General features: G+C 46.4%; 1 long non-coding RNA gene across 1 annotated transcript; it reads left to right on the forward strand.

Annotated features, from left to right (window-relative positions):
* The first annotated feature begins 11,040 nt into the window (after window positions 1–11,040).
* On the forward strand, window positions 11,041–35,463 carry LOC144167243 (uncharacterized). Its single transcript, XR_013321898.1, has 3 exons — window positions 11,041–11,126; window positions 30,669–30,770; window positions 35,128–35,463. It is a non-coding gene; the product is annotated as an uncharacterized LOC144167243 (long non-coding RNA).
* Window positions 35,464–72,089: the final 36,626 nt, after the last annotated feature.

A 72,089-nucleotide genomic window follows, 5' to 3' on the forward strand; every position in this document is an offset into this window, starting at 1 on the left:
TTCTTTCGAATAGGGTATTTCGGGGATTCAGTTTTAACGTCCAGTCAGCCCCCCGACCAATCGTGTAGGGGGACGCCACATTGCAATTGTGCCACTCACAGGCTTCGGTGGCTTCCGTAATGGTCTTGCTAACACGTCAACCAAGACGAGATGCTCCCGGCATACATATAGCAAAAAAATCTATAGAACGTTCCATGTAATGACCTCACGCACAGCCGAGCGTTCCGTTCACCTCTGAAGAGCAGCGTTTCTTGTTCAAGAGACTATAATACGAACGGCTGGCTGTAACGGTAGTGAATGAATCTGAACATCTGTGTCATGCCCCAAGCTGGACACACCACTTAAAAAATACAATCTCTCGAATTTTTAATTGACTCAGCATTTTGTATTTGCAGGTTTCTTCTGTTATCCTCCTCTGGTGGGTTAATTGAGACCTGTTTCTGCAGCCTCCCATGCCCTTATTTCCTACTTTTTTGCATGGGGTCCGCCTCACGTTTATACCAACGTCCATAACTACCCCCCTCCCCTCAAAAAAGCATCATTTTTTAGGCAATGCAAGTATCGTCTCTTTCGGCTGTCTTCTCTCGCCGTTGTTTTCATTCTTCCGGTTAGATACAAAGAGGCCAAAATTTCGACACCTTGAGTAGGCGGAGGGAGGCCCATTTAGGGTCGCAACCTTGGCCGGTGCGTCGTGCAGCAATCTTGCGGCTGATTGCCTGTTAACAGTTCCAGCGATGGAAGGGAAAAGGCACTGCTGCAAATATAAGGCAGGCTACCGACACTGACGAAATTTTAAACCACGCGTCTAAGTACGACGACGGTTGAATGCGAAGCTTTCTTGCGATGATTCTTCTTTGGGCCAATCCCACAGCAACGCATCACTTTTCGATACTTCCCACAACAACTATGCCATGTGCTTCCCGCTGGGCGAACGTTTTCGTTTGGGGTGTATGGCATGAATTAGTACGTACTGCTAGGAGGTCTCATCGACCATTTCCAAGTAGACGCCGACTTCGTAAAGCGAGGGTCCCAGGTTTCATTCTGGCCACGGAAAGCGTTACCTTCTTTCACTTAACCCAACAGTAATCATGGTCATCGTGAGAGCAAGTTGGCTTTCCTGCCGGACGTATTGGCGTACAACACCCTCAGTGAGGACACTAAAGCTTCGCTGTAATAAGGTAGCGAATTGGGAGAGTTGGAAAATGCTCGGAACCGACAGTGCAGGAAAGCCACCAGCGGTTGTGTCGTTCCCACTATTGTTGTCTCGTGTTTTCGTTTCCGCTGATAAAACTTCAAAATTTCATGCAAAATAAAACATAAGAAGTAATACCTTGGTGTTTCAACATAATAAAGAGCATGGGCGCACTGCCTGATACCAAAGCCCGCTACTGACACACACGCACCAAAAACGCAGGAACAGACCAGGCGATGCGCAGCACCTTAACTCGCACCACGTCACTTCTTGCGTTTATCAATAACTTTTTCGAGTATGTTTTTTGGGGTTTTCATATATACACCCTTCTCATAATAAAGTTGTGAGTTTGCACCTAGCAAATATTGGGCTTTATTATTCCTGTTCATTTGTTGTTTTTATCTGTTCGCCGCACGTTTTCGCGTTAGTCAGGCACACGTCTGCACTTGAAGATGTGGAAAAACTACCAAGTAGCCCACATCCATGGTTTCCTCATATTTAACTGCCCCATAGTATGCTAAATGCCGTTCTTATTGCCTTTTTCTCCTTTTTTTACAATTTAGTCGCTGTCATTGTCTTAAAACATTTAAAAGAAACCGTTAAAGTTTCAAATAGCCAAGACAAGGTTGTCTTTCGGCGAGTTGCATAGACATAACTTCAGTGTTCGGTGCACGTTTTGGCTTGCTATCTAAACCTCGTTGAGCAGTGTGAGATTTTGCGCACTAGGTACCGGTTTGGCGGTGTCGTCGGCCATGGTTCAGCAGCAGAAACAAAGTTCGCTGTAGCGCACTCGCCTCGCTTGGGCAGACATTGTAAAATTCCGCGCGTCCACTCAGTAGCGCTGGTGACCGGAGCGGGGCCTCGCACCTGTAACACCGCTTTGCCGGAGCACACCACGCATGCGGAATGAGGCTAGCGCATGCTATCGAGCGTAACAGGCCATAAAAATGTGCTTAATCCTTCTTCCACAGGAATCGGTAAAACACGAAAGCGAAATGTACGTTCACAGGAGCATTCAAATGTTTATTGTGCATCGATATGAACAGGCACATCGCTATTTTTATTTCGTTGGTATGGCACCCTTAGACGCATCAGCATTAAACACTGGATTACACGCGCCGGAGCACTGCGCAAATCCGACTGAAACCCCAAGTGCTCGCAGATCATGCGAACAAAACCGAATGGGTTGTCAGCGAATCGTTTGGTTAAGTCACGGTCCGCTACAGCGAAAGGAGCATGATTTGCGGCCAGGCAGCAGTCTTGTAGGTGTGCTTGGCGAGTGACGTACTGCTGGAAAGTAGCTTCGGAAAAGGTGCGACAACAAGAGTCCTGCTCCGTGGTGTGTACGTCAGACGCTTGCAATGCGACAAGCTCAGCTTGTGGAACGCAGCGGCGGCGTTCCACAAGCTGAGTGGCCTTCCGCATAGGTGGCAGACGGATAAACACAGCAGCTTCCGCTGCTATACGCTGCCCTATCTAGATGTTAACTATCGGTGCTCATTAACGTCTTGACGCACTACTGCGCGTCTTATCTCCTAGAGGGCAGCACCATTTAAATTGTGAAGTTAGGAATAATGACATAAGGCGGGTTCGTTCAGCTATTCCCATGTGACTTCATGGCTCAGTTGGCTAAGCGCTTCACACCTAACCTTGCGGCAGAATTGATCGCGGGCTCGAATACTATCGCTGCCTTCTGGTGGTGTCATTTCAGTGACGAATATGACGTCGGTGAGGTATGTGTTCCGGCAAAAAAGACTTTCTTGTTACAATGTTCAGCTAAAACTCTCTGTTTTCTTGGCGATGTTCGGCGCTTTGTGCTTTCGTTTCCCGGATGTCCTCATTGCGTCCTTCTGTGAGTGCTCAGTGGCGTACGCAAGACATGTGGATTATGCGGAAATACTCTCTAAATTTGAAGTGTGAATAAATGTAATATGAATATTAACATATATTATTATTATTATTATTTTTTTTTTTTTCGCCGCGTGATGGCGCCCAGTAAGGACAAGTGCCTCCTCTGCTGCCTCGCTTTCTTCGGCAGGCAGGAGTTTTTTCGATGTTCTGCGTGTAAACGCCGTGCGCACGGAAAGTGCATTGTTCTTCCGGACGAGGAACTGCAGCGTTTGACCTCCGGTGAGCAGCCGTTCGTCTGGAATCTGTGTGTGGCCGCGGCGTCACCCGCTAGGCCTAGCGACCCCGGTGACCAAACCAGCGAAGACGGTGAGCCAGCGAACATCCCGGCCAAACGAGTGGCGTCCCCTGTCGGAGCATGCTTCAACCCTTCGGCGGACCTACGCGCAGAGGTAGCTGCTTTGAAGAATCTCCTGTCCGAAGCCTGCGACAGCCTCTCTTTTCTTGGGGATGTTGTCACAGAGCTGCGGGAGGAGAACCGGCTTCTGCCTCGGGATAATGTGGCTGGGCTTGCCCATTAGGCTGCAATCGTCGCGTCCCTGCGTGAGGAGGTTCGCTGCCTGCGAGGGGAGCTCGCCCGTCCGCCGCCTTCCCCGAAGCCTGCTAGCCGTTCCAGGCTACCGGTGACATCACCCCACTCCGGTCTCCCCATGAGGTCGTCGTTCGCCGCAGCTGCCGCCGGTGCAGCGGGCGAAGGCGGCCCCCTCCTGTCCTCGACGAAAGCTTCGGCATTCTTAGAACGCTCCAGCGGTCAACCAGGTGCGGTGTTGAGTGATTTGAGTTCCCCATCGGACTACCCCTTGCCTCCGCCTCTACAGTCCGACACTGCGAGTAATGACCCGCCGGTGAACTTAGTGAAGAAAAGAAGCCCTCCTCGCGTTGGTGCATCGGAAGCTTCTGATTTGGTTGTGGTGCGCCGACCGCCGAGCTCCAGGGCCATCTTTGTTTCGAAGTTGTCGGCTAACACGACATCTGGGCAACTGTTGGCCCACTTGTCGAATGTGCAAGTCACGCCATTGTCGTGCAAACGCCTTAAAACCAAGCTTGACTCCTATTCTTCTTTTTGTGTAACTGTTGACGCAGAGTGTTTCAGGCGCCTGTGCGACCCGTCTATGTGGCCAAAGGGCTGCCTCTTCAAGCCGTTTCAAGGCAAGCTCCACCCTGGCATGGTGCACAGCTGTGAAACTTCTGAGAATGACCAGTAAGAACGACACTCTCGACATCTATTATCAAAATGCTCGGGGTCTAAGTACTAAGTCCTCCGAATTTCTTAGAAATGTTGTGTGCTCCAAATTTTCTACTATTGTTATTACTGAAACTTGGCTTTGCGACGATATCTCATCTTCCGACTATTTTCCTCCGACCTATGAAATTTTTAGAAGTGACAGAAAGTTAACTGGGCCTAAGCAAAAGGGTGGCGGTGTTCTCATTGCCATCGATCGCTCAGTGCAATGCGTGCGGCGTGCAGACCTCGAGACTGAGGAATCAGTCTGGCTTGAGGTAGGCCTCAAGAGGGGCGAGAAGCTGCTCATCGGTGCATTCTATATAACCCCGGATATCTTACCTGCTGAATATAATCTCAAGCTCACATCTATTGAAAATGTTTCCAATTCACACTCCAACCATAAGCTAATTATACTTGGGGACTTCAACACCCCAGGTATTCACTGGAACAGTCTTTCATTTCAGCATAAAAACCATTATGCAGCGCAGAAATGCACCATGTTATTGGATTTTCAATCATTCACCTCCTTGCAGCAGTTCTGCCACATAGAAAACTTCTGTGGTAATGTCCTAGATGTGTGCTTCTCGAACTTGAAAAACGTACAAGTGTGTGCCTCCGAAATATCTCTTGTACGCACCGACAAGTTTCACCCCCCTCTTATTGTCTCTATCTCTGTCGCTGCCCAGCATTGCTATGGTGGTGTTGACGATTGTGCACTCCCGCGATATGCTTTCAAGCGTGGAGATTATGTTGGGCTCTATCACTTTTATTCATCTGCTGAATGGTCTAGTGTTTTTGATGTCAATGATGTTGACGAACAGGTTCGACGTTTTACCGAAATTGTCAGGAGTGGCATGGAAAAGTACATCCCTTTTTATAAGCCTGTTCATTCCAAATTTCCCCACTGGTTCTCTAAAGAACTTCGAAGTTCGCTTAAACTTAAGGACAGTGCCCACAAAAAGGCCAAGCGGTCTGGGCTTGACAAGTGGAAAGCGGATTTTAGTCGGTATCGCTCACTTTGTAAAAGCCTCTACCGGCGTGACCACCAGCTCTATATAGAGTCGTTAGAGGCTTCTGCGTCTCAGAAACCGGCTGACTTCTGGAGGTATGTACGGGGCCGTTCTAAGGCGTCTAAAGAACACATTAGTCTGATTAATTCCGATGGGGAACAGGTTGAGGATGTCGCCACGAGCTTTGCTCAGTACTTTCATTCTGTCTTTCAACTTTCAGATGGTCCCGACGAACGCCTATCGTTTAATAATATGTCTAACTTTAGTACACTTATGTTCGATGAAAAACTTGTCAATGATAGCCTTAAACGGATGAAACCGTCATTTTCCTGTGGTGCAGACGGAATTCCAGCAGCCCTCATGAAGGCTTATGGCAACATTTTTGTGCCTGTCTTAACTTCCATTTATAATAACTGTTTGCTTTTCGGCAAATTTCCTCGTGCATGGAAGATTGCTCGAATTTTTCCAATATTTAAGTCTGGTGATAAGTCAGCCGTTACCAACTATCGCCCAATCTCACTCCTTTGTGTCGCCTCAAAACTCTTTGAGTCAGCTCTGCACAACGTTCTTGCTGCCTGCGTCAAGAACGTTCTGATACCAAATCAGCACGGCTTTTTCTCGGGTCGATCGACGGTTACAAATCTTGCAAGCTTCATGACTCAGGCTTCGGCTGCAGTTTGTGAAAACGGCCAGTTGGATGTAATTTATTTTGACCTCAGTAAGGCGTTTGATGTAGTGAACCATAAATTATTAATTAACAAGCTTACTATGTCCGGTGTTGATGCAAGTCTTGTTGCCTTGTTGTCCAACTATCTCCTTGACCGGTCCTTTTACGTAGATGTAAACTTCAAAAGGTCTAGTGTTTACACTGCAACGAGTGGTGTACCTCAGGGTTCTGTGCTGGGTCCACTATTGTTTTCTATCTTTATCAATGATGTGTCAACAGTGTTAACAAAATCTTCATTTCTTCTCTATGCTGATGATGTCAAACTATTTAGGCACATTAGCAGTTTTCAGGACTGCTGTGCCTTGCAGAGGGATGTGTCGGAATTATCGGTCTGGTGCAGCAAAAACTGTCTAATTTTAAATCCAGCTAAAACAAAGGTTGTCACGTACAGCCGGAAAACCCATCGTCTACTGTTTTCCTACAGTATAGCGGGAGCTCCGTTGCAAAGGGTTGAGGAGATTAGGGACCTCGGGGTTCTTTTCGACAGTACCCTCTCTTTTTCTTCTCATATTAGGCTCATCACCCGGCGAGCGCTCCGAAGTCTTGGAAATGTGTGTCGGATTACAAAGGAATTCTCTTCTCCAGATCCATTTCTAATGCTATACAATGCATTATGTATCCCCCAGTTAGAATATGCTTCTGTTGCCTGGAACGGCATCTCCAAATCTAGTAGTGAATTAATAGAACGTGTGCAGAAGAAGTTTTTATCCATATTTAAGCACCGTCATCACAATCACAGTTCGGGTCCTGATTCTGACTTACCCATAGTTCCTTCCATTCCTTCGTTGACCTGCAGACGTATGCGTGCAGACCTTACAGTTCTTCACAAAATTGTTCATGGTGACCTTTGTTGCGCAGACCTGCTAAACTGTTTAGAGTTTAGTGTTTCACAGAGGCCCACCAGGTCGCATCGCCCTTTCTTGACCGCTGCGCGCAACTCCAATCATTCTCCTGTGCGCAGAATACAGAATTGCTACAACCGCTTCTCTGAACGCCTTGACATCTTTCAAAGCTCCTTTACAATTTACCGTTCTGCTTTGTTGAACACAGTATGTTAAACATCTATGATATCTCTGTCGTTCGTTTTTCTTTTTTTTATTGCTGAAATTTGGTTTCTCTGTGGTTCTGTTTAACCAATATAGTTGCCTGTTTTTGAAACTGTTTACTTATCATGGTTGTCTTATCATTTGTCTCTATACTTTGTCATTGTTCTTGTCGTCTTACTGTTAAACTTTGTTCTCTGCTTGTTGTGTATTCATTACAATAAGCTGAGCCACAAAGGCAACTTCTTTTTCTTTTTTACCTGTACCCAGGCTCCGCCTGTGCTTTATTTCTGTAATTTTCGCTACTTCAATTTGTGTGTGTGTGTTGTCGCTTGTTTGTTTCTTTCAATATGTTTCTTGTATTTTGTTTTCATGTAACTACCCGTGCGCCAGCACTCAGGCCTCTGGCTGTTCCTGGGCACGTAAATAAACATGATTGATTGATTGATTATTATTATTATTTTTTTTTATTGTTATATATTATTATTATATTATTGTATTGTTATATTTGATCTTGCTATAATTGCTATTAAATTAATATATTATTACTCTTGCCCGCAAGATGGCGCAAAGTCAGGACTTCTGAATTCTATGTGCTCGTGTTTCTTCCAGGAAACAAAAGTTTTTTCCTGGAAGTAAGGTCGAACAGTAATAACCTTGACAAAGTGCAAAATAAGTTCATATCTATCCATAAACATCGTTTCTCCGCCACAGTTGCAATATTTCAGATTTTTTTATTATTTCTCCTCCTCTCTGATGTTTAAAGTCAAGGCGAACCAAGCTGAACTAATTTTTTTATTTAGACTTGTTCACGGGTTATTTCTTGATCGCAGTTGCTTGAAATTGTAAACCTTAGAGTACAGTCGATACTTACCCGTAAGCCTCCTATACTTCTTACCCGTAATACATGCCATCGACACTGCCCATTGTACCGCCTTCAAGAAACCGACAATCTCTACTCCCATAATATTGTCTGTTTCATACACCCCTTCGGTCTTAAATGCGCGACCTTCTGACTTCTGTCTCTTCCTGACTTGCTTCCGCCCAGTTCTAATTCTATTGTCATTGTCCTATTTCTGTTTTTCTTGCTCGCGTTTGTTACTGCGCCTACTCATATATCTGCCCACTTGTATTGTAAAATTTTTATTACACTGTGTTTTATTGTTTCCTGAAGGTTCTAAGTTTATTGTTCCAAAATCGTGAATTTTGTTAAATGACTTTTAGTTCTTCCTTCTAGTCTTTTCTTCGCGTGTAGTTTGTTCTTCTCACGCGTGGATGTACATGTGTCGTAGGCTGTCTGTTTCTTAAGTGCGCCAGAACAAAGGCTACGGCTGTACCTGGGCACTATAATAAAGAGATTGATTGATTGGTTATGTATACGCCCTTTATGCCTTTCTCAGAGCGAGAAAATGTGTTGTTTCAAGGGTATTTTACATTTATTGTGTTAAGCACACAATTGGGCTTTATATTTTGTCACGTACGCCTCCCTTTGCGTAATTCCTTCAATGGGAATTGCCATTACAAAACTGTAGTCACACCAAGGCACAGAAACAAATTGGTGATTGCGGCTGTGTGTGCAAGCCCGTAGTGACCCTGTAGGTTTTATTATAACAGTGAAAGTTCACAAAGAGCTCGCTGATTTCCTTTAGCTGTTCACTGTCCCTGAAGCTGCGCGACTTACCACTCAATCGAAATATACACACCAACACGACGTCTAAGCAGTGCCGACGGGGTTGAGCCTGTATAAAAGAAAAGGTTGTCTTGCACCTGCATCATGCAGCTTGAAGAAATTAACCAGAAAGAAGGGATTACCTCTCTGAATTCAATAAACAGTTCAGCTACGTGGGCAATAAGTGGTCTTTCATCCCTCACCATTATCCAAATTCCCTAAGAGGAAGCCCAGATGAATACGTTTGATGAGCTAGTACATGAGTGTCCACAAGTCGCCTCTAAAAACAAGCCCTCGACCCAGATGCCACTGCCCTAGCAGCGTCGATGACAGTTTGACCGGGCCCACAACTATCGCACATTAAGGTTAGGTTAGCTTGGGTTGCAGCATAAAAGTTGCACCAATGGCCCGACCTTTTGCCCACATTCATAGCAGAACGGTGGATGCACGGATTCCGCATTTACAGGCATTGCTAGCCTTTCCGCAACGATGATATGTGTCGACTTTAGTGCTTCAGATACTCTTCTTCATATTGCTCTAGTTTGTCCGACTATCGCTTCCGATCCAGTGACGTGCACTTACATTTCGACGGATAAGTGGCCCTGTACGCAGTCAGAACGTCCACAGTGCCAGGTGCTCTGCTACACACATCTCTGCTACTCAACCCAACCTTACCACCCTAAGCAATCTGCACTGATCGATCCGCAGCTGCTCGAGGGCTTTATAAAAATCTTACGTCGAACGAACTTCTGCTAGGAATTCTGAACATAGTGGACACTTACCCATGCCGTGTTCGCGGGTCTGGGCTCCAACGCAAAGCCACCACGCAATGCCGGCTGTAGACGCAGTTACACACACCGTGCATGTGCAATATCCCGCTCCCCTTGCAGTTTCCTCAGCAGCTATTCGCCTAGCCAGTGCAAAAGAACGTCGTCTATAGCGCACCGCGTGCGCTCTTATAACCCCGCGCAGCACGGATATCTCTTGCGGGTTCTCTCACCAAGGTGAGGTCCTGCTGCGACATTTTAGCCTGAGCCGGGTGTGACGAGAAGCTGGCCAACTCAGAACCATGCCCAGTTTGAGTGGACGTGCCCATTCTGCCCTCACTTGTTGGACAGGGTAATGCGAAGCACTTGGTGTGAGGCTGCCCGGCCCTGCAAAGCCTATGTCTTCTGGGAACCTCTTCCTGGAGACTGTTAACCAAACGTCTGCCTGATTTAATGACGTGGATACCACGTCCGCATAATGGCCCCCTAACTCCAATTACTTAGGTAATCCGGACTGTATCTATAGCTTTATTGTTTCCTTATGCTAAATAGCAAACGTTCTCTCTAAAAAGTGTACAATATCAAGAGTTGCGACTGAAATTATGTCACACTGTCCAGAAATATGAGAACCACTGCTCTGTAAAGAGAAAGCAAGTGATCTGTAAGGCATTTATAATGTGTGACCCCGTTTTTAGCGGCAACAATTCTGGAAAATTCTTCCCTGCGTTTCGTGAAATAAAATAATAGCCTTTCGTGTGGCTAGCCCAAGGTATTTTCTAGAATTCAAGTGGATAACACATATTTGTGTGTGTCATTTCTTGCGCAGTTTGTAATGCGAAATTTATCCTGTTTTCGAAAGAATCGGGAAAACGTCCTTTCTTCAAAGGATAAACATAAACGTCTCCTCAAAGGGATATATTAAAAATTTACCGTGCCCATTCGTTAGGTAAATAGTAACTACAAGGATGAATCATAAACAACTGGATTCCAAACAAGATGTGGGGTACAAAAAATTAAATTTAATGGCACTGCACAGAGACCACTATTGGTAGCCAATTGGGTGAACGTCGCTACTTCACAAATTACAACCACGTTATGTTTTTCTAGTGAACAATAACATACTTGTCACTTGTCTACTTTCGACTACTTTCGTCTACTTTGTCTACTTTCGTCTAATATTTCGTCTACTTTGCGCTGGGCATATAAAAGGCAGCTATCATTTGAGAAACACACTGCTTGCATTGAAAGGAATTGTTGATTTCTTGGCGTAAGAATTGACGGTTTTCCTTGTACCATTAGTGTTCTTTCAGCTGCTGATGCCACAACAATTCACAACTCCTTCGTACAAGAAATCCCATGCTACTGGAAAAGCATATTTTGTTCTATATTTCCACCTTATTTGATGTAGCTGGTAGTAGTGACATAGATAGTTAAAGGGGTTGTCTTTTTATTTCTGTTAGTTTATAAAAAGAGTTTATGACAGAAAATTTGTGTTCTAACAGTGCTAAGGCGACCGTCAACATGACATTTTCCCCGACTAATGGCACAACAAGATACAACGCGATGAATTCCACGATCAAGCAAGGTAAGCCCCAAATTAACATGCTATACTCTAGAGTTCGAACGTGTGTTGAGAATGATGACCAGGAAATCTGGGGGAAATAGAAGGGGTGTAAAAACAGAAAACACGTTTTTTCGTAATTGACGACAGGGCATACTTTCTAGCTAGCAGAAACACTGTTGGAAAGATTGGAATTCTACTTTTGGTAATAAGCATTGGGTGGTCTGTTCCCCTGCCGCGTGGTAAGAGCCTTCGTGTGTATTTTGTGTACTTACTACTTACTACACATGACACTAAGACATTTTTCTATGGCTAAAATAAGGCTTGAAAATATATATATATATATATATATATATATATATATATATATATATATATGTATGTATATTGTGCTGCGAACCATGCATTGGGTTTGTTTATTTGTGTTTTGCTTTTACCGCCAGTCTGCGCCGGTCTGTGTTATCTCAGTGCCAAGGAAAGCGCATGTTCCATTCTTTCTTTCTGTGCCGCATGTGCTATCTGTTCTGATAGGGAGAGCATTCCGATCTAACGTGAACAGCCCGGAATAATCTTCTTGGATCTACAATGTTATCGATGCGAATCGACGGTTCGAGAACAACGCGCGCCGAAAGATAAAAAGCCGGCAGAGCAGACGCCGGGGTACTCGATTCTGCTACGCTCGCCGACGCACGTCACTTTGTTGACCGCTGCCTCGCATTCTCTGTATTCTTTTGAGTTGTTAGGGGAGCACAAGTTCGCTCCAATAAACACTTGTTTCTTTTCTAAAACAACTGCGTCGTCCTTGGCTTCGTCACAATATATATATATATATATATATATATTGGTAGATAGATAGAGAGATAGATAGATAGATAGATCGCGAGTCAGAAAAGGAAATGAGGGACTCGTTGCAAATACGACAGAAATAAGGGTTGGTACTCACGAAAACCTCGGAAAGCAAAGGGGATAAGGTGGGAGGTAATTGAAACAGATAAAGAATCTGGAAAGACCGAAAGAAACTGGAGGAAAATTGGCCGCAGGGTGGGGTCTGTACCCACTACCTCCCGAATACCCGTCTGGTGCGATGACCACTGCGCTAAAGGCGGGGCTATGCTCCTCTTCACTTTCTGGGGTATTTATGTTTATGTACACCGCCATTACTGGCATAATGGGTGTCACATAAACGCTGTTGAATTGCTTGCTTTCGTGAAGTGCGGAAAAAAGCCTGTTATTGTGAACATGCTACTTTAGAACTCGCATCACACATATTGATCATGAAATTTTTATGCGAGTGGTAAGGTTTAATATACCACGAGTAATCACATCATAGGTATAAAATGAATGCAGTTGAATTGCTGCTTACGTGATGTCAATTTTTTTTCTTGTGATGCATGTGATATCGGATTATATGGCATGAGTCCTAATTATCATAAATATGTAATCTGACAGAAAATGCCATTGAATCGTTTCTTCGCGTGATGTGTGAATACACGCTTTTTTTGCTATAGTGCGTGATTGCAGGCACATCACTTTGAAAGCACAAAGAGGGGCCTGGTTTCGCAAATGCCGAAAGCACATCGGTGTAATACACTTCATGACAAACTGTCATGAAGAGTACTACACCGATGTATTTATATATATATATATATATATATATATATATATATATATATATATATATATATATATATATATATATATATATATATATATATATATATATATATATGTATGTATGTATATATATATATATATATATATATATATATATATATATATATATATATATATATATATATAATTATATATATATATGTATGTATGTATATATTGCCTAGCCATGACGGAATTGTCATGAAGAGTACTACAACGATGTGTTTTCAGTATTCGCGAAACCAGGCCCTTCTTTGTGCTTTCAAATTGATGTGCCTGCAATCACGCACTATAGCAAAAAAGCGTGTATTCACAAATAACGCGAAGAAACGATTCAATGTGGTTTTCTTGGATATATACGGTGACAGTACGCGTCAAGTCATAAAGCTCATGGTATTTCACATTAGATATTTATGATAATTAGGAACCATGGCATATCATCTGTAATCACGTGCACACCGAGAAAAGAAATTTTGAGATCACGTAAGCAGCAATTCAACAGTATTTATTTTTTACCTATCATGTGATTGCTCGTGGTATAATAAACCTTAATACTCGCATAAATATTTCATAATCAATGGGTGCGATGCGAATTCTAAAGTAACATGTCCACAATAACAGGCTTTTTTCCGCACATCACGAAAGCAAGTAATTCAACAGCGTTTATGTGACACCCATTATACGAGTATACTGAGGATGTAATACACCTCATACTAGGTCACATGACTAATTCATGATATATTTGAGTCATGTGTAATCATTAGGAATCATATTCACTATGTCAAGATTCTCGTACACATCTCGAATACAAGGAAATAAAGAGCGTTTATTTGACACCCATGATGCCAATACTCGTCGTGTAATAAACCTCATAGTAAGTCACGTGACCAATTCATCATTTATAGGAGTCATGCGTTATCAAAAGGAGACGAGTTCACTATGACAAGCCGTTTTTGCGCAGCACGTAATCAAGCAATTGAACAGGGTTTTTTATGCCCTTGATGCCAATACTCGTGATGTAATTACCCTCACGGTGAGTCACGTGACTAAATCATGACGCATGGAAATCATGTGACATCTTTGGAAATAATGTTTGCAAAGACAAACTTTTTGCACAAACAGCAAACAAGCAAATGAATGGCGATCATTTGATACCTATGATGCTTTTACGTGTGAAAAATAAACGTCATGGTAAGTCACGGAGTGATTAATCATCCGTAGGAGTCACGCGAAGTTATTAGAAATCCATTTAACTACTTTTCAACACACCATCAGCCTCTTTCTCGCATATGTAACTTTCTTTTTACAATCGGGCAGGCGATAACAAGCTCTAAGGCATCACTTAGACTTTTAACCCAATCTTTAACTCACGGGACTATCTGATGCCTATAAACAGAAAGCAATATTTAGTTTGTCCTACGTAATTCACTCATCGAGACATTTAATTTTATACCTCATAAGCCCTAGCGACATCATTTTACATTTAACACAATTTATGACTCGCGTAACTATCTCACGACCTAACCAGGAAGCAATTCCTAATGTGTTCTTTCCCCTCATTGCGACCTTGAGTTTGATACCTAAAAAGACCTAATGGCATAACTTTCGCTTTTACCCCAATTTGTGACTCACGCGACCACCTCAATAATATCCCCAGGAAGCAATTTTTAAATTGTCCCACGTGATTACCCTCATGCAGACCTTTAATTTCATACGTCACAAGCCCTCGTGGCATGAGATTGACTTCATTATCTATGACTCACGTGACTACCTCATAGCTACAACGAGGAAGGAATTTTAATTTGTCTCTCGCGATTCCCCTCATCGAGACCATTATTTTGATACCTCCCAAGGCATACTGGCATCATATTGACTTGTAACCTAATCTACGACTCACGCGACTATCTCACGACTATAACCAGGAAGCAATTCTTACATTGTCCCAAGTGATTCCCCTTATCGACACCTTTAATTTGATATCTCACAAGCCCCAGCGGCGTCACATTGACATTTAAACAAATATATGACTAACGTTACTATATCATTACTACAAGCAGGAAGCAATTTCCAATGTGTGCCACGTGATTCCCCTCATCAGGATTATTTATTTTAATACCCCACAAGCCCTAGCGCCCTCAAATTGACTTTTACGTAATCTATTATTCACATGACTATATCGGGAACATAACCAGGAAGCAATTTTTAATTTGTCCCACGTGACTCCCCTTATCGAGACATTTAATTTGATACCACACAAGTCCTAGTGGCTTCACAATGACTTTTAATGTCATCTATAACTCACGGACTATCTCATGACTATAACCAGGACACGATTTTCAATTTTTAATGCGTGATTCCCCTCATATAGACCTTTAATTTGATTCCCCACAAGCCCTAGTGGCGTCACTTTGACTTTTAACCCATTTTGTGAATCACCGGACTATTATCATGACTATAACAAGGAAGAAATTTTGAAATTGTCCCACGTGATCCCCTCACCGAGACCTTTAATTTGGTACCTCACAAGCCCTAGTGATGTCACATTGACTTTTAACCCAATGGGTAAACACATGACTATCTCATGACTTTAACCAGGAAGCAATTTTTAATTTGTACTACGTGACTCTGCTCATCGAGCCCTTTGATTTGATACCTTATAAGCCATTGTGACATATCTTACTTTTAACCCAATCTATGACTCAGGTGACTATTGCATGACTTTAACCATGAAGGAATTTTTAATTTTCTCACGGGATTCCTCTCATCGGGACCTTTGATTTGATATCTCACAAGCCCTAGTGCCATCACTTTGACTTTTAACCCAATCTAGGGCTCATGTGACTCTCTCATGACTACAACCAGGAAGCTATTTTTTTTCTCCCACGTGATTCCCCTTATCGAGACCATTAATTTGGTACCTCGCAAGCCCTTACATCAATTTGACTTTTATCCAAATCAATGACTAACAAATATTCAATTAAGTACCTATATTAGGTAATAATTTAAACTGAACGCGTGCCGCCCGGTCTTAATTTCTGACAAAAAAAGTGAGTTTCGTATTACTAACATCATCACGGTGACGAGGGGTTGCCCCTTTAAAACACGGAAACACGTGTTCTCCACACCTACACTCCAGGGCATGCCCCGACCATTTTTGCGATTTTCTTCCGCGGGTGGCTCTGTTGTTGATGAATATTAGTGGCTTTTCCTTTGAATCGGGCCGTCGGTGTTCAGCAACTCACTTGCCTGTTTTATTACGTTTACTTGCCCTACTCCCAGCTAACCTATAGATTTTCTTCCTCCCTCCCATCTCTCCCTCTTTTCTGTTTTAAACTCATCGCCCCCACCCCCTTTTTTCTCCGCTCGCTGTTTTAAATTCTCATCCGTATGATTACTCCGCCTGAGTACCCATCCCTTCCCTACTTTTCCTCCACCACCACTCCAGTCGCCTCTTCGTCACATCTATGGCCTTGAAGTTGAAGTTCCCCCTCGCCCCAAATCCCAAAGCCTCCGGCCGTGTCGTTCCCCCTCACCCCGCGGTAGTCGTATCTCTGTGCAGCTCCTAACAATATGGTCTGTAGTTTCCCGATCACTGCCGCAGCATGCACACGTTTCATCATACTGCCTGTAGCTACCCGTGTAAGCCCGTTTTCTCAGGCACCCTGCCCGTGCCTCGAAGAGCAACGCACTGCCTCTTGTATTGCCATAGAATTCCTCCTCCTTAATTTCCCGTTTCTCTGCCCTATAAGTCTCCAGGGTTTTTTTCGCTTCCATTCTCACTGCCCACTTCGTCGTCTTTGCAACCTTTACCTGCTTTTTAACTGTTGTGTAAACCGCGCTTTCCCCTACCAACTTTCCGTACAGCTTGTTCAGCTGTCTGGTCCTCCGTCTCGACCGCGTGTCCACGCTTCTCATTTACAGGTGCTTAAACACCCTCGCGGCCCATTTTTCGTCCTCCATGTCACGGAGTCGCTCCTCAAACTTTATCTTGCTCCGCGCCTCCCTCGCCTCGAAAGACGACCAGCCCGTATCCCCTTGTACCGCTTCATTTGTAAATTTGCTGTGGGCCCCTATGGCCAATCTGCCTACCACCCTCTGATTTACTTCCAGGCCCTCTTGGGTCTCTGGTTTCATGCACAGAACCGAATTAGCGAAACTTAATCCTGGTACCATGACCCCTTTCTAGACTCCCCTTACCACCTCTTATTTGCTGTATCCCCAGAGGGCTCTATGCTTCATTATAGCCGCGTTCCGTCTTCCTTTCGTCTTAAGGTGAGCTTCATGCGCCTGCGTGTAATCTTCGCTGTTGTTCAGCCATACTCCTAAATATTTATGCTCTTTCACCAATGGTATTTCTACTTGCTGCACTGATACTGTTTTGTGCTCCTCGCCGTCATTAATGACCATGATTCCCGATTTTTCTCTGGTAAAGGATAGGCCTAGGTGCGTCGCTTCTTCGCGCATATATCCATCAAGCCCTGCATACTTATCCGGTTGTCCGCCATCAACAATATGTTGTCTGCATACATTTGTCCTGGAACCCGCTGTTCCACCTCCTGCCCGTTTTTCATGTAGGATAAGTCGAACCCCATCGTGCTGACTTCTAGCATTCTTTCTAACGCCGCCATGTAGATCATGAACAGCAGTGCAGAGAGAGGACATCCTTGTTTCAAACCCTTGTAGGTGTATACGGGCCTATTGTATGTTACCCCCTCCCACACTATTTGCACTTGGTTCTCCCGGTATAGCTCCTTGAGTAAGCCAACAAATTCTGCCCCAAGTCCCTCGTCCTCCAGGATACTCCAAAGCCACTCCATGTCTACATTATCATACGCCGCTTTAATGTCCAGAAAGGCTAACCACAAAGGTCGGTTTTGCATCTTCGCCACCTCTATGCACTGGCTTACAACGAATAAGTAGTCGTCTAGTCTTCCGTCCTTTCGAAACGCATTTGCAAGCTCCCATAATATCCTATTTTCTTCCACCCACTGCTCTAGTTCAAACTTCACTGCCTGCATTGCTAACCTGTACAGCACTGACGTGACGGTTACTGGCCCATACGAGCTCGGGTTTGTCCTGACTCCTTTGCCCCTGTACACTAAGTTCATCCTGCTCATTTTCCAGCGGCCGGTATTGCCTTTTCTTCTATCCTTGTTGTGATGGCTTGCAGTAGCTTTGCCTTGATCTTTGGCCCTAACTGGTTATTCGTCTCCATCGGTATCCCATCTGTGCCTGCCGCGGTATTCTTGGGGACCTTTTCCTCTGCTCTTTTTCATTTCAGCTTGTCCCCATCTATCTCCAGACATTCCGGCCTACCTGCCGCAAAATCTGTGTGTCTCTACGGGGCCCTTCATCCACCTTACCGAACTTCTCCGTGATGATTTGGTGTAGGTATGCCACTGCTTCCTCTCCCTTGAGCATCTGCCCCTGCTCATTTTCTGTAGTACCGCCTTCTGTGGGACTCGTACGTTTCCCTAATGCCTTCACATCGTTCCAAAACCTTTTAGGCGCGTCTCTACCCCTTCCCCTTATTTGGGCTACCGATCGCTCGCTGTCCCTCTTTGATTTCGCCTGCAATAAGTGCTGTACTTTCTGTTTAATTCGCATATACTGCTCCCATTTTAGGTCCCCCTCCTCCTGATTTCTCCCCATCCTCTTGTCCTGCCTGTGATCTCTAGACGCCTGTTTACGCCTCTCTATCGCCGCCTTAATTTCTTTGTTACACCAGCTTTTGGGTGTTTTCTTTTCCTCTCCATCTATTGGCCCCCTCTGCCTTGACTATTTTTTGCTGCATAGTCTTGATGAGCCTGTCATATTCCCACTCTTCTCGAGGATTCCTTTCTATGTCAGCATCTATGCTTTTGGCTATATAATCGCAATTTGTTTGCTGTTTAGCTGTGTGCGCTGCCACGGTAGACCCGTTTTTTCGCCCTCCAGTTTCCCAAAACTAAGGTTTATGCGCTTGTGGTCACTGCCCATACTGTGGCCCCCTTCCTCATCTATGGTAATTCCTTCCAACTATTCATAAAGTCCCTCTGAAATAAGGCAGTAGTCAATACTCGACTCTCTCCTACCACACTCCCACGGTATTAGACCCTCGCATTTTTGTTCCCTATTTACTATGATCAGCTTCTAGTGCTCACACATATCTAGCATTATATTTCCCTTAAAATCTGTCTACCCGTGTAGATCTTCAAAGTGGGCGTTCATGTTCCCTACCAATAGTACCTCCCCGGAACATTTCAAATCTTCGATGTTCTTTTTTAGACACGCCACCAGTTTTTCCTTTTGTTCCTTGCTATCCTTACCCGTCCACAGGTAAGACACCCCTGAAGCCATCTCCCTACCCTCCACTATCTCTTTCATCCACCCATGTTCTTTAGAGTCCTCTTTCACTCTCTTCCAATTAGCTCCCGCCCTACAAGCCTACCTACTCCTCCGCCTTTTCTCAATCCAGCCGTCCTTTTACAAATTTCCCATACATAGTCTTCGATTACCGGAGGCTTCTCCAATTCCCGTAGGTGCATCTTGGTCACAGCGTATACCTGGATATCTTCCTCTTCTAGCTTCTTAGTAATCTCCATCCACTTCTCTCTTTTCCTGCCACCCTGCATGTTTATGTACGCGATCTTCAGTTTCCCCCTCTCTTCTTTAGACGCCGTTATCGTCCCTTTCGTTTGCCTGCACCGATTTGCACCGACCCGCTATCTCGAGCAGCGCACCGACCCACGGCTCCAGCAGCGCCACCTGTCTGTCCCACGTTCGTGCCCGTATTGGGTTCCGAGAGTTAGGCATTGTGGCAGTTTCCCCTAACATTTCGAGTAAGCGAGCAATTTAAATGTAATATAATTCATACCCATGACACCATCCTCGAATTCACTATAGTAATTAGGGGAGAGTGCTGGATAGTCACGTGACTGTTTTATTGCGCAGTTCTTAGGTCGTCCGGTTAAACTGGTCACGTAACCTAGTTCATCTAACTTAGATGAAAATACACTGCGCCCGGATGGTATTGGTTGCCAACTAAATTACAAAGCCCTGTCATGTGTTGTGCATTGCGTGGGTCCTGGATTATATTAGTTGGCGCCTGGATTATATTGGTTCGCGCCTGGATTATATTTATTGGCGCTGTGATCATAGTCACTGGCGTTTGGATTATATTGAGCGGGAAATCCCGTAGTTGTAACAATTACTCCATTCGATAGCCCCATTGAAAGGAAAGATACTAAAGAATAGCACAAACGCATGGCGCGTCTGTTTGAATGAACAAATCACGGAGTGCCGTTCCGTGTGGTCGCTTACTACAGATTTCGCAGTACTTCGAGACACGAAGAAAAAGCCAAAGCGTTTATCGCATCCGCTGAACAGTTCCTTTAGAATGAGGTAAATCAAACATTAACACTCAAAGTAGTGACCACATCGGGACTTCCTTCCTTTATCAAACTAGATTCACGTGCTCAAATTACAACAGCATAAGCAAATTGGCGGTATTTTGGAAGCCCCAAATACGACAATCGGTTGCAGCTACACAATTGTAACAAGTACCAAGAAATACCACTGCATATTTGGCGGCTTTACGAACCCTTTTAACCACAACTGTGAAAGCTTGAGCTTGTATGGGTGGCGTTACAAAAAATACAAAGAAAAGAACTCCTGCATCACGATGCACCCGGCACCACGTTCGCGCACGTTCGAGGCCGAGCCAATGCTTGCCTTCTATGACATCAATGCGTGGACGCAGTGACGCTTAGCAAAACCTAGCAAAACCTGCATGAGCTATGTTTACCGTAACTCGGCTGTATCTCCAGCCCGGCACCAGTATTCAAGCTGCGCCGATGTTTACTTCTCTAAACATGACGCTAAGGCGAAAGAAGTACCAAACACCGAAAACTATTTTATGTCAGGTGCCATGGTTTAAAACGAAACGCCAACGTCGCGCTACGGCTGCGCATTCGGTGATATTCTCTTGTATCCGCGGGGTCAATTAGTGCATGAGTTGCCCAATACCTCGGGTTGGGGGCCAAGCCCACAAATTACTGCATCCCGGCGTTTCGGCGCACGAATTTGTAGAGACGGCGTTCCCAAACTGCGTGTAGTTGGCACCAACTACAGGAAGCTGGCGGGCTTCTTTCGTGCATTGTTCGTTACACTAGATGACCTCGAATGAAATACCCTGCGTTGATTGTTGGATGGATGCAGTGCACGGCACCATAACAGAAAAAAATTCACCCGACGTATTATGCTAATCCGAAACGTACTTCGACAGCATTTGCAGGATTGTCCTGTCAAGATGTTTGGTTTTTCTTTTAGTTCTAGGGGTGGTACGCAGTGGTTCTCTGATGCTCTGTATTCCTGTCACGCCACTATCCTTACAAGAGCTTCTCTCTTTTGCATGTGAGGTACTATGTGGCTGCGACGCCCAGTTCGGGGCTCTTGGTGTAGAAATGATGCTAGAATATGCATTCAAATCTTTTATAAAACCGATGATGGTGGGGCGATCGCGAAATGAATTTCAGAAGATCTCGTCTCCAGTCTTGCCACTGCTGGCAATCCCGCAGATCCGTACCCAATGGGTTTTACGAAATGTAGGTGAAACCAGTGGCACTTCGTCGAAGCTTTAACGGCGAAGCTGTTTCTCAAAGCGTAATTTTTTCTGTAGGCAGTAAGAAATACCAAGGAATTGCTGAGCGCGCGCACGTGAGCGAAATTTTTTGCCATGCCGCTCGGCAGTTACAAAGGAAGAAAATGACTAGCGCTTGTGTGTGCTTGCACCACAACAAACCCCTTGAGCCCCCTGCGCAAGTATGTCAAATGAAGCAGCCCACCTAGGAAGATTGGCAGCGATTTCAGCGACCGTTCGTCAGTTGAAACAACTGAGAAAATGCCCAGTGCACGTGTGTGCGTGCACAGCGTCCCCTGCCTACATTTACCAAGCCAAGCATACCCACTAAGAGAAATGGGACAAGATTGGCAAAAAAACGCCATCGTTTGCCGTAATCATGGCAACACATGCTAGGAACGAGAAAGACCCATTATAGCGTACTGCCCTCCACGGTGATGTCCAATAATAATCACTTAAAAATGAAACCAGCTGACACTTATAGCTAACATGATGGAGTTAAGGCGGCTGCGGCCGCGAAGAAGCAAATCGTCTGCACTCCTAAACCTTGGTGATAGTTGTGAATGTTGTGTACAGCTTCGCCACATTCAAGTCTTAAGGGTTAGTATGAGCTTGTCCTGTTCCTATTTCTAAGTGCGCGTGCTGTGCCGAGATAACCGCAAGGCGGGTCGTTGAAGCAGTGATCTGAATTTTCGTCTGGTAAGTCTGCAAGTATATCCAAAAGATAACTCGTCGTCTTGCTCACAAATTGTTGCCCGGTCAAAACAGGGTTTTTTTGAATAATTCAGGTAGGACTTGTAGGAAAGCAATTGGCACAATAATATCGTACCTATTAGGCCCCCCGCCTTTCATAGGCAGAAAACCCCGTCGTACCAGCGTCTACTCTCGCCCAGTACACCACCGTTGGGATTGGACCCCACAACACCGTTTAAAGAATTACTATTCGTTGTATTTTCTGCTGCCCTCACAAACGGCTCGCACTGCGAGATTTATCTCTGTATGCTCCTTATCATTGCCCTCACATCGGACCAAGATACCTGTCGCACACCTTTCGCACACCTGTGGAATGCCTGCCGCACACCAGTAGTAATTTAGGACCGCACCGCTGAGTCAACATTAGGTTCAGGCTTTGAAGATTCGCCAAACATCTTTGGGGAACATAAAAGTAGAAGCTTGCAGGGGTGAAGCTGTACGGTGAAAAAATGAAAACCACCCAGTAACGTAGCGACGAACTGAAGAGCAATGCCGTCACGCGACAACTGCCCGGGGCCGAGCTGCAACCTTGGCGCAAATGAATACGACGACAGCCATACGCTGAAACCCCTAGATAACGCGACGAAACCTGCCGTTACCACGACGGCTACAATCGCAGCCAGTAGCGACTGGCTATGAATACGTAGCAGCCGTGATACTTGACCCCGACGGAGCGTAATCTCGGAGGCAACCACGTCGGATATTCAGCTATTTGTCAACGGCCACGGAATAGTGGCGCCGACAGACACAGGAGCCGAGTAGTGAGTCAGGAAAGGATTGTTCACGTAGAAGTGGAAGAATGTTACTGCCAGTTGGAACGGCTCGCACATCCGCACAGCAGGAAGCCATCTCGTCACGCAGGGTGAAGCGTGCGCGTTGTGCTGCCCCATTAACACCACGTTTCCTGCTGCATTTGTCGTACTACCAACTGTCCCCACGATGGTATTGTTGGAATGGAGTGTTGAAGCGACCACGGTGCTATTATTCTGTTACAGGCCAAGACGAATATTTCCTTTTCCCTGATTACGCCATGATTCTCAATCCTAACTCCAAGGAATGGACTTCTCTACGAATACCTGATGACCCCGAATCACACACCCACTGTGTGCAAGCCGTAGGAGCGCCCATGAAGAAGTACCAACTAGCTCGCATCGACACATAAACTTAGGATCGCCTTTACCATGTTTTGGTAAGACATCTCATTGACAAAATATTCGCATTTAAAAATGGCATCTATTGCGTTCAGGTAAGAGGCAACCAATCAAGTGACGTGATCCCTATCGCCTACCTTCAAGACGTGTCTGATGACGACTGCAGGCCTACTTACTATGTCTACGGGAACTGGGTGTTAGCAAAAAATACTATAACGATGTGGGCTTTACTACGCCGCAGATCCGGCACTTTACGTCCTGCTCCAAGCGACGATTTACGCCCGATGCTCCAAATTACATGAAAGAGTAGCCCGACCGACACGTCAGTCACCGTCGCGTGTACGCACATCTGCGTGAAGCTATTCGGACACAAGTTAAAGACATCCATGGCGACAACAGCACACTATTGAAAAAAGGTCCCCGGCATGCCCTATCCGCACAACAGCTCCCCCACCTTGAAATGTTCTCGTACGGTTGTAGTCCTCAGGCGACCCAGATAACTGTCTGCTTCTCCAGTCCCTTCCACCCACTTCTTAAGCTGTAGCCTTTCTATCCCAATCCACGTATTAGAGTTTCGCGGTGTTCAGTTTAGCACTCGAGCCCCGTTCACTAGGGTCAGGCGGCAGTTTTTTATCTATTTAGCGGATAAAACGTTTGTTCCAGCGCCGGTTTTTATATTTTCCCCGAGAATATTCAGCACAGGCCAACGTTTCTTAACTGCACTTCATGCAAAGAGAAATATATGGCTGTTCCTGATCAAATAGGCCTGATAATATGTTTTGCTGAATTACCGTAATCAGGCGTGCGTACGAAAGAATTTGTGCATACGAACTTTCTATAGAGTATTGCCTACTCAGGCGTAACAAATGCAAATAATATTTCCAAAAAGAACAGACTGAAATCTTTTTTTTCAAAATGGGAACGCTTGAAACAGTTTCTGTTCTGTTATTGGTAATTTTTAAAAAATGTGCCGCCACGCATGTTCCACGTACATTTTGTACACTTCGTATAACCGGTAGCTATTCAGACCATGATTTGTAGTTTCTGGCAGTCGTACACTAGTAAAACGGGTGTCAGTTTTTTAACGTAGTACGCTACCCTATTATGTGTGTTGCGGACGTATATCCCAGTTTTTTTACTGCGGTGTGTGACCAAAGAAAAAATTCTGTTCCAATAATGCCGTATACAAGGAACGTTTCAGGAGGGAATGTTGACACAAAATCAGCTACCCCTCTAATGAAACGACAACAATGGGGAATGAAAGCTTTCAAAAGTAAACCGATCCCCAATCTAACCAACTTAGGAGAGAGCGGGGCCCAGATATTTAATATGATTAGTACGGTGGTAACACGATTCCGACATTATATCTGTATGGTGAAGTGATGGGATGTAGGTCTGCGGGGAGTTACCCATTCGGGCGGACATCAGCTTCAAAATGGGTGGGACCGAAATTCCATTACTACCAGGGGAAGGTTTTTACAGTTGTTTTTTTTTCAGTGTACTTCCTATTATCCTCTTCGTCAGGGAAATTTGGCTTTCGTGCCATGCGTTTCAGCTGGACTACAGACGACATCATTGAGGAGCTAAATATTCTTTCCACATACATCAGTGTCCGCCGAAGTCCATGTATCGAGCTATCCCTGAAGATTACGGGTGAAAATTAGGAGGAATTCAAAGAAAACTTCTTATTACAAAGAATATATGAAGCCGGTGCAACAAATAAATTCCTTTTTATGCTCAGCTTTTTCAAATGTGGTGCTGTGTAAAGGGCTCGCAGCAGCAGGTTTTCTGGTTCCGTCATCTCGGCGTGCAGAAAGCGCCAGAGCTTTCGTAGCGCTACTCGGCACCTCACCCGGAATCGAGGATTAGGCACCGGTCGTAATTACTTTGCTTTTCGTCCGCCGCTCAGGAAGGAAGAAAGTGCATGCTTAAAAAAAACACAAAACACTTGTTTAACCACCAGAGCAGAGTCTGGATCAAAGTTTCACACCTTTCCGTCATTCTTCTCCGCATCGGTGAATATGTGAATGCCTGGAGTTATCCGTCACCGCTGCTACTTCTACGTTGAGCCCAAGTGCAGAACTTGTGTGAACGGTATAGGAAAATTGGTTTGAGTTCAGCTGGTTGTCTTTATCACACTCTTACGTAGTCTAGTGTTCGAACTCCGTAGGGATCGTACGCTCACCCCGACTGGCCGTTGAGGGCGGGTCGCTTGCTCGTGCAGCACGGCATCGCCTTTCATGAGATCAGCCTTCGCCATTTGTCACTTGTGGCGTTGTTGCAATGTGAAAAAGGTGCGCAGTGCACCAGCGTGAAAAACATTGGTTATTCAGAATCTGCACTTGGTAGCATTGCTGCTTGCACATGCTGGCTTGCTGTGTTTACCTTTCCGGGCGAAGAAGTTGAGTTGCCATATTTTAGGTTAGGCAGTGTTGCGGGAGCTAGAAAAAGATGGATATTCAGGGTCAGACGACACAGGCATCATGGGTTGTGCATATCCGGTTTGGGGACACCTCCGTCAGTAAAGTAATCAGCACTTCATCTGGTAATCCTTGATGGCGATACCACATAAACATAAATTTCATAATGCGGACGGTGATGCTCATCTTCCGTTCCCACGTGCCGACCACGTGTGAAGCATGCACCACGTTCACATTTCTCTGTTCCCAGGCTTACCTATGTGTAAATCATGCGGCGGGTTCAAATACCACGTGCAGCCGTTGTGAGAAAGACTTTTGGAACTTCCGGACGGTTGACGTTGAGGCCAGTGATGCCAGGCTGCCTCCATGCTTCAACAAAGTTGGTCCCCGCGTGAGGAAAGCTCTGCCTGAATGGTCCATGAATAAGCATGTATCTTCGGAAGGCGTTTATGAAGGTTGACATTTATAAAACTGTACGTAACGCAGAAGGAGCATCTTTATTACTACTGAGGATAAAGCCAAGGTCAGTTCTCATGCCAGCCTAGTCCATGAATAAGCTCGAGGCGAAAACACAGGGAGAAAATGCGGTGTTTTTCATGTGTATTCGGAGCCTAAGGAACAGCCTTGAGATGATGAAGTGTACTTCCATGGAGGAATCTAAACAATTTGCTGCCTCAAGATATGAATAGCTTTTTGCCGTTGCAAGCGCGTGCTATTGCAAGTGGTCGTAACTTTGCGTTGCTAGGCAAAACAAACTTGTGAACTCGTCGTGTCATCTTAGCAATGCTCGTTCAACGGCCTTGAAGCGCCCTCAGATATCATTATGACGCTTCCAAAGATTGCCTAAATTCGTTGACAATTTCGAAACGTACACCAAGCCATTTTGGCCTGCGCTGGTGTTTGCGGACGTAGCCATTTTTTCAGGATCGCAAGCTTTTCCTAAGGATATAGTCGAGGTCCCGGATGACCCGATATCTGTTCAGTTGGTCATTAAATCTTCTTAGGTCAGTAGAAACCTGCTCCCTGCAACGTAATACCTCTTGCTGCCACACAACCCAACGCCTGTGTTGGGTGAGCCCTCAGTTAGGGGCATAGGCTGCTGATCGGCCGGTGAAACTGACACGCACTTGGTAGCCCTGGCGTAAAGGTTGGTATCTTAGTGGCTGGCTTCACGGCGACCTTCACCAGACAAGAAAGATCGAGGTAGGTGCGTCATACCATGCAGACGGGTTTGTTTCGCGACGTAACCGTGCGTTTGCCGCGCATCGCCTAGATGAGTGAGTGAGCGGGAACACTCTCCGGCAACATACTCCGTTGGACTCCAAAACCACCACCCGTGGCTGAAAGGCGGCTGCTTCCATATCGGTCTGTACAAATTCGGGTTTCCGATCAAGCTTTACTCTTTCCAATTTTATGGCTGCATCTTTTTGGTCATGAGAAAACCATGAGAAAAGCAGAAACCGGGTTGATTGTGGGAGAACTATTTCGAAGCGATCCCGAGGAAGTATATAAGCGACCACATAAGACACCTTGGGAATGGTCTCCTGTCGGCGGTCGCATTCCTCTTTGCCCTCGCTTACCTTAACGTGGCCCATGACCTCTTACATTGCGATGACTCGCCTATTGAAGGTAGTGGATGGTATCTCCAAGCAGATGTGTAGCCGCCATGCAATCGGTTTCAGTAGCCCGTCAAAAACGTCAAAATGTGCCTTTTACACGCCTTCACGCAGGGGTGATCCCAGGACAGTGCCGGTAGTGGCTAATCTTGTAATTCGTGTGAGACGTCAGGTTCAGCGTAGCGGCTCACAGCGTTCTTGTGCTAAGTTCACGTGGCTCATCTTCTGGGGAGGCAATCGTTTTTGCGCACTGACAGTTGAGGTTGTCTGTATCTTCTCTAAGAAGGCTTGCTGCCACTTTGGAAAAGTCTTCTTATAAAGAAACGCTTCAGGCGTAGGATGATCAGCTGATCTGCTCGTCCTCCTGAGATGAGCTGAGCTGAGCTGAACTGAGCTGGTAACAAGATGACCGTGCATTGCCATAGCCCTTTCTTCGCCGTGGCCACTCAATCCCTGGCTATCCTTGCATGATGCGCTTGTCGTAGGAGAGCCATAGCCCTTCCTTCCCCGTGGCCGCTCAATACCTGGCTATCCTTCCATAATGTGCTTGTATTAATCGAGCTTTTGACGTAAAGCTTCTCCTAAAGACATTCTTGCACTTGTGCACTTCATGCTAGCGGTCGAATAGGTAGACGTTTCTTTTATTCTTGCATTGCGGATTTTGATAGATTTGATGCATCAGCTATCCATAAACGTAACGTGTGAACATTTGAAGGAATAAAAGGCAAGCTTTATTAGCTATGAAGGAATGTAAGCCAGTACAACTGAAAAAGAAAATTTTCTTCATCTCAGTTTCGAAAAATTTGTGGTGTCACAAGAGCTAACAGCGGTAGGGCGTGTGGTCTCTATGTATTGGGAGTCGGCTCCCAGACACGGCCCGCTCCTGCTTAGTTTCACTCAACACCTCGCCTGGGCTCGAAGGCAGTAAAGCGGCCCTAAATCCTTCGTCGGTCGTACGCGGCTCGGGGATAGAAAGGAACCGCACACACACAACCGCGGCACAAAAACTTACAATAAATAATTGCTTAAAATTCGGCATACACGGACAAAGTGAGGACGGACACAAGCAGTACCGCGTGCGTACATTCTCGCTTCATTTGTCTAGCTTCTTTTTTCCGCAAATATTTGGTGTAAATATGGACAACCAACGTGCCAAGAATGCTACCCTTAGCAAAACACTTCTTTTTTCCACGAAGAGACATAGCGTGGATGTTTTTTCGCAGTGTTCTTGAGTCTGGCTGCACACCGGTGAATGCATGCTCAGAACACCTAAAATTTTCAAGATTTCCAGATATATTAGATTAGGAATGTGTTCTATAGAAACATGTCACCATAAGGCTTTTCTCTTTGGCCAGGTTACCGAAACGAGGGACGCACAGACGGACAGGTGTTAATTTTTTGCTGTCGAGTAATCTAAAAAAACTATCCCCCTTACAAAGTGGTACAGCACATTTCTGTGTTTACTGCGGGTGATTCAGCAAATAAAAAAAACCGAAAGCGTACTCTCAAGAATCGACGACGCCCTCAATCACCTTTCCCAGGCAAAGTACTGCCCTTCCATGAAGCTAAAAACCCTGTACTAGACAATCGAAGGTGAAAGGATCGGGAAGAGACAGTGTTTATAACGTCGAACATACTCCGCGAGTTCAATGTGATGCCCTTTGGAATGTATATGGCAACAGCCGCGTTCCAACGTGTAATTAACACGATGCAAGCCGATCTATAAGTGGCACACCTGTGTCATCTACCTCTACCACATAGACGTACTCACCCAAATGTTTGCTGAACACTTTTAAAGGAGTCTGTACTCGTGGCTATCCGTACTTCGGATTTAACACTAACCTTAGTACTGCCACTTTGTTTTTAATCGGCTTAAGGAAAAGGAATTTTGCTCAAATCCCCTCAAAGTACACATAACCTCACATCCACCAATGGTACCCTTAAACAGAATAACAGATTTCCCTACCCTTACCTGCTAAACAATAGCTCAATTGACGGAGTTAATACACAGAAATACCATGGTGTTCACATAAAAAATAAACTCTCGTTGCAAAGGCATAATTATTACTTAAGTAGTAACGCAAACCGCATGCTCAGCTTCCTTGACCGTAACTTTTCTCTAGCCCCTATTGTTTTAAACAGCTGTAATAAAAAACTGTAGTCAAATAAAATCTAGGATATGCTTCCTCTATTTATGACCCACCCTCATTAGTAATCTTTAATCTCGTTAAATTAATTTGAAGCCGCGCTTCCCTACATTTTTGTGCAATTACTCTAGAACATTCGTTCTATTTTCAATAAAAACGCATTTACACCTTCCCGACTTTTCATTACCAAAGAAATATCCCACTTGGGTCTGCTCTATAAATTTTATACTATCCTTGACATCAAGCGCAACCTTTTTTACAGTTCTCTCATATACTTTTTCCCACATTTATCACAACTTTAGGCTTCATTTGCCATCCTGCTGCACAAACACCCTTTGAATTCTCTGCTACGGAAAACTGCGTGGAAATTCAACCACAATCACCCTGTGTCGGAATTCAGCACTACCATCCCTGATCCTTTATTTTTCAAGAAGCCCAATTCACATGTTTTTTTTAAATTGCGTTACCCACTTTTCTCTGCAGCACCGTAGATGCACTGAGAGTATTGTAATAAATGAATAAATAGATGTCATATTTTTTATTGTTATTCTGATATCCGCTTTATTTGTCTTGTTGTACTCTAAAATAAAACTCATCTGCTCGAGTATACGCCTCCTGAGCAGTGAATATATTCTTTTGTTTATTCAGGCTAATTATAACTAGCCTCCTCTTGGCGAAAAAATTTATTTTCGGTTTTTTGTGTGTATTTTGCCAGGGCTACGCCGTTCCTGGCTGTTTTATCTTGGGTTTTCGGTGAAGCGCACGTTTCCTTACTCTTTTAGTTGGCGTACCGCATAGGTTTTTTTCGATATTCAAAGCATGGTGATTAGATGTCACGATCACGTCGTTCTTGTTTATTTGCCACTATTCTCCATCAAGTGAGCAGTTTCAATCAACGAGAGGTCAACACATAAATTGGCGAAAATAAAACGCTCCGGTAATTTATTTGCCGACACTATTCTGTGCACGTGATTTCACTGACGGCTTCTAGACGCTTGAGTTTTCTAGTTTACAGAGGGACACGGGCTCGGTACAAAAAATTTCATTGTTTTAACAAACTGTGTAATCTGTGGGAACGTGACAACGTGGTAAATAAAGAAATACTTTCCGCAAAGCACGCTACAAAGGTTTAATAGGAAGCGTGAAATACGTTGAAAAAAATTCAAGATTGCATTGTATAGCGTTGTTTTTCCTCCTATCCGGCAGAATCACCAGGGTACCATCTTGCTGCACCTCACTGGACATTCCTATTCGTGACCCAGTACTGCTTTGTTGTAGAAGTTCATTTAATGCCCAATGATTCCCGAGGTAAGTGAACCATCTTTAAAGAGAGCTATCACAGATCAAGCCTGTTAGTTTTAGGTGAAGTAATTCCCTTTGCTTGTAATTTCACAATATTTTTTTCATTTCACTTCATTTATTTCACCCTAAAGGCCCGAGGGCATAACATAAGGGAGGGCAAGTGACGAGGTACAGAGCAATGTTGAAACATAACACACACAAAAAACGAAAAGAAAACATCCAAAAACTAGAATCGAATACATGTAGACAGTAAAGACAACCAAAAACAGGAATGTTGTCTGAAAAATAGAATTACAATTTTAAGGAGCGTACCAATCAAGAATTCTTGACAGAAATACATGAGGTAGTCAAATTATCGATAACAAGCAGGTTGCTCAGACAAGTGGTCGGTGAGCTTGGAGCGGAACATGTCTGATTTCTGCCAACATATTTCCTTGACATGCGCAAATGACAAAGCCAAATACATAAACTCGAAGTTTATGAATACAAGCTCAAATAAAAAAACAAGGATGTTTGCTCATAGCTGCAGTTTGAACACAGGGTTCTGACACTGTTTTCATGTTGAAGGATTGTGATCGACCCACCGCGGTGGCTCAGTGGCTAAGGCGTTGCGCTGTTGAGCACGAGATCGCGGGTTTGATTCCCGGCCGCGGCGGCCGCTTTTCTGATAAAGGCGAAAAGCAAAAATGCCCGTGTGAACGAGATTTCGGCGCACGTTAAAGATCCCCAGGTGGTGAAATTTAATCCGGAGCCCTCCACTACGGCGCGCCTCATCGCCTGCGTTGCGTCGGTGCGTTAAACCCAACAATCAATCAATCAATCAATCAAGGATTGTGATCGCTGATCTGTACAGGCAGCCTATATTATACAGGGCGTCTATCATAACTAAAAATTTAGTACGTGTTAAAAGAATTATTAAAAGTAGTTCTGCTGTATGCTTGGAATTTCAAAGCTTCTTTTGGAAACCTGCAGCTCTGGAGCACTGTGGGCATTTATTTTAGCAGCGCTACTGCTGTTGAGTAGCAACGCCAAGACAAAAATTGCCTTGTTTTTTACACAAATGGTGGATTTGTTTTCTGTATAAATAAAAAAATGAACTCATTTATTCTGTGGCAACATTATTTTGCGGGCAAGAAATTGAGCCCTAAATTGACAAGAAAACATCGCGAATACGTCACTATCCGTATCACTGGCGCTTCCCGTAGCTGTGGCAGTGTCATTCATATGCATGTTTATTGGGCCTAGGCAAGCTTCCGAAGAAAAATTCTTCCTGTGTCTATTTTAAGTGGTCCTTGAAAAATTGGGGCACTGAATAGTCCCTTGTAGTTCCCGTACACGTCCATAAAGATTAGGTTGTATATGGCCCATTTTACGGCCCTGACGACGAACGAACAAAGTTGAAGGGGTTGTACGATCTGCAATGATTTCTACCTTATTAAAAAATCGGCGACGTGGTGAAAATAACGGCACCTCTCACACCCGTTACAAAAAAGTTAAAATATTGCGTTTTGCTGTATTCAGGATGAACTTTGCCTAATAAATACCCATTACGTTCCTCATTATTGGTAAACTAGTGGATCCCTACAGAAGGCAAGCGTGACAGGGGGCTGCAGAAAGTTCGATGGGCAGATGAGATCAAGAAGGTTGGGGAGATAAATTGGTCGCAGTTAGCGCACGAACAAAATTATTAGAGATTAAAGGGAGAGGCCTTTGCTCTACAGTGGGCGTAGGTATCCTGGTTATGTTGATGATGGCGACTACGATGACTTAATCCCATTAGTTACGTATAGCCAGAAAACTGGACGTTGCAACTGAAGCTCAAGAAACCATCCAATGCCGGTAATACATTCGCCACATGTGCAATCATCGGGCAATCCTCTGGCGGAGAGTGCACGAGCTTACTCGCACTTACTGAGATAGAAAAAAAAGACAGAGATTTACAAAAAATCCGCTGGCAATTTAGCGTTATTTCACAATATCAGCAACAATTTATTGAGGGTTTCTGTGCGACAATGGGTAGCGATCTTACTCACGAGCGGGGGCTCTCGGGTCTATGGAAATTGCCTCGCAAGTTGAGCGGCAGAAGCGAGGGCAGCAAGGCAGCAAGCTACTGTGCCAGACCCTCAGGCTGAAGGAACCGCGAGGTGATGCGGAGAAACGGCTATTTACCACGTTATCCCTACGGCTTCTACGCTATCTCCACCACCATTGCCTATCGACAATCCTGATTCAGAATTAGACTCCCCGTTTACTATGGCGGAAATCCCACAAGGTTGGGTCGACAACAGTCTGCCCCCAGACAGGACGTTACATCGAAGCACCTCTGTATTCTCTCTCCCAAAGCGCTGCCCCAACTAGTCACTCAATTTTATTCTTTATGAGAATAAGGTGTCGTTACGAATCATTTAAAGCTTACACTCATTTTTCGTATACCATAGCCTAACAAGCCGGCCGATAACCTCAAAAATCTGCGCCCCATTTCATTTACACCTGTATTGTGCAATCGAATCGAAAGGTTCATCGATATCCGCATCATCCACTACGTTGAATACGTAAGACCCTACTTTCATCCTGCCCAGACTGGTTTTCTACCCAACTTAGCGACGCAGGACTGCCTGTGGCCATGACAGCGGGTTATGAACCCGCCTCATTACAACAGAGTAAATCCGGACCTAGTCATGACCAGCTATCTTTGAAAGGGATTTGACAATGTTAGCCAGCTGGTGATACGTGAAGAAGTAGCCCAACCTTACCATAGCAGCCGAGCCCAAACCTGGATTTGTAATTCCTTGCAAAGCCGACCCATACTACATCAGGGGTCTCACCCGGGATGGGATCCTCTTACTTACTACGTGGATACAGGAGTCCTTCAAGGCTATATCTTGCGACCCTTACGAAAGGGAACACAGTTCTTTGTAATTTGCTATTGAGGAATAAGCACTTGTCCCAATAAAACTTGGATTCACTCGAGCTTTATTCTAGCGGACAGACATGAAGTTGTCTGTTTCCCTCCCTCGTCGTAGGCATTTTATTTTACTGTTTGCATAACACACGAACCCAATCCGGTTGACCACTCAGGACTCCATTGAGCGCTCCATTCCTCGAGAGCCATTATGACAACCAAGAACATACGTGCTGCAAACAATATTTCAATACTTCTTGCAATGCAAACCTCCCGCCAGCACCACGAACCTGTCAGTGAGTGGAGTCATGAAACCTATAGCTGCGTGTTTACGCCCCCCCCCCCTTCCTTCAACTACCAACGGGTGCCTGCATAAACCGGCAACCGGGGGTATGTAGGCGTGCTTAGAAGAGATAGGCACTGCCGAAACTGCGTTCTAGAGGCCATTCAAGATGACCAGAAAAAATTGGGTCACGTAGAAGTCACTGTAAATCCGGTCTAAATTATCAGCTACACGACGAGCTGGAACTTTCCGCTGCAACGCTCCCACCAGCACCTTTCTCTTGTTTTCGCATTCATTCGCGCATCTGTTCCGGCAGACCCTGCTTCGATTCCCACGGTTCTTCCACCGAGCGAGCGACACGCACCTTACCCAGAGGAGTTAAAACTTGGAAGGACCCGGGCATTATTCTACTGGACACACATGTGGCTGTAAGTTTCCCTCCCACATCGTAGGCCTCTCACTGTCTGTGTAACACACCAACGCAAACCCAAACCGCTCGACCATTGAGGACAGTAACAGGTCTCATTAAGCCACAGATTTCCACGTTGTAATTTTCGGCCAGCACAACTCGCACGTCATTCGTAGCGGCATAAAACCTAACTGCGCATGCACCCCGCCATGCTTCCACCACCAACCACTGCAGGCATAAACGGGCAAGCAGTGATGGGCGTGTGCTTAGGCCTGAAATACACGGGCAAAAATGTCGCGTGGGATGCCTTTCATGCTGCAGAAGAATTACGGTCTCACTTCGGCGTTCAAAGCGGGCAAGTTGCGTTGGTAACGCCTCATAAGGCGCTCCCGCCGTTATCAACGGATTGCGCATCGGTGAAAAAGGCATGGGTGGGGGCGAGCGGAATAACAGTTGAGAAAGCGGGGTCGATGGTGGTTCAGGCGGAGCACCGCAGCAGGCGCCAAATAAAGCCGCTTCACCAACATAAAAACTAGGGTGGGGAGCAGGGACCGTTAGATGTATACCACTTCGCAGTAAAAGCAACTAAACCTGCATCCGGGCACAAAGAATAAGCGAGAGTTCAGGTGGGATAGAATGAGTTGCCATGATTTGCATCGTCGCTTTAGGGCACTCAATATGAATAACCATCAACATATAGGAATTGTGTTTAATACATGATTAATTGCAAACAAACTTTCATAAGACTAACCCAATTTTTTGCATATAGATGTGGAAGCAAGAAGAGAGGCGGGATTGGCTCCACAGTGTGAACTATGGCGTGTGGAATTCATGAGCGACGCACACTGTCCAGCAAAGAATGCATCGACGCCTCCATTGAGCGCTCCATTCCTCGAGAGCCATTATGACAACCAAGAACATACGTGCTGCAAACAATATTTCAATACTTCTTGCAATACAACCAAAGTATACAAAACATTTGATTTTGACTTGTGCGGATGAAACAACAACTGCTTACCGCAGAAGCTTTGGAATGAGCACCTTAACACAAAGAGCCGTTTACAAAAGAAACTGTTGCTCAGGTGATGTTAAAAAGGCACCAATGTTTTTTTGCAATATGAATGTTGTTTCCTCCAATCAGATAAACATTTAATGCGTTACGTTTAAATTCGGCGCTCGACCCATCTGAATGAAGTTGTATTAAATTGTGGAGATCCTAAAATATGTTTCGTTATTTTCTGCTATCTATATTTGCATTCATTTTTTGTAGCCTTATTACCCATACTAAAAACAGAGATCGGCTCGGAATTACTACCCGCCGCGGTGGCTCAATGGCTAAGGCGTTGCGCTGCTGAGCACGAGGTGGCGGGTTCGATTCCCGACCACGGCGGCCGCTTTTCTGATGGAGGCGAAAAGCAAAAACGCCTGTGTGTACGAGATTTCGGCGCACGTTAAAGATCCCCAGGGGGTCAAAATTAATCCGGAGCCCTCTACTACGGCGCGCATCGTTGCCTGCGTTGCGTCGGCGCGTTAAACCCTACAATCAATCAATCAATCAATCAATCAATCAATCATCGGAATTACTGGCTATCTAACGCAAACCAAGTATATTAACCTACAAAGATCTGCAGTACGTTTACAGTGTTTCCAGGCTTCAAAAGATTTAGGGAAAGAAAGACAACGAACGTTGAGCAATAGAATAGGACACAAGAAGAGGGAATAAATTTACACCAACAGTACCCAGCTATATTTGTATAATACCAATCCATCGTCTCAATGGACCTGCAGGTCACAGTTCTGAGGTTTTAGCGTGTACCAGTATTCTTTTTATAAATTATCAATGTAAAATATTTGAATACATACTGATATTGTACCTGTCCTTCTAAGAGTGTTGGCTTTTATATCAAGTACCACTCGAACTCCCTACCTTGACCTTTCCGAAAGTTTTTTTTTTTACTCAGGAAACATTTATCTACATATTGTGAAGAGTGATAACTCTGCAAATTCGGAAAGAATTTTGATCATATTCTCAACAAATGTTTCGGTAAAAATGAACTTTTATTTTTCAATAAATTTGTAGAAACACGAGATAAAACATTAGTCAAGAAACCCTGAGAATTTTTTTGGTCGTACCCCGTTGACGGCGTGCGGGGCCGGTCCGCTGGGCTCAAAGTTGCGGCCACGGTGTAGTTGCGTGTCTTCCCTACAAGTTTTTTCTTTCCGGTTGCGTTTGTCTTCATCCTTGTGCCAGAAACGTGCATTTTGCGAGAAACTTGCAAAGTGCATTCACTTTGGTATGCTATTGAACACTCGCCCGCGACGAAATGCTCTCGCCGCGGGCGAGAGCATTTCGTCGCTCCGTCAACATACTCTGTTTTCTTTTATGTGATGGACTTGGTGCAATGTCGACTTGCTTAATTCGCAGTAGGCAGTACAAGATTTCCCAGCCCACTTTAGCAGTGATGCTTGTGAGGAGGTTGGGCACATATATCGTGCATTGGGCGCGTGCTTATGCCCTTTACAAAATGTACAACTGTGAGGAGGAGGACGGAATGTAGCTCCGCATGCTAAAAAGACTATTATTAAAACAAAACAGGCTACTGAGAAAATACAAAAAATTTTATTGTTGACACAATATAACTAGAAAACATACAATTCAAATCTCAATACAAAACTTACTCATTTATCCAGGACTTTGGCTAACTTTAACCGGCGGAACAATTAGATTTCTTTGAAACTACGGAGGACACGCGGATGTCTTTCAAAAAGAAAGCATGCAGTTGCTGCGCATGGCTATCAGGAAATATCATTCGTGCTTCAACGAACTTGCGCGATTGTCATGGCAAGCGAAGTCGTGCGCGCACTTCACAGCTACTGCTACGCAAAAATTCATTCAAAATGCGGTCGATCTTGGTATTTTAGTCCCCGCTAAAAATCTCTGGGCGTGCGTACATCTGCTTGCATAATTTGACCGTTTCAAATAAATTGCGAACTGGAATAGTGCGGTAAAAAATTTTAAGAAACTTCTGATCAGTCTGTTCTTTTCGAGAACGCAGCCAGAACTGGTCACAACCCGAGATGCCAGGGTGGAACGCTACGGGAAAGCCGGCATTTCCATGAGGGCGAAGGAGTCCAAGAGCAAAAAAAATCACGTAACCACCAACCCTACATAACGTGTTACGCCCCGTAGTTTTTGTTTTCCTGCGGGCTGTGCTATATTTTTCTGCCATTCTTTTTTTTTTCTCTCGCACGCGTTGCGTTTGCACCGCGTTGCACGTGCGCTCGGGCTATTCACGTTCTTATGCGGTGCCGATGATTCTTCTCTGTGCCTGCTCCAGGTTCAAGCGCACCGAGCTTTTCTTGCGCGCTGATATCCCGGCGCTCACATGCGGTTTAGGTTATGCTTTCCTTGCGAGCGGAGCAGGAAAGCGAAAACCACTTTTCCTAGTTAAGCGCTCCGCATGTTTGCGGTGCGTGCGGGGAGGTGGAGGGGAGGGGGGGAAGGGGGAGCGCACACATCTCGTAATTGTGTACATTCTTGGAAGCAAACTGCTACAATAAACAGAACCCCATAAATTTTTTTCGCTTCTTGTAGTGGTTCCTCTGCGTCCACTCCTCCATGCGTGCTTCACTCGGCTGAACTCTAACTTTCAGCGTAGTTGCGTGTCTCTACAAGTTTCTTCCTTCAGTTTGCGTTTGTTTTTGACCCCTGTGCGCCAACCTTGCCCTTTCAGTGCGTTCAGTTTGTGACGCTATTGAACAGTGCCGATTTCATCGAGGATTTTGCGACTCCGTCAACACGCTGTGTGCTCTTTGAAGAGCCTGGCTTAATACTGAAGCAACACTCAGAAGCGTCACTTTTTAGCGCTGTCATCGGATCCATAGCTTCTCACCCAATAGAAAAGAGCGATTCCCCGCGCGGACAAAGAGCTAAGAAAAACGCGCAAGGTATGTGGACTTCATTTTGTTGGAGAGGATATTGCGAAGATGTTTAGGTATGATTAACGTAAAGTCGTCGAGATCGACCAGGCTTACTGGAAACGGAAGGAAGGTGTAGTTTCAGTTAATTTTCCCCACCTTCCCAGCAACTTGCTGAGGAAGCAGACTCGGCGGAAATCTCCGAAAAAGAAAAAGGTAGCGTCTAGACACGAGCTAGGTGATTACAAATAGAGAGTACTTGCCCACGGAGCGACAAGAGGAGCTGCCCAACCATGAGGCGCCTGTTCCTCTGCCGTGCACCGAATTTGCTCAGATAGTCGAGAATAGAGCGGCAATACGGCTCCCAGCCAACTGGGGAACGGCACCACTCGAAGAAGAAGCGGCGCAGCGTCAGCAAATAGTTTTTTACGAGGCCGGAATGAAAGTGGGGGCGTACATAATCCTGAGGAGCGCTGTTGTGAGGGACGATATTACCTGTGTTGTCCACGATCCGGGAAGCTGCTCCAACAGCCGTGCGAGGTAGTATCATTCATGATGCAATTAATTTGCGCAATTTGCATGGCAACAGAATTTGTGTGCACGCTTGACAGCCACTGCTACGCGAACGTTCATTTAAAACGCTGTCGTTCTTGATATTTTTACCACCACTTCAAATCCGTGGGCGTACGTACGCGACTCCTTGCATAATACCGTCCGTTTCAAATAGATCTCGAACTGCAACGGACAAAACAAAATCATGAGCAACGTCCGAGAACAGTTTTTTTTTGCGCTACGCAGCCAGAAGTGGCGAGGACCCGAGATGCCGAGCGGAACGCTCCCCGCTAGCAGACGATTCTCTCTCCTAGAGAAACTCGCAACCGCAGCGTCGCGGTGGCGGGAGTCGCGGCCGGCAGCGTTCTCTCCATGGCCGCGGCGGGGAGATACGAAACTGAAAAAGGATCTATACACGTTGGCCTGGACCGTGTAACGCCCTGAATTTTCTCAAAATATACAGATTTCGCGGAAGTAACACATTTATTAGCTATAACAGCGTAAATGGAGATAATTTGTTCGACAGGTTTAGAAAAACAAAGAAATAAAAATAAAAACACTTTCGCAAAAATGAAAAGTCCACAAAATAACCTTCGAAATTTGCATAAAAAGCGAACATGATCGAACCCTATACATTTTTCGGGAGGAAGTGCCACATTTAATCGCTGTAATAGCGTAAACAGATATCATTTTTCGGACCGAATTGTAAAAAAAAAACAAGAAGAAAAAAGGAAAAAATTTTATCAAAAATGTAGCCGCAAAGTCGAAAACGTGCATGTTATACATATCCTCCAAAACCAAGGAAGATTAAACCAAGGAAGTTCGCAAAAGAACGCCCGAAGCACGAATAAAGAATAGTGAAAATGACCAAACCGTATAACGCCTTCCGTTTCCTCAAGAGAACATATTTGGCCGAAGTAACACCTTTATTCTATATGAAAGGGTATTTGTGGGACGAAATTTCGAGAAAAAGTAGGAAAACGGGAAAAAAGTAAAATTTTTCTGGAAAATTATCTCATCTGACCAAATCAGAAATATGCACCTTACACATATCCTTCAAAAATAGAAGACTAAAAAAGGAGAAGGTAAAAGCCCATCAGAAATGCGAGTTAAAATAGCGTAAAGTATTCAGTTATCGATTTATTATGTGGTTTAACCCATCGATACTACACAGAATATGATGCGTGCCGTAGGTAAGAGCTCCAGATTAATTTTGACCACCTGGTTATCTTTAACGCGCACAGAAATCGATTGATTGATTGATTGTAGGGTTTCACACACCGGCGCAACGCATCCGTTGCGGCGGCCCGTAGTGGAGGGCTCTGGAATTATTTTGACCCCCTGGGGATCTTTAACGTGCGCCAAAATCTCGTACACACGGGCGTTTTTGCTTCTCCCCGCCATAAAAAAAGCGGCCACCCCGGCCGTGAATTGCACCCGCGTCATTGGGCTCAGCATCATAAGGCCTTCGCCACTGAGCTACTGGGGCTTTTTTTTTTACTGTAGGCTTTCGATACAACACCCAAACACACAACAAAATTATTTACATGAGCAACTCAACCTATCCCCCACTTACCTATGCCGGTTTATGTTGTCTGTAAAATTCCTGAAGTGAAGTGACGGGTTTTGACAATGGGTAATGTCATTTAAGAGTTTTTTGTGTCACAGAGGACAGGTGCCCGCCAGAAAAAAAAAAAAAAAACGTGCGAATAGAAAACGGACCGTCATTACAATTTACTTACAATACCCACATACTCCATCTGGCATAGATTATGTCGATACTACACATTGCGGTGCCTGCGGAGCGCCAGCCGTGCCTGCATGACACCCTGCAACAACGGGGCGCGAACCCTCTCCAACAGAAAAACCAGTTTACCAGCTGTCTCACGTAATGGTGCGCCATCCCCATGCTACCACCTCGGACTCTCCGAAAGAAATTTGTTCTACTGCACTTCACTTATGTTGATCCCAAAACGAACTATGCAAAACCCGGTGACGTTTGTGGACATCGATCCGCAAACAATGCAGTACCTGCATTATAGAGCAGATCGTAGCAGCAAGAAATAAGGTACAGTCACGATCAACACTTTACGGAGCAGAGAAATAGCAATTTTACGTTATGTCTCTTTACGGACGAGAGAAATAGCAATTTTACGTTACGTCTCTTCCGGTAGAAACCCGACGAATAGCCGTGCGCATGTGAGATGTCGTATAGTACTCAAGTAATAAAAAATACGGCCAATAGACTCCAGGCTCCCGCGCGACAGAGAAACAACCCAAAATTGCTGCTTTCGTTGTCCGTAAGCTTTTGTTCGTGAATTAACATGCCGGGGCACTTACGACTTCAACTGGCGTAAGCTCTTGAACCTGTACTGTGACATGTTTGCTCTGCAGCAAGCTGGTCCACTCATCCTACTGCTATCAGGCGATGCTGAGCGAAATCCCGGCCCCTATACCCAAGCTACACAAGAAATTCACTCTATTTTGTGGACTACCCAAGCCGACGTGGAAGGCATTAAAGCCAGTGAAGGAAACCAGTCTAAAGTAATTTCCATTTTGTCAGATAGTATTTCCGCTTTCGATGCTGCCTCAGCACACCCCTGTCCCACACGCACATTCCACGAAAACCAAAAGATTAAGAAAGATATAGAAACCCTCCAAGCCACCAAACTGACACCAAGAACCGCATCGTCTCAAAACCTACTTTATTCGGACAAACCGACAACCCCAAAAAACTTGACAAGAATCCGAGCATCTATTCAAACCTTTTGTCCTCAGCCATTAGGCCTACAACTCGACACAAAGAGCATTGAACGATGCCACAGAGTTTGTAAATTCACGTTGAACAAATACTGCCCTCGTTTCTAAGGTTGCCCACTTTAAAAGCGAGGAAAATATCCTGGCGTGTGGACGCAAACTCAAGGGTACCGAGTTGGCTATTAGAGAAGACTCCGCCCATGCGACGCGGATTGCCAGTACTTAATCGCTGACGCTCATCCGTCCCCAAGCATATGCATTCGTGCTTAATGTTGACAAACTTCACGTTGGAAACAAATGCTACTCATATGATCACCTCTCGGACAGGGCTGTTGAGAGCAATCGACCTGTTCGCAACACAGTTAACATAGACGAAAGTAAACAACTGATAAAGAATAACGCCATTCAACCTCACCCATCACCACTAACAGAACCTTCCGACCTTTTTATTTTCTATTAAACATTGCGTATACTGACATTAGAAGCACAATCTCAAAACGCGACCAACTACAAAGTTTGATCGACGACATTGACGCCGACGTTGTTGCCATATCAGAAACGTGGCTTCACGAAGACATCCTTGATACAGAAGTATTTCCACCAAGAATGAATTTTAAGCTTTTTCGCCGGGATCGAGAGGAGAGAAGAGGGAGGGGTGTCCTTGTAGCCGTAAGGAATACCTTATCATCATCCTTTACTACTCACGAAGGAAACAGAACTAACATACATTTGCATATCATCTTCATCTCGGAAATCCATCTATGGAGTCAGTTACCGCCCCATGATATCTCTGCTTCATTCAGCGATCGCCTTCTAAAATCATCAAGTTCAATTAAAAGTAGATATCCCCATTGCCCCGCAAATCTATTCGGCGGTTTCAACTATCCCAAAATAATTTAGTCTTTACCCTCGGCTTCAGATAGTACCAAACTCAATTAATTTCTCGATGTAATTTTAGACTTCAACCTTCATCAGTCCACCACATATTCTACTAGGGGTGCCAACACCCTAGATCTTCTGACATAATGCCCAGATGACATATTCAATGTGACTGCTCCCCAAAGCCTCAGTGACCACTACCTACTCCACATTTCCTTAGCTTCACCTGTTACCAGATAATTCCATAAGAAGCCATAACTACAGACTACAAATGGGCAAATGACGAAGCGATAAATTCTGGGCTTGCTCACTTCCTTAAGAACAGTCAAAGCATACACTTCACCCACTCTGCCAACCCTAACTGGGAGCTTTTGAAGATTCCGCCGATTAACCTTAAAAATAGTTACATACGCTCCCTACTCATTACTACAGATTCCAACAACCTATGGTTTAACAAACTCCTCAACGCCCTGCTTAGGCGGAAAAAGCGTCTTTACAGGCGACCCAGTCAAACCAGAACGCCGAGGCCTGGGATAAATACTACATTCCCACTGATTGTGCCATTTCTTGCAGCACCAGTTCCGGGCTCACCGAGCACTCGCAAAAGATTTAGTTCGTAGATGTGCACTAGTGATATGTCGTTATCTTGTGGGGTAACTCGGTAGGTGTAAGAAAGAAATTCTTTTCGTGTTGTGGGCAGACACGTGTTGTTCTTATGATGGGTGGCGGTTCCGCCACATGTCGCTGAATCCTTCGAGGTCGAATCAGCTTCCCACGTAATGTTCTGTTGTTCTTGTTGTTGATAAACTTGATTGACAGAAACAAACAAAGAAAAAACTGAAGTTTAGGGGTTCTGAAATGCAAAAAATGTATACATGTGGGAAAAACTGACGAACGTGAGCCACCAAAGTTCGCCACCAAGACGCTCGGTCTGTTCCCTCCGGCAGCGCGAGCCTGTCTTTGAGGGAAGAGGGTTGAGGTGAAAGGAATTTATTATGAGTGGCGACTGATGGTTGCGAAGCAGAAAAATTCTAAACAATATGCCGCGTATTGGGGAAGCCAAAACACTTAGAGCACCGAGCAGGGCTGCGATGGCCTTCTTATTGACGTTGTATGCATGTGCTTGGAAGGCTGTCCGTTTGCGCTTGTCGGATAAGACAAGAATCTCCCGGGGTAACAGGTGAGAGGGATATGGAAAAGTCTGCCTATCCCTGACTAACTCTTGCAGCGTCTGCTATCGATTTCGACGGGCTTCTCGAGCCTGCCTTGGTGGGTGGAAAGGGATTAGCCAGGGCTTATCCGAGTCTCCCAGCTTGGACGGAGCCCGGAAGAGCTGATGCTCCAGCTTGTTGCCCGGAACGCCTAGGTGAAAAGGAACCCAGTCCAGCACAAAGCTAGTACCAATGTACTAGCCAGATGAGTGTGGAGTACACGCAACTTATTGATGGGAAGTAAATGCTCCTTGAACAAGCGTTCTATTCTCGTAGACCCAAGAGTAAACTAGCCCACGTGACACGTACCTTAATCAAGTGAATACCACGGTGCTGAAATATGGTACATGTAAAAAAGAAGACTGTCCTGCAATCTACGTGACGTTTGCCCCCGCACAGGCGCTTTCCAGTTAGAAGAACCAAGTGACACATTGCGCCATACAAGGGCACGCGGGGACACGTATTCCCGTTCTTCTGATACTAAATTTTACCCGAGCTTACGCGTCTGGTCATAAACACGTCAAAATAATGAGCACCGTTTATTATCTTTCTGTTTCAATTGCTTACTGCAAAATATAACTGTGGGGATGGATTCGAAAATATTTTACGATTGTTCACCGGCCACTATGTGCAATCTTTCATGTGTTGTTAAACTCTCTTAAAACTTCTGTTGACTCCAGATGAGTAAATATTTACTCAATTTTATAAGAAAGCATTTTTGAAATCGATATGCAGTAACTCACGCAACAAAGAACAGAACTGCCATAATTTCTGGAGTAATATGCGTAGACGAACATATCAAAAATTACACCATCTTCCCGTGGGGAACCCTGATGAGGATGCGAAGCGTCGTGGCGGTTCCGCGTGGTTCCATTGTGTTGCCGTTATGTTGAATGCTCTGACGCAAGTGCTGTTGTGTTACGGTGAGTAGGCGGTGGTTCTCCAGGCGCCGAAACTCGTCCATCATGTTCTTGTCGATGTTGTCTATGTGGTAGAATCGGTAGTCTACGTCAGCTTTGGTGAGGTAAAGGTTGTTGACATTGGTGCACCGGCTGAGAGCAATGTACACGCCCTCATCTTCGCAGCTTTGTCTTCTCATTCTTCTTCTTCATCGGAGGTTCCCCAACGGGAAGATGACGATGGTGGTTGAACGCGAACCTATCTCGTGATGGATTCTTTGGTTGGCCAATCCCTAGGGGCATCCTGCCTCAATCAGCATCAGAGGCGCTGCGGACGGGGCTGGTTGAGCTGCAAGGCGCGTTGCGCTTCCCGCCACAGCTTTCCCATGGGAAATTCAGCATCCCCCTATAAAGTTTTCAGTTCGTCGTTTCCGTTGACGTTCAGCTTCGCGTGCCTTCGTTGTATCAGCAGCTTCTTGAAGTAGTTTGAATGAGTCAAGGACATAAGGCGCGTTCGTAGCACTTGCTCCTCTCCCGGATTTGTAGCGTAGTGGGAAGAGCACCGCGCACCTCCCGTTGCGGCCAGAGAGTCGTGGGATCGAAACTGGGCGCCGCTAACTATTTCTTTTTTTATAGTGTAGTATCGCGGAGCTGTGGGTGTAAGGAGGAGAGTTCCGCATGCGCAGTGAGCGTGCGGACGGCGCCGCCATCAACGACGGAGGACAAGGCGAGCCTAAGAAATGCTCCGCATTTAAAAAAACACGCATTGCCCCGGTGTTTATTTATCTAATCAGTTCTTTCGTTGTGCCCTGTAACAAACACTATTTAGAAAGCAGTGGACCTTGTTTAGACGTCAATGATGACACTCTGATGTTCGCGCTACATTTTTCTCCGACACGTTTTCCGGATTTTACAGAACGATCCCGTCACAATTATAGAAATGAAATATAAAACAATGACTCGAATGCCGTTCTTTAGAAATGAGATCCAGACCTATTGCATGATGCCTTCATCTTTATTTTGGCAAGCACATATGATACACGTTGTTTTATTAGAATCACCAGGTAAAAAAAAATGAAGCTCCTCGACAACATTTTTTAAAATGAAACTACCATAAATCCCGAATACTGGGAGGTCTTAGGAAAACTCTATAGCAACAAGTGCGTTTTTAAATAAACCTGCGAAAACAAACTAAATGCAACCTAAAATCCTCCCGACAAATAATTTTGCGGTGTAGTTTGGCGCGGCTATCATTCAGTTTCCCAGGTAACCGCATGAACTGCGTTTTGCAACCAAATGTGCAGTCAGATCTTTCGAGTTGTATGGAAATAATTTTAAAAGAATGTTTGCCAGTCTGAATTTTATACTTCCTCTATACACATTTTAAGTCTGGCGAAGGCGTGATGTTTCTGTCCCATGAACCTTCATAGTACGGTTGAACTTCCCTATTGTAGCCTCCTGGGCATCCGGAATGACGGTTAGTTCGGGAGAAGGCAGCACTACATATCTGCATGCCAATATTGTGCTCAGAGAGACATACGTAAAGGGAGAGAGATAAAGAGAAGGTTTTGGTGAACGACGTTGCTGCGCATGCCTGCAGTGACATTGAGGTTTTGGTTTTTTAAACGCGCGATTCGGAAGCAACTAGCTGAGACATTGGCTTACTGATGAGAGGTTCACTGATGTCCGGCCATTTGGAAAGTAATCCACAGCTATGCTCAATGGTATAGCTACAAAAAATGACTAGTTTGAGGCTCAGTCGGCCAAAGAGGCCCATTAAGATGTATTAGTATCGTTAGTCACTGTTTTAACGATATCCAATACCCAGAAGGTGTTTATCGTGTGCTCCACCTATAACGGTATCATTTCGCCGGTCTCCAAAAACGTTAGGCGACCCTGTGGTCAAACGATACGGAACCATTGGGACCACGACAGGTCTGCAAAAACTATATTCCCTATTTTAACATAAAAACCGATTACATATCTAATTATCCCTTTTTCGGGTGGTCACTACAAGTGGTCGTACATTCTTGTGTACCCAGGCGTCCTTCACGTAACCAAATTTATAGCTGTGGTACTTTTCTCGCCCAGAGAGGGAATCCCATTTTTAGCCGGTATAAGCATGGCGTTTCTGACGTAGCGCTGAACTAATTTAGAATTTATCACGTACTTAAGTTAGCATGTGGTGCTGCAGAAGACCTTGTTTACCTTTTCCAGACATCTTTAGAACATTGTAGGGAATAAATGACATTTTTATTTTAAAATTAACTCTGCCGCTTGGGCCGGTAAGGCACGTGGCTACTGCGGTTTGTGGTATCGCGTATCGACGAAGGCTGTCATTATTTGACCTTTCCTTGCTTCTGAAGGCCTTTTTGATGTAGCGGAAGCGCTTTCTTAACCCATTTCAACCGTTAAAGGCCCCACTGGGTAGATTCGCTTCTTATTCCGTGATTTGCACCGGCCGCTTATCAATTAGGGCTTCGGTGATTGTGCTTGTTTAGAGCCCCTTCTCAGCAGACCATGGACTGGTCACCCTGCTGTAGTAGTTGGGCGCCACCTCCCATGACTAAACCACTCATCTTCCAGCCTTCAGTCCCCAATAGATGTACCGTACCTGTAAATGGCGCCCGTCAGAGCAGCGATATAGCAGCGCGTGCTCAGACTCTCTGGGTCCGGACGAGCCGCCATTAGGCCTTGACTCTGGAAAAGTTCCCCGCACGCACCCTGTCAAGCTAGGGTACCTTAGCTTGAGCACTAGAGGAGCTCTTGGACATCAAGTGGGATATTAGTTTTCAGAGAAGTTAGGAAGACACGAGAAGGACTCGTGAACGTGATTATGCGGAATATTCTGTGCTTCAGTGGACCTCAAAAGAAGAGAGAACACGGGGCGGGATTAAAATTCTCAAAGCCATATCAAAGAACACGGAGGAGTTTTAATCTATACGAATCAGTCGCGGCTGTTGTGAACACAAGCGTTCTTAGTGGAACGTCAACCTTTGAGGGTTTTGTGTTAGGAAAGACATGCAAACAATTGTTCTTTCCCTTATCGATCTCCTTTACAAGGGAGGTTGCTTAGAGATACCGTAGGGTGGAAATTAAACACAAAAGCAACAGATTCCTTCGATTTTCAAATAAAAGTTCCACAAGGTAAAATAACGAAGCTGCCCTTTTTGTCAACCGGGAACACCAGAAGTGACTGCTCGTATAGCAAAGGAGGCCACATGCCTAACAGGAACGAAAGGCGACGGTGCTCCGTGGGCTTAGGACATCGACACCATCATCAACAAATGGTGCGCTTACCTCGGCGGAAGCGTGTCCGCACAGTTGCCGTACGACAGAAATCTGTTCTGGCCGGGAGTACTTTGGTGGCACAGTGAACTTTAGTCCAAGGGAAAAAACGCAACTTAGGTAAGTAGGCAATGTTACATCACCTGCGACGTGCAGGTTAAGTTGTGACACCAACGTCCTCGGAGTAGACCAGGTGCCTAATCTTCCCAGGACTTCTTGGCAGAGGAACTCGTTGTGTTGTCCGCGAGGGCATAGTAGGTGCATCGTTCACGTTGATTTTCGTCTTTTTGGTACGCTGTTTTGCCTAGATTAGTTACCAACAAGCCCACTTTCCCGCATTAAGCGATAGCGTGTTTTTTTTTTGTTTACAACGATTAGTGAAAATATTGCGGTTAGAATTTTTTATAGGATCGTCTCGATCGTCTAATTCAGCCCTTACTAACTTTCAAGGATGTTCTGAAAGTGTTCAGCTTTGTTCATGAATTTCTAGTTGTTTTGACCTGTCACGATATGGCAATTGAATGTGAAACAAGGAAGGTGCTCGACTTGTCATGATGCAATCTGCCCCCTTGTCATAACGCGCGCACCCCTGTCAATACCCAAATTAGATTTTTAGACATTCGGTTTTGGTTTAAATATGTTGGTATCTGTTGGAGCTGTGGTATTAGATTGAACAAGCTATTTCTGCCTTTCAAGTCCGTGCACTGAAAGCTCGTAAATGAGCTTTACCCTTGCTATGCTTCGAGAATGCTTTTTACCAATCTGGCTCACACTATATCACGGATGCCCTCAGGCAACAAGCCCAAATACTACTGAGTACCGGATACCCTCAGTGCCTCCTGGGATCGCTCGCAGAAAGACTTCTGGCGAAAATTCACAACAAGCCACAAACGTGTAAATTCCGCGCAGAGAGTAGGCAGAGGGAAGATGTGATACCCTACGTACACACGATATCACATAACTTGAAAACAGGGGCCAAGAGACATGACGCGGATGTTTTCTTCCGTGCCCCTAACAAGTTTTCTACGTTATTCAAAAATGACTGAATCGGAGGCAACCGAGCAAAGTGGCTTCGGCACAAAACATTGGCAATATTTTGTTATAGTCTGATATTTTGTTATAGGAGTGATAGTCTACTAAATTCCCTTAACGTGCGAAAAGTGCATGTTGGTCAAGCTGGGACCTGCTTCCACGATAGGCTCTAGGAGCCCGAGAACAATGTAAAAAACGCACAGAGAAGAAAGATGCGAAGGCTTCCTTGCAAGCAATTGTTTTAGATGCGACAGCATCTCATTCACTCGCCTTGTCCATGCAGCGTCGGCGTTGTTGTCGTCCAACCCTCCCCAATTCTTCTCGCCGCGCGAGCTCCCCTCTCCTCTCCGATGCCCCTCTCTCGTCCACACCCCTCCCCCTACACTATAAAAAATACTAGTTAGCGGCGCCCGGTTTCGACCCCACGACCCTGTGGGCGGAACGCGAGGTACATGGTACTCTTGCCACTGCGCCACAAAACCGAGAGAGAACCAAATGCTACGAACGCGCCTTATATCTTTGACTCATTTAAACTACGTCAAGAAGCTACTGATACAACGCATGATGGGGCAATGATTGACATTTGCAATAAAAGAAAAGAAGCTCCCACTTACAGCAACAATGATGGAGTAAAGGTCGACAGCGAAGCCTCAATCATACCACTTAGAGAGATTGACTAAGATTGGCCAATAAAACATAATAATAATCATAAAACATAGTAATCATACGCGTTCCTGACACGTTTCACGCGATTTCAGAATGAATCCAACGGAAACACCAAGTGAACCCCACGATGCGTCGGATCTACACAGGGTTCCCCTCGCGGGGAGGTGGGCGCCATTTTTTATTTGAAAGGACTTTTCGCCAGAAATACAATACACTTCCATATTTAGAACGCGCGAAGCAGGGCTCTCACGAGAAATTGTAGAATGAAAACGAATCAGAGTCCCTGGAGAGGAATGCCTCTGCATGGCCTGCATCACATTTTCTGAGAAAGAACTATATAGTGTACGCCCGCGCAGAGAAACCTTAGGTTTGACCGCTCTATGTATTGTGTCTGTTAGAAATAAAACCAGTGTATACTTCAGCGCAGTACTTGTCGTGTGTTTCTCTGACTTTGTTGCACTGTTTTGCCTAGCCTGTCGCTTCCACTATGCCACCCTTTCCTTCTGCATTTCCTGCACCAGTCCTTGAGCCAATACCGGCGAGAATACAATTTTTCAGTGACCAAGAAGAAATATCAAAAAGTAGAGTCCGACACACGTCAAAAAAGACAAAAGAAAAAAGTCACGCATTTCCATGAAGTGAATCATGACGAGTGGGCGAAGCCCTGGGGATCGTTCTTACCGTAAATCACCCGTGGCATTTCCCACTCGGGCTTGTAAATGAGAGGCGACGCGTGTGTACAGTACCTATATGCAATGCAGTTCCCATCCAATCCAATCCATTTAAATTCCATAAAATAAAAATCTATTTCTTATTCAAACCACTCCAATCCATTTGAATCAACATAAATTGAAATTGAATTTATTCCAATCCAACCCAATGCTCCTCGCGCATGCACAGCAAGGTTCTCCAGGAGCCACGCGAAACAGCTCAACCTCTCTCTCCCCCCCCCCTCTCTCTAACCTTGTGTGAACCTTTTATTTGGTTCTTGTTAGCCTTCCGTGAATCTTTTGTTCACAGATGTTTCGATATAAATGGTGCTGCGCGTCTCCCTATCTCGCTCTCTTTTTTTCTCTATCTGATCTTTTTTGAGCGAATTAGTGTTGATAGTTATGGCTTTTAATTTTTTGCCGCGTTTTGCAACCTTTAGGGTGGTTTGGCATACGTATATTTAGTTTATACTGATGGGCGCACGGACGCCCACGGACGGACATTGCGAGGTCTTAAGGTGCTTCGCATTGAAAATGTTTCCTAATGTTTCGCCTGGAAGACCAGTATTGGTCAGAGTTATGCGGTCAAGACTCGTTTTGACTGGAGGACCAGCCTTCAGCGAAGTAATCCGGGAAAAACTGGCATTCATTCTCCACCGGTTTTTTCGATGAAGATCTCCTCAAGTCGAACCTTTCTAAAACAATTTTGTTTTTCTTTTTGGAGACGTGCAGCAGGCTCTATTATATATATATATATATATATATATAGCAAATTAGAAATGGGAAATGAGTGCTCGGTGAATTAGGACAGAATAGGGGTTGGCAGTCAAGAAAACCTCGGAAAGTAAAGGGGGGTATGAGATAGATTATAGAAGCAGATGAATTTTTTTGAGTCAGAAAAAAAGTAGTGAAAAAATGCCCGCTGGGTGGGATTCGAACACCCGACCTCCAAAATACCGATCTGTTGCGATAAACACTACGCTACCGGCGGGGCTGTTTCCCCACCACTTTCCTGGGTATTATGTTAAGGTATTCTTTGTTTCCTGCACTTGGGGGTGGTAGCCAGCACCACTTGGACTACTCGAGGTGAAGGGGACCTTCTTTTTAACCCCCGGGCAGTGAATCGAGTGTCTACGACACGTCAGGAGTGGTCGACCAGCGTTGAACCCTCTTAAGCTACCTTTGGCACCAAGACTGCCAGAGCAGAGGCCCTCGCTATGCATGTAGCGAATCAGAAATGGGAAACGAGGGCTCGGTGAATTAAGACAAAATAAGGGTTGGCAGTCAAGAAAACCTTCATCTGTTTCTATGACCTACCGCATTCCCCCCTTTGCTTTCCGAAGTTTTCTTGAATGCGAACCCTTATTCTATATGTGTATATATATATATATATATATATATATATATATATATTATATATAAGCAAACTTCGAACAAGGTAGAAATCCCAATTGTTGCAAAAGTTTTAGCAAATAGACTTGCCTTTGTCAGGGAAACCCCTCGCCTGGCTGGCGCTCCTTATACAGGGTTGTGCGACGATAACTGGAACACTTTAAAAAAGTTTCCTGAGCGATCCGCCGCTCTGTTCGCGCTCAAACTTCACACAAAGGTCGCATTTTGTGGTATTTTGTTTGACACCGGGAACAACAACGGTACTTACCTGTTTATTCTGAAAATAAATAAAAACAATTTTCGCCTATGGGAAAATGGCCGCTGATTTGGAAAATGGCCGCTGAGCGAGACACAAAAACTTTCAGGCCTTCTTATCTTCACTCTTAAAGTAGATGGCACAGCTCTTCTATATGATCTTGAGACTGCGCAACCTTAAAATTATTGGGCGCATATAATAAATTCGATTAATACGGATTAGCGGGCAGACTGATGTGATTTAGTGAGATGAACGGATGGGATAATGTGAACTAGTGAAATAGGTGGTTTCATTGTTCTGGAAAAAAGGAAGTAGAGGGCTGGTTCAGTTGTATTAGATGGTCGAACCAAACACTATATCATTGCAAACCTCTGCATTTCAAAATTTTGCCGCGCCCTCGTTGTTGACCAAAAAAGAAAAAAAATATACTTGCACACAAAGTGGCCGGACCGTTTTTATGTGATGACCACCTTACTTCTAAAATATTACTGCCCTTGTGGCTTTTTGCACGTATCGCGCTTTTACGTGGTTCATAGCGTAACACTGACATGTAGTATACATACTTATTTTCCAAATACGTATATATATGGGGTAACACTGTAGGAAGCATCTAAACACAAAGAAAAGCATTAGGATCAATCAACTGATTTGACACTAAGGCCATCCGATAGCATTTTTGAATATGTTCTCTACATTTGTGCTACCGTTCTGTAGCCTTCGACAGGCGTAGCTCCTCAGTCCTCAGACATACCCACCTCCAATCCGAAGTAGGGAGATTTCACATGTGCTTATTTAAAGCGACGGAAAAATTCTCGTGACAGACTCCAAGCAGGCACGCCACCACTTCGCCAACGGTAGATTCCACGGCACAATTCTTCGGCTAATCAATCAGAGACAACCAACGACGCCCGTCAGTATTCTACGAAAACCAGATCACAGCGGCATCCCCGGCAACGGAATCATACACCGCATGGCTCGAGGTTTGACTCCCTCAGCCCGCGGTGATCACGCCGAACACAGCCGCATGCATCCTCAAGTCGCATACCAGAAAATTACCCGGCAGTATAAGCTTTGCCGTAGAACGTATTCCTCTTAGCGTAAATCGCAACCGACTAACCTGGAAAGATTATTCCTTGCACTGCAGGATAACACCTCCTCACACCCCACGAGGCTTCCACTCTTTGACCGGGCACAATTCTCTCCCCTTTGCCGCTTCTGTGGAGAACCTGGTACCCTGAGACACTAGTGGGAGGCTGCGACACATCTGCCCTAGAGGCACTCACCCCCAACCACCACCTTTTTACGGAGTTCTTGGAGAGAACCCTGGCCGTCTCCTGCCTCGATCAGCTGCGCCTTATCTAAAGGGCTGTCAACCCGGCCCGATGTCAGGGCATCATTGAATGAGAACGCCTCTATGATACGTTTTCTCGGTTTATTTAAAGTTGAACTTATTTTCTCTTTTTACGAGCGACCATAACCGCCACTTCTGAATTCACTAATCCAATGTCTTTTTTAGAAATCAGTCGCTGCCACCCGCCACTGAAGCGTCTTTAGCAAGTTGTTAGCGCCTGTGCTTTCCTATATTCAGGCAGTTAGTGACCCCTTCCATCCTTCTAGCCAGTCTGTTACCGGGTGGAAGGTGGCGAGAACAAAAGTCCTTTAAACGTCACCTGCGATGTTTGACTGTGTAGTCTTACACCTACTAGGGACAGTTTTGGATTGCCAGCACGGCTAATGACCTCCTATTAAATCTAAAACGCCATTGAAACTATGGGTGCATGAAAAGCATAGCATACCAACCAATTTACTTGAAATGCGAAGTTTTGTACCTTTGTTCGAAATTACGCTTGTGTGCGTTTTGCGTAAGTTACAATTTTATTGTAGCAAAAGAGATTGCAGGCTCTTGTCTGCCTGTCGCCCGGTCAGCCAAAAGATTCCGGGGAGGATGCGTAATTTGCAGAGGGGCGACCCATCGGGAGCCCGCCAGTGGGGAAGGCGGTTGCAAAGCCTATTCACGGCAACACTCGAGGGTACCAAAAAACAGTGGTGGATGGACGAGTCGACTTCTTAGTGGACGCACGGGGCAATGGACATCCTGCAGGGAGGCTGCTCATTGCCAGAAGATTCAGGCGAGGATGCCACAAGGGGGAGGTGCCGGACTCACCACCCTGCGAGAGGCCCCTGGTAAGAAGGCTACATGCTTGCCTGCCAGAAGACGGCGGCGAGGAAGCGTTATTCAGACACGAGGTGCGGCCCGTCACAGGTCGACGGTGGAAGTGGTTAACAAGGGGGCACAGCGATGGCCGCGGAAGTCATATCTTAGAGGGCAGCTCTTTAGCTCCCGCTCCCCTGTTTTCGTGTCATCCCTCAACGCGGCCCTCAATTTAACCGAGAGAACGACGATGCACCCGAAGAGAGAGAGCTAGCAGGAAAGCTTAGGATGAAAGCACGCCGAAAGTTGGAGGACGAGGGCGGTATGCCGAGGCCGTGCGAGGCATGCTTCCCGGCTGAAATGCCCTACGAGTTAACACCAGGGTATACCACGCGCCATCGTGCGTTCGCTTTGAGGTGAGCACTTCCTGAGACGCAGCAGCTATGCGCTGCCGCCGAGAAGACTGCAGTTCGCCCTGCGCTAAAATTTTGCATTAGCGAACATTGTAGCCCTTTGCCTGTTTTTCTCTTTATTTTCTGAAAAATAACACTGTGTTGTGTAAAACTGCGGGGTTCCTAAGCCTAGAATAAAACAAAATTAAAATAGAGAAACCAATAGAATAAATCAATAAGAATCCACTAGCGGGCATTAGGATTATCGCTTTCATTATCACACACAAAGTGAGCCTTAAGTGTTCTTGCGAACATTTTATTTTGTTTCACTTAGTGTCGTAATCGTTGACCTCCCATCGAACTAGTTTTGCAATGTTTTCTACAGTCAAAGGGACTCTTTAACGCTTCCCACACACGCTATTGACTACTTCCCTTCCGTCCGGAAGCAGTGCGAAAGCTGTAGCTATTGCAAGCACGCAGCGGCACTGCGTGATTTGATCGTCGCAGCGGATACGCTTTCCGCTTCCGCTTTGCTTTGTGGCATTTTTTTTATTGTTGCTATTAATTACGTCATTTGCTGCAGCTGTAGGAAACCCAACCAATAGTCTTTAGACCACTTTAGTGACGTAATTCTATCGGTCGAAGAACGACAAGGCCGGGGAAGAGACAAAAATATTTTAAGAAGGTTTTTAACTGATGTTATGGGCATGGAGCAGTAATTTTAGGCTCCGGGACCCCTGATTTAGCACTCGATTTGTTAGTTGGCTATGTTCTGCAAGCATTTGGGATTTCGGAAAATACAAAAAAGTGTTGGATGGTCCTTTTCAGTTCGTCATAGACAAAATGTTTGCACAAAGAAACCTATATGAGAAATTTGTTTTTCTACCGACTTGATAGAGATGCGAAAAACAAGCAAATGAAATTAAACAGAAGAAACACTCGTATAATGTTTTTCTCCAAAACACACTTGAATCCTTTCGGACCGGTTTGAACCAGTTTGACTCGAAACGAAATGTTGCTCCTGAATCGAACCTGGAACTGAACCTGAAAGGCTTGAACCTGAACCCGAACCTAAACCGAAACATTTTGGTTTGACATCCTTATTGTGAATGCGACAAAACGGTGTACCTTGTCCCATCCTTGTCGCTTTTCTTTGTGTTAAAACGGTAACATAAAAATTCACGCCATGCCGCCGTGCGAAATTGGATGTCCAGCGCAGCTGTTTTAAACCACTACCCGTTCCGATGGTGGAGGGCATGAAGTGTTCCTCATTGTCTCGGCGGGCTTGTCCGTTCCACTCGGCTTCTCTTGCGGCAAATTGTGACGCATGCGCCAGCCCTCGAATGACGGTAGCCACATCCCTTTTGGGGAGCAGCTGCGAACCTAATCTGTACCAGAACACATGGGCGAGGGGAAGTTCTCCTTGTTCACTTGTGCCTTATCGTCCATTATGTGGCTTCGATGCTTGTTTTGAGGTTTTGTGCTTTACATAGATACTGAGCGCTATGCTGCACGCCTGATTAGCCTGACGCATGCGCTCCGACCCTTGGGCGAGAACTTCTGGGTCTTGTCTGGGTTTTTTCTTTACGACACAAAATTTTCCGACCAAGGAGAGGCTAACAGCACCGTTCTAACTAGACAATGAGGAACAGCTCTCAATAAAACAATTCTTAGCTCTCAAAACAGAGCTAAGTCAATTCTCGGGCATTTACTGGCCGCATTTCTGTGTAATAAATGTTTAATGTTGTCTTGAAACTCCGTATATTTACCCTTAATGTTCTTCCCTCCGCCACCCTAACGATCTTGTTAGGGTCGTCTGGTGGCACGATACTTTACGCCAGTTTGAAAAGCTCTCCGTTCTTCAAAAAATTCCGTTTTGAATCTTGATGCAGAAATATGGCCAGTTATAACAAGGCTGTGTAATAAGAACCTTTTTGTGTTTTCTGTACCTGTCGGCTTTGTAATGCTGCAGAAACAATTGAATACGCTTTTCTTGTTTTTAAACAGGCAACACCATTCTGAAATTTTTTCAAATAATTAAAAATAAACTTACAAAGCAACCCACCTTTTGTGAAAATATATAGCAGAAGGAATGACATGTGTCATGACCTGTTTTATGTTGATGTGCATAGTTTTTCTAAACGCCACATCTGCACGTACGTCAAAGCGATGATATAAAGAAAGCTCAATGTTTTTACCCCGTAGTTGTTCAACTAGCCCTAATTTGCCTTCCGCATTGCCTTGCAGACTAAGCACTGTGTTTAGCGTTTCGCGTTTTTCTATAATGCTTCAGCGCCACCTCAATACCACAAAAAAATAAAAATACTGTAACGGTCCATTCTGTGAAGTATGACCTGCGCCGCTGGTTGAAGTACATAGAAGACCCGAAAATGAACACATTTGTTTTCAAATTCTGCTTCATGATGCTTGCTTGCTAAACAACTCAATAAAACTTGAAAGGACTAGTTTACTCTAGTCGGTAAACTAGATCCTGTCGTCTCCCTTTCGCGTCATGCAATCATATTATTACCCCAGAAGAAAACAGTGAATATGGCTTGGACAAGGCTATTCGTTTATAATTCTCCCACCGGCCAAACCGGCATCATATAGGTGAGGTCGTAATATCTAGCTCGCCATGTAGGTCAACCTCCACCCTTTTTGCATGCCTAAAGAAGAAACCGCTGGGGTCCGTGAGCTTATAAGTGCAAGACGCCGGAAGCCATAGAAGGTACGCTCAAAAAACGCTGCCGAAATGTCATTCCGAGGGTTCTTTGAAGCAGAAAACATGAAACATAGAGCTTTTGGCGGATAAAATTTTACTTCTCGGCAAATTCATCAACGCCCACGGAACGTGAAAATTAGTGCCGATATCGCTTTGCTCTGAAAATGATGCATTGATTTTCTTTACGCGACTTCGGCTCGCAACCGTCAAGCTTGCGTTGAAAGTCATTTCCAGATCAACATTGCCAGCAGATTCAGTACCTGAGCAATAGAAGTCATAAGCAACATTTTTAACCCTCAAACCGTGCTGATAGACACAGAACTGCACACAAAAGACAGCGCGATTTGTTTCGCTGCCTTCGATTGGTGGCGGACGTGTCTAAGGGATACGTAAATATGTTGTGCGTCTTACCAGCTGCCCCTGATAATGTATAGTACTGGAGAGAAAAGAAGCGAGCGGCTTTGGATGCTTGTGCTGAAGCAGCACTTTCGGAACTCTAATACTGATAACGTAAGAAGCACCGTTTGACACAGTGTTGCAGGAATATCCAAGAACATCTTCTTGTTGATCGACGCGAGCATCACCCTCAAAATACAGACAAAAAGAGATAGAGAAAGTTGGAGCAAGATTTTCACGCATTGTCAACACTTTAAGACCCAAGAAAAAAACGTCTATTTTATTCAAGTCAAAGACCTTACTTTTTCCCTTTGTGCGATCAGACAACTTCAGTACTAGTGACTCCGCATTTGACCGGCCGAGAAACGCAATGTTCTTGCAATAGAACCGACTAAAAGGTTTTCTGACCTTGCAGTACACCGAACAGAGGTTTAAGAAAAGTAACCCTTTCAGGTTTACGTTATCTTTGCAAATACAGTATTTTGTTCACGTCTTTGTGAGAGGTTACGGAAATTGCAATATTGGGCTTTGAAGTACTCCACAAATTAATCAAGTAAAAAATCGCTTTATTTTTGAACTGAGTCTGTGAAAATAATTGTTAAACAAGACGTTCCAGGCATACATTTTAAAATAGGGTGTGCCACTCAGCATACGAGTCTTCCCCATTGGCCGAATTAACTCATTTATGTAAGGTACGACCTATACTCCTGTGCCACGGAATAATAGTCTCCTCATTTCGGTTGAGTTCATATCAGAAATCAGGCGTTCGTTGAATTGCCACTGTTTGCCTTTTTAAATTATTTCTGGTATATATATTGCCGCGAACCATACATTGGGTTTGTTTATTTGTGTTTTGCTTTTACCGCCCGGCTGCGCCGGTCTGCGTTATCTCTGCGCCAAGGGAAGCGCGTGTTCCATTCTTTCTTTCTGTGCCGCATGTGTTATCTGTTGTGATAGGGAGAGCATTCCGATCTAACGTGAACAGCCCAGAATAATCTTCTTGGATCTACTATGTTCTCGATGCGAATCGACGTTTCGAGAACCACGCGCGCCGAAAGATAAAAAGCCTGCAGTGCGGACGCCGGGGCATTCGATTCGACGACACTCGCCTGTGCAAGTCACTTTGTTGACCGCTGCTTCGCCGCCTCTGTATTCTTTTGAGTTGTTAGGGGAGCACAAGTTCGCTCCAATAAACGTGTTTCTGATTCAAAACAACTGCATCGTCCTTGTCTTCGTGACATCTGGTGGAGGTGCTGGGTACGCACCCTTCATGCCCACTACAACCTCGAAAAGCCGCCAAGCCAGTCCAACAAGAGCCAGCCCCCGCCTGCAAGATTTACCGCCCGAGTTCGGTTTGATGCCAGAAGGGCCCAAGAAAAGGAACGCTGCAACCAACACCATGGTGCAAGAAACAACGTCGCCAATCGTCCTGCAGCAGCCCCGGGAACCGCCATCGTTCCGGGGAGCCCCCGCTGAAGACCCCGAAGAATGGTTGGAGAAGCTGGAGCGCGTCCGCATCTTCAACAGGTGGGACGACGAAGAAACTTTCCGGCATGTCTTCTTTTACTTAGAAGATGCTGCTCGAACTTGGTTCGAGAACCATGAGAGTTCTTTGACCGACTGTACTCACTTCAAAAGGGAGTTCCTGAAGACATTCACTACCGTTGTGAGAAAAGAGCGAGCTGCGCTTTTGCTTGAAACTCGGACACAACACCCCAACGAAGGGGTCGTGATCTTCGTTGAGGAGATGAAGCAATTATTTCGCCGCGCGGACCCCGAAATGACGGAAGAAAAGAAGTTACGCTTCTTGAGGCGCGGTGTGAAGGAGGAGCTGTTTGCTGGACTTGTCCGCAACCCACCCAAAACCATCGCTGAATTCCTGACCGAAGCCAGCACGATTGAGAAGGCTCTCGAAATGCGTTCCAAGCAGTATGACCGGAACTTTGTTGGCGCGGCCAGTGCGAACTACATCGACAACATGCGGATTCCGGCTGATAGCCTACGCGAGACCATCCGCACAGTAGTGAGAGAGGAGCTGCGGAAACTTTTCCCGACGACGCCGCATCCCCAAGTCGCTTGCCTAACTGACGTGATCCGGGAAGAAGTTCAAAACGCTTTGGGAACTTCTGTGGCATCCGAAGTACACTGCGAGCCTCAAGCTATGACGTACTCCGCGGCTGTTCACCGACCCCGCCCTGCTCCAACACGTCGTCAAGAGGCACGTCGTCAAGAGGCCCCGCCCTACCGCCGCCCACTGTCGCCCGCCCGGCCCCCGGTAGCACAAACCCAGACGCCGAGGAAGACTGACGTATGGCGAACACCGGATAATCGTCCTCTGTGCTACCACTGCGGAGAGGCCGACCACATCTACCGTCGCTGCCCATACAAGAGACTCGGACTACGTGGTTTCTCCGTCGACGCACCACGCCCCCGACCCGGCCAGCACCCATCTGAGATTGAAGAATACCTGTCGAACACCAGCCGTGGACCAGCCCGTTTCAACCGTTCACCGTCGCCCTACCCGTATCAGCCACCGAACCGCCGTAGCAACGCTGACTTCGCCCGTGGAAGGTCCCCCAGCCCACGCGGGGGAAACTAAAGGCGGCAACTTCTGGAGGTGAAGTTGCTCTTCGGCGAAAAACTAGAAACCCTCCAACGACGCAAGGACGCGCTGAAGACAGTGATTCACGACATGCCCTCATCCCGACGACCCGACCTAACCCTGACGAGACTCCCGAACACGACGACTGCTACACGGCGCGACGCGTACACGACCTGACCGAGACGTCCGTTGAGAAGACGACGACAACGACGACGCACAGTGCCCGACCATCAACACGTACAAGCAGAGATACGACGCCCCGACGAACCCGGAACTCGAGGAAGACTGCATCTGACGTCAAGGTGTCCATCGACGGCTTTGACGTTGTCGCCCTCGTAGACACGGGAGCTGACTATTCGGTAATGAGCGGACCATTTGCGTCTAAACTGAAGAAAGTTATGACCAGATGGGACGGTCCGCACATACGCACAGCAGGAGGCCACCTCGTGACGCCAAGTGGAACGTGCACATCGCGTGTCACCATAGACGGCACAACGTACCCTGCGGCGTTCATCGTTCTGCCTAACTGCTCCCGCGACGTGATTCTCGGAATGGACTTTTTGACGGACAACGGCTCAATAATTGATCTGCAGACCAAGTCGATAACATTTTCCTCCGATCACTCCACGACGCCGCAGTCGAACCCCGATCACCGTGCTGCTCTCAGGATCGCCGACGATCACATCACCCTGCCACCCCGCGCAAGCTTGATGATCGCCGTCTACTGTGAGGATGCCGCTTCTGACATCGACGCTATCGTAGAGAGTGATCGAAGGTTGCTTCTCGACCGCGGTGTCTCCGTCGCAAGAGGCATTGCGCACTTTAAGCAACGCCAATCTCACGTTTTGGTCACTAATTTCACCGAAGAGTACCAGCATTTAAACAAGGGAGCTGCAATTGCGTTCCTCGAAGAAACGCAAGAAGCAAGTGAAGTGATCGCAGTCGCCGACTTTGAACGCACACCCGTAGAAACCTTCAAGCTCCAGCCATTCGACGTGAATCCGGCGCTACCGCAAGAACAACGGAAAAAATTATTGGCTTTGCTGCGTCGCTATAGCGAATGTTTTTCGTCGAGCGCAAAACTACGTCAGACCCCTCTAGCGAAGCACCGAATAATAACCGAAGATGGAGCCCGACCTACCCGACAGTCACCGTACCGCGTCTCTTCACACGAACGGGAAGCCATCCGGACTCAAGTCGACGACATGCTGAGCGATGACATTATACAGCCATCGAAAAGCCCCTGGGCTGCGCCCGTCGTACTCGTAAAGAAAAAAGACGGCACATTAGGGTTTTGTGTTGACTACCGGCGACTGAAAAAAATCACGAAAAAGGACGTGTACCCCCTCCCCCGAATCGACGACGCCCTCGACCACCTCTGCCACGCGAAGTACTTCTCATCGATGGACCTGAAGACCGGCTACTGGCAAATTGAAGTGGACGAGAGAGACCGAGAGAAGACTGCATTTATAACCCCAGACGGCCTATACGAGTTCAAGGTGATGCCGTTTGGGCTGTGCACAGCACCAGCGACGTTTCAAAGAGTCATGGACACTGTGCTAGCTGGCCTTAAGTGGCACACCTGCCTCGTATACCTCGACGACGTAGTGGTATTCGCCCGGACTTTCGCCGAACACCTTGCAAGGTTGGAGTCTGTACTCGAGGCCATTCGTACGTCGGGGTTGACGCTGAAGCCTGAAAAGTGCCGTTTCGCATACGAGGAACTCAAGTTCTTGGGCCACGTCGTCAACGCCGCGGGAGTCCTACCTGACCCGGCAAAAACTTCAGCTATCGCGAACTTCCCTAGGCCGAAAGACAAGAAGGGCGTGCGAAGATTTCTCGGGCTGTGCGCATACTACCGGCGCTTCGTCGCAAACTTCCCACGCATTGCAGAGCCACTCACGCGCTTGACGAAAGACAGCACCCCTTTCAGCTGGGAAAACGACCAAGAAAAAGCATTCTGTGAGCTGCAAAAACGCCTGCAAAGCCCGCCCGTGCTCGCTCATTTCGACGAAAATGCCGAAACGGAAATGCACACGGACGCCAGTGATATAGGCTTGGGTGCCGTCCTTGTCCAAAAGCAAAGCGGCTGCGAAAGGGTAATCGCCTATGCCAGCCGTGGTCTGTCGAAGGAGGAGAAAAACTATTCTGCCTCTGAGAAAGAGTGTCTGGCTATTATATGGGCGATTTCAAAATTTCGCCCATACGTGTATGGAAGGCCATTCAAGGTTGTAACAGACCACCATGCGCTGTGTTGGCTCGCCAATTTGAAGGACCCCTCTGGCCGTCTTGGGCGGTGGAGCTTGCGCCTGCAGGAGTTCGACGTTACAGTCGTTTATAAATCCGGCAGGAAACACTCCGATGCCGACTGCCTGTCCCGCGCCCCCGTCGACCCACCACCACAAGACTCTGATGAAGACAGCGCGTTCTTCGGGATCGTGACGGACAGCGACCTAGCCGCCCAGCAGCGTGCCGACCCCGACTTGCGCGTCATAATCGAGTACCTCGAGGGATGCAACGTTGCCGTTCCTAGGACCTTCAAACGCAGCTTACCAGCATTCAGCCTGAGGAACTCCGTCCTCGTGAAGAAGAATTTCAGCCCCGGAACAAGAGCGAATTACCTTCTCGTCATCCCCGCGGACCTTCGTGACGACATTTTGGAAGCGTGCCACGACGACCCGTCTTCCGGACATCTCGGCACAGCCCGCACTATTGGAAAAATCAAGGCGAGGTACTACTGGCCCGGCCTTACCTCTGACGTCACCCACTACGTCCGGAGCTGCCGTGACTGCCAGCGACGAAAAACGCCGCCGACAAGACCCGCCGGACTTCTACAACCGATCGCCGTCCCATCGAGACCATTTCAACAGATTGGAATGGACCTTTTAGGCCCGTTCCCTACGTCACGATCACAGAACAAGTGGATTGTCGTAGCGACAGACTACATGACGCGCTACGCAGAGACCGCCGCTCTTCCGAGGGGGACTGCACAAGAAGTGGCAAAGTTCTTTATAAGCCAAGTTCTGCTGCGACATGGAGCCCCGGAAGTCCTAATCACAGACCGCGGAACGGCATTTACTGCGGAGCTGATGCAAGGAGTATTACGCTACAGCAACACGGATCACCGAAGAACGACGGCGTACCACCCCCAAACGAACGGACTAACAGAACGTCTGAACAAGACAATCGCAGATATGCTGTCAATGTACGTTGACGTTGAACATAAGACTTGGGACGAAGTGCTCCCGTATGTCACGTTTGCGTACAACACGGCTATCCAGGAGACGACGCAGCTGACGCCGTTCGAGCTTGTCTACGGCAGAAGGCCGACTACGATGCTCGACGCCATGCTTCCGCACGTAGAAGACGACGACCTCAACGCCGACGTCCACGGATATCTTCAACGTGCGGAGGAGGCCCGCCAGCTCGCTCGAGTTCGTATAACGGACCAGCAGCTGGTGGATGCGGGCCGCTACAACCTCCGACGCCGAGACGCCGAGTACCAACCAGGGGATCGTGTGTGGGTTTGGACTCCCATCCGACGACGCGGACTCAGTGAGAAGCTCCTGCGACGCTATTTCGGACCCTACCAGATTCTACGACGTGTTGGCCAACTTACCTACGAAGTGATCCCTGATGGTGACTCCGGCACATCACGACAACGCAGGCGGCCTGAAGTCGTCCACGTGGTTCGCCTAAAACCTTTCTACGGACGATGACGAACTTTTATTTTCATTTGTTCGGACTGTCGCTTATGTTAGCATCGGGTCGATGCACTCTTAGAGGGGGGGTTATGCCGCGAACCATACATTGGGTTTGTTTATTTGTGTTTTGCTTTTACCGCCCGGCTGCGCCGGTCTGCGTTATCTCTGCGCCAAGGGAAGCGCATGTTCCATTCTTTCTTTCTGTGCCGCATGTGTTATCTGTTGTGATAGGGAGAGCATTCCGATCTAACGTGAACAGCCCAGAATATTCTTCTTGGATCTACTATGTTCTCGATGCGAATCGACGTTTCGAGAACCACGCGCGCCGAAAGATAAAATGCCGTCAGTGCGGACGCCGGGGCATTCGATTCGACGACACTCGCCTGTGCAAGTCACTTTGTTGACCGCTGCTTCGCCGCCTCTGTATTCTTTTGAGTTGTTAGGGGAGCACAAGTTCGCTCCAATAAACGTGTTTCTGATTCAAAACAACTGCATCGTCCTTGTCTTCGTGACAATATATATATATATATATATATATATATATATATATATATATATATATATATACAGATTTTGATGAGTTTTGCAACGGGCCATTAGAAACGGTGAGATAAAAGATAAGAACAAATTGGCGGTTAACTTGTTTATTATAAATTAGTCCGACAGTTTCGGAAGTGGAACTTCCTTTCTCAGGGACAATCCCACAATGAACACCGAACCCTTATGCACATTGCATGCGAGGGAGTCTCTTTTCCTCTCCCTCATCAAGGAGGGGAATACGCCAGAGAACGTTAAAAATCGGGTAACAACACGGCACTTGCTGAGTGGGAGAGGATTAAAAAGGAGGAAAGGCGGTGGTTTTAGTGAGAAAACGGTACGGGTGGGGGAAGGGAGCGGGACCAAAGTTTTCTATCGGCCCGCTGCGGCCAGGATGAAAGAGAACTGGCAAACAAAATACAGACAACGCATGAGCACAGATGGGAAGAGCGGGGCGGTGGTGTTGTAACTAAGGACGCGGTATTGGCCCGGCATTTGTTTCGTGGGTTCACCCAGAAGAGACCGTTAAACGGAGAGGCATTGCTTTTACCAAGAAAACGGTGATAAGTCTACTTTGTTTGCCCTTTGAAAGGCCGCGACGCGGCGACAGCGAAAGGCACTAGCGGCAGCCAGCGGCGAGCCGCACAGCGGTCCGACCACGCGGAAGACAGGGATCAAGTTACGCAGGGGCGCGTCGAGTTCGGAGAAGGCGACGTGTGCCCCTTCCGCCCTGGGCGGCAGCGTAGAGCAATTTAAAGGCACACATACGACGCGATAAGCGTGAAGTTCAATGGAGGGCCCAGACAGAAAACCACTGAATTACGCCACCGCTATGTCTTAACAGAACACGACAATTTTAAGGTACGGCCAGACTGGTACTGCCGTTCAACGCCACCTCCCTCTCTCTTCTTACTCTTCTTAGTTGTCCCAAAGTGGACACCATTTATCGCGCAGCACGTCCAGTGCGGGGCTTAGGCGAGTGTTTTGGGCGGCGCTCCCTCTCGGTATGCGCCCGTTGTCTGAGCTAATGGTAGGTGGTCCTGAATAATAAAAAAAAACCTTTTATGCTGTGGGAAAGGGGGTGGAATAATGTGCAGCCACTTCATGTTGTCAATCTACGTCTGTGGTCGCCCGGAGGCACGACATGCTGCCAGCGCTCTGATTGATACCATGAGGCAGCGTTTTGATCTTATAAATAAGATACGATTCCTTCTGCTCGCGCTCCCGTTTAGTGTGAAAACCGGCCTCTAGCAGAGTGATTTTAATTTGGTCGAATGAATGTCCTGGGAGGCTGACATGTCTTGAAATCGGCAAGTTCGGTTGTGTTTTAGCGTGAGAACGGTGGTTGTTAAAGCGTTTACGGAAGGTGGTTTCTGTTCGTCCGATGTACTGCATGCCACAGATGTCACAGTTAAGCATGTAGACGACATTTTGGCTGTCACAGTTTAGATGCGCATTAATTTTGAATACGTAATCTGAGGAGCTGGCTTTGCAGTAGTGGTGGTTGTCATGTGTGAACAGACCTTACAACGTGTTTTCTTGCATGGCTGGCATCCCCGTTGAGTGCCCTCAATGGTAGTCGTCTTGGCTCTGACCAACATATCTTTCAGGTTTTTTCCGTGGCGATAAACAACTCGGGGGGGCTTTTGGAAAATTGAAGATAGCCGGCTACTTTGTTGCAGTATATTAAAATGTCTCGAAAGAATGTTATTAAGTTTAGGCAACGCAGATGAGTGGGTGAGGACGAGATTTTTCTGGCTTCCTTCATTCCTGGGATTTCCTCCATGTAGAATTTCCTCGCGATTTAGGTTACGAGCTTTGTTGATGGAGTCATCGACCACTGCTGCTGGACACGTTTGAGGAATGAGGGCATTTTTTGTTGTTGGGAATTGTGGTCAAAGTCGGCGTTGTCAGAGCACATTCTGCGGTATCTGTGGGCCCGGGAATAGGTAATTCTCATCTTGCAATGCCGTGGATGGTCACTTTCAAAGTGCAGATACTGCTGGCGATCTGTGGGTTTTCTATATAGGGCTGTGATCGTGGTCGTGCCCTCTACCTGGATGGTGACGTCGAGAAAGTTTACCGATGTCCTTGAGATATTATGCGTAAAAGATAAAATTCCCCGCATTTTCCCGAGGGGAAGAATGTGAAAGTGCGAATGCACTAGTTAAATTTGCGCGGTTCGGTAATGTTCGCGAAAGAGAGATCACACACACACACACAACTACAAAGAAACAAAGATGCATTTATTCACAGACACCTATTTGTGTTGTCGTTGTACTTGATTGCTAGAGCGGATCTCAGCTTTGAAATTTCGAATCAGTACTCCTTAAGGCAGGTGCATTAGCCCTTCTCACTCCCGATTCTTGGCCAATCCCCCACGTGGGTATGTGCCATGTCAGCGGACAGGCAGCGCGCGCCCATCTCCCCCCGTTGCCAAGGAAGACGAGGATATTCCTGGCCAATCCCCCAAGCGGGTATGTGCTATGTCAGCGGCCAGGCTGCGCGCGCCCATCTCCACGTGCGCGGACATCGCCGGTGGACGCAGGTTCAGGGTCGCTTAAGAAGTGCATTGCACTTAATAGAAAAATGGACCGCGTTGAAATCCGAAATGAACTTATGCAAGCTTGCCTCGTCATGCGGCCAGACAAAAAAGATGTAATCCAGGAATCGCTTGTATTTAAGTGGGCGAACGGGTTGAGCTTCCAAGAAGGGTCCTTTGAGTGCCGCCATGAACAAGTTCGCGTAATTTGGTGCCATTTTTGTGCCCATAGCTGTGCCGCTAATTTGAACGTAATGTTTGTTTTCGAATTGGAAAGAATTGTAACGAAGCACCAGGTCAAGTAGTGTAGTATGGGCGTGCTCATTAATCTCTAGTGCCATATCAGCGTTTTGACATGCCTCCACGGTATACCTGATGCCGTCTGAATGGGGGATATTGGTGTAAAGCGATGAGACATCCATTGTAACCAGGAAGCTGCCAGGGGGGATTACCAGTCCAGACATCTCTCTCAAAAATGGTTTGTGTCCTTGATATAGGCCGGAATTGTGGGAACGTCGTTTTTCAAAATAAAATCAAGAAAGCTGGAAATTGATTATGTTGGAGCACCATAGCAAGAGACAATAGGGCGGCCTGGATTTCCAGTTTTGTGAATTTTGGGGAGTAGGTAAAAGCGTACCGGTGCTGATTGGGTGGGCGTCATTGCTTTAAACATGTCTTTAGTTATATCGCCATTTTCAAGAAGCCTTGTCAGTTTAAGGGTGATTTTCGATACGAACTGTTGTGTTGGGTTTGCAGGAAGTTCCTCATAAAAATTCTCATCACTCAGTTGTTGGAGTCCTTCTCTAATGTAGTCGGTTTTGTTAATTACGACTATTGCTCCGCCCTTGTCCGCCGGCTTTATAACAATGTCATCCCGATGGCGGAGGGAGAAAAGTGCCTTCCGCTCATCTGAGTATAGGTTGTTGCGGACAGGGTTTGTTTTCTTTAATGCATTCAACACGTCTTTTTGAACGGCCGAAATGTACATATCGAGATGTTTGTCCCGACCATCGCCCGGTGTCTGACATTTGTCTGATGCTTCCGGAATCTTTTTGTCTTGCTTCGTTTCCCGGTCGTAGAAGTATTCACGAAGGCGCAAGTTCCTCGCAAAATTGTCTAAGTCCTGGTACAGCTGAAATTAATTAAATTTACCCGTAGAGGGACAGAATGTGAGACCTTTTGGAGCAGTTTAAGTTCCGATTCGATGAGCGGTACGTCCGATAGGTTGACAACCTTGGATTCTGGATGCGCCGAACTATCAGATGGGGTTCGACTCACAAGACATACGCTTTTCTCCTCACCCAAGGGTAAAGCAGTTGGATTATCCGGAATGGAAGAATTCTCACTTCTGGTTTGGCTTCCTGAGCATCCAACTCCCTGCTCCCTAAAGGAGTGATGTGGAATGGGGATATTGTCTCTCCGCATCTTTTTAACTTTTTGGTTCATTACACCTCCTTCTTTTTGGGATTCCTATCTCTTGAGTTCCATTCTTTCCGTTTCGGATATCTCCTGGCTGCTCCGAAGGGAAGTTTCCCACTTCTCTAATTCTAATGTCTTTCTTTCTCCGTGTCCTATTATTCCCTGCATTAGCTGCAAGGATGCGTCCTTGAGAATATTGTTCCACCGCGCCATTTCATCTGCATTAAGATCGGTCATTGTCGGTGTCAGCCTTAGCCGCAGTCGTTTAGGTATTTTACGTGCTGTTGCATATGATTTTAAAGTAGCACTGTGCAAGTTGTAGCGCACGCGCTTATCTATGCTTTTGCGAAGAGAGAGCAAGGCACGCGACCAGGGTCGTGTCGTTCGGGCCGTACCTTTACTTGGGCAGAGTCAGTCGTTGCGAACACCGGCGTCAGTCGTCTCAGGGGAAGAGGGGGGTGGGTTGCTGGCGTGTCCCGTTGCGCCGGCGTGGCGCAGTCTTCGGGGTCACAGCTGTGGTGGAAGAGACCTCCGGAGAAGGGGGAGCCCGCTGACATTCCCGCTGTGCCGGCGTTGCACCTGGTGTTGGGTTGTTCGGTGCCCGTGGTTTAAAGGGTCTCCGCTGCCAGCCGAGCGCCCTGAACGAGAGAGCGTTGCGGAAGTGCTCCGCAAGCAGCGCAACGCCCTCAAAACTCGCGTGGAGACCGTCAGCAGCAAATATCCTCCGTGCCGGTAGTTCGTGAAAGGCGTGGAAGGCTGACTCGTCTGTCCCCAACTCCTTCCGCTCGCACAAGCGTCGGACCTCGCGCACAAAATGGGAGGCCTCGCAGTTGAGGGATCTGACAAACCGCCAGTCTCCCCCTCGTCGGCGCCGGTTCAGGGTGCGGGGAGGGGCAGGCTCAAGCCTATCCTTCTCAAGGCCGGACGGTGGAGGCGAACCCTGGCAAGCATTCCTCTTAACTTCTCCAGGGATGACGATGATCCGCTTTCTGCTATATCAGCAGTTCCGACGTGAAGCACCAGTGTCTCCACGGTTGGGGGTAGATAATCCAGGGCCGCGGTGACGTCCTAAAACTTCATGCCGCCGTATGAGATAAATCCGGGAGCACCTCTCTCACTCGGGTGGAAATGGCCGTGGACATGGCGGATGAGAGAGTCCCCCAAAATAGCGCTCCGGACCGTGTGCCTTGGAAAAAGGCACACCAACCGCTCCGTTGTATGGCGTCTGGCAACCATTGATGGTCAAGATTTCGGTGAGTTTTGCAACGGGCCAGACGAAACGGTCAGGTAAAAGATAAGAACAACTTTGCGGTTAACTTGTTTATTATAAATTATTCCGACAGTTTCGGAAGTGGAAGTTCCTTCCTCAGGGACAATCCCACAATGAACACCAAACCCCTATGCACACTGCATGCGAGGGAGTCTCTCTTCCTCTCCCTGGATGATATCTTTTTTGTCTGGCCCCATGACGAGGCAATCTTGCATAAGTTCATTTCAGATTTCAACGCGGTCCACCCTTCTATATCTTTTACGCATAATATCTCAAGGACATCGGTAAACTTTCTCGACGTCACCATTCAGGTAGAGGGCACGACCACGATCACAGCCCTATATAGAAAACCCACAGATCGCCAGCAGTGTCTGCACTTTGAAAGTGACCATCCACGGCATTGCAAGATGAGCATTTCCTATTCCCAGGCCCACTGATACCGCAGAATTTGCTCTAACAACGCCGACTTTGACCACAATTCCCAACAACTAAAAAATGCCCTCATTCCTAAAAAGTACCCAGCAGCAGTGGTCGATGACTCCATCAACAAAGCTCGTAACCTAGATTGCGAGGAAATTCTACATGGAGGGAATCCCAGGAGTGAAGGAAGCCAGACAAATCTTGTCCTCACCCACTCGTCTGCGTTGCCTAAACTTAATAACATTCTTTCGATACATTTTAATATTGTGACGGGGCAATCCCTGTACGCGCCAAACATGCGGTGGGCGCTGCGCCGCTGATAGAAGACGACGAGAACGACAACGCTTGGCCCCGGACTCACGCTGCTGCCTAACCCAGTGCTTCCCAGCTTATTTTGACTTATAAATAGCTTCACCTTACGCGTATTTGCCCCGTAACATCCTTGGTGGATCGCCGTCGCCGCAACGCCAACAGTCCCGATCACCGCAGCCTCGCCGCCCCTCCCCCATGGCTGACTACTCTCGACCCCCTCCGGAAAACTAAGTCATGCAGCTCAAGGAGGTGACTCTGCATCAACGACCCGGCCCGTAAATCCTCTACTGACTTTACCGACTATACACAATTTGCTTGAAGTCCTTGTCGATGGAGTTGTAGTACGAGCTCTTATCGACACCGGTGCCCAGATTTCCGTCATAAGTTCGAGCCTTCGCCGCCGTCTCCATAAAGTCCTTACGCCGCCAACGTACCGTGTAGTTCGAGTCGCCGACGGGAGCACGCCTCCTGTCGTCGGAATGTGCACAGCTCGTATACGCATCGCTGACCAAGACACAGCCGTTCTGTTTACCGTACTCGAACACTGTCCTCATGACCTCATTCTGGGCCTTGATTTTCTCTCTGAGCATTCCGCTCTTATCGACTGTTCTACTGGACTCCTCCGCCTCCAATTTCCTCCCCCTCCTTCTTCCGACGCACTCCGCGCTGCGCTGTTGCAACACCGAACACGTTCGTTTGCCCCCAAACGCTGTCAGCTACATCTCCTTATCCCCGTCCTCCCCTGTTGCAAACGGCGACTACGTCGTTTCACCTCTTCTGGATGTGCTTTTGTCACGCAATGTTGCTATGCCGCATACTATAGTCACTATTGTTGACAACAAGACCTGTCTCCCGTTCCTCAACTTCGGTTCCTTCCCTCAAGCTTTACCGAAAGGAATGGCACTTTCATCACTGTGCCCTTTGGAAGCACATGCCGCTACTACCCCGTTAGAGCCCGTGACGCCTTGTTTGGGTCCCACTGTGCAGTCATCACTCCCAGCTAATGAAGTCGCCGCGATCATCGCACCCGATCTTTCGCAAATGGACGCCGACGCTCTTCGTTCTCTCTTGACGTCCTATAAAGACATCTTCGATTTAGGCAGCCGTCCACTGAGTACGACACACGCTGTGACGCACCGCATCGTCACTGGAGATGCAGCACCGGTGCGAAGACGGCCATATCGCGTATCTCATTCTGAACGCCTCGTGATCCAACAAGAGGTCCAAAAAATGCTCAGCAAGGACATCATTGAACAGTCTTCTAGTCCGTGGGCATCCCCTGTAGTTTTAGTCAAGAAGAAAGGCGGTACGTGGCGTTTTTGCGTGGATTATCGGCATTTAAACAAGATCACGAGAAAAGATGTCTATCCGCTTCCGCGCATAGACGACGCCCTCGACTGCCTGCATGGCGCCAGATACTTTTCGTCGATTGACCTGAGGTCTGGTTACTGGTAGATAGCCGTTGATGAGCAAGACCGCGAAAAGACTGCATTCGTGACCCCTGATGGCCTTTACCAATTCCGGGTTATGCCATTTGGTCTGTGCAATACTCCGGCCACATTCGAGAGAATGATGGACTCCCTTTTGCGCGGTTTTAAGTGGACCACATGCTTATGTTATCTAGACGACGTCATCATCTTCTTACCCACATTTCAGACACAACTGGAGCGCCTGTCAGATATCCTTGAAATATTTCGACGCAC

The sequence above is a fragment of the Haemaphysalis longicornis genome, unplaced genomic scaffold (assembly GCF_048455015.1).
Source record: "Haemaphysalis longicornis isolate Haplotype H1 unplaced genomic scaffold, Haemaphysalis longicornis Haplotype H1 scaffold_2, whole genome shotgun sequence".
NCBI classification, from domain to species: Eukaryota; Metazoa; Arthropoda; class Arachnida; order Ixodida; family Ixodidae; genus Haemaphysalis; species Haemaphysalis longicornis.